The following is a 67,220-nucleotide window of genomic DNA, read 5'->3' as shown; positions in this document are numbered from 1 at the left end:
TGTATAAAAGTAAATATCTTGGCTATGCTCAACTTCTTCACTTTTCATTCTATGGACTAAAGGTCTTCTACCACTCTCTTCGTCTTATCATAAGGTCATTGCTATGTTTGTTAGTCTAAGCCTTGCATGAATATTATAGGATTGCATTGCTAACTATTGACTAGTTGAAGCATATTTATTCCCTTATGCATATTCTATTTTCTCTTCATGGTTTATGTATGTCAATCAAGTCCTTAGGTTACGTGACATTCTTAGTCAAGTTTAACTCATTGAGAGCGAGTTGAAGTTCGACTCGAGTAATTAACATCGTTTTTTCAAAACAAAATATCCTTCCATTAGTTTAAAAAAAAGGTACATTAGCTACAACACTATGCTTCCCGTAGAGATTGTGCAACTATTGAAGCCAATCTATGCCGCAATTCTTCCATCCATCACAAAATCTAATTTCATTTTAGTATGTAAAACCAAATCTCCCTTGTTGCCACATGCTTTCAACATAGCAGAAGATGTTATCATATTAGGTAAGAGGAAACCTTGCACAAGCATTGAGGATAAAATTGTATAGCATCCTCATTCTTATCATGCTCAATATAGCCCAATAACATGGCATTCCCTTGTACCACATCTCCAATAAGCAATAATTCATTAAAAAGCTCGTGAGCCTCAATTATTGTTCAGCAAATGCCAACATTAACAACATTGTACCACATCCGGCAACATTTGACGCTCAAGTTACGTTTGCTTTAAAGAATCTAGTGCTTTTTCAGCATGACCCTTTGCAGCATATCCCGATATCAAAGCATTCCAAGAGACCACAGCTCGAACTGAAATATCATTGACTATTTTTTGTGTTTTTTCAAGCTTGCCACATATAGCATACATGTCCGCCAAAGCATTCCCAAGCTCAATATTGTCTTCTAACAACCTCTTACTCATGATTTCATTGCGACTTTCTATCATTGTTGTAAAATACTTGGCATAAAATACGTATTCTAAGTATTCTAACTTCTTTTTTTAAAGACTTAGAATACGTATTTTATAGATAAAGTACGTTAAATACTTAGAATACGTTTAGAAGACTTAGAATATGTGTAGAATACTTGTAAAATACGTTAAATACTTCTTAAAATTTAAAGTTTTTTTTTTTCAAAAAAAAGAAATATATTTTTTGAAATGATAAATACTTGTTAAATACGTAGAATACGTCAAATTTTTAGAATATGTAGAATATGTCAATTTTTTAGAATACGTGTAGAATACTTCAGAGTATTCTAAAACGTACTCTAAACATAAAATACGCGTTTTTTAACAACTATGCTTTCTATGCCTATCAACCACTCATACACTGCCACATGCCTTTAGCAAACTTACAAAGGTGATTACATCCAGAGAAAGACCATCATTTTCCATTTGTTCAAAAAGATTTAATGTTGTTGTCATGGACACACCAACTACAGACTATGGATGACAATGCTACGATCGATAAGGCTATGAACATGGAACTAGAATTGATGAGGCTAGGAACTCCAAAAGTTGTGTGTGATGAGACTATGAACTTAGGAAGCTATCGAGAGCATGAAGGCGAAGACGAAGAAGGAGACAAGATCGAATGAAACGAGAATATTAGATTGATGTGTCAATGACTGGTGTTGAATCCCCTGAAAGGGACCAAGGAGGTTACACGTATTTATACATGTTCTGAGATTGAATATCTCTAGAATATGTTGTACAATATTTCTAGAATATACTAACGACTAGAATATTCTGATTCTGAAATGTACTATATGCTAGACTAGAATATTAAACCATTATATGCAAGTTGGTGTGTCTGTGACAGTTTGAATCCCTTCCAATTGGAAGCATCACCCCTCTTCGTTATCGCCTTTGCTTCTAGAGTTACCATCATCACCGTCCTTGCTTCTAGAGTTACTATCATCACCGTCCTTGCTTCTAGAGTTACTATCATCAACATCCTAGTCTTCGACATCATCTTTTTCAGCACTTCTTCGCCCAACCTTCATCGTAATCAACACTACTTGTTATCATTTATAGGTATCATTTTGCATCATGATTTTGGTGAGAATTGCTTTCGATCGCTCACCTTCCCGGTTCATATGAGGGTCACACCCACCCACTTTCCTGGTGGGGATCAAATTATTGGTCGCTTGCACTCCACTTTCCTTTGGCGAGGATCGCTTTTGGTTGCTCACCTTCTCAGTTCCAGTGGGGGTTACAACTGCTCACTTTCCTGGTGGGGATCGAATCATTACTCACTTGCACTCCATTTTTCATATTGGTCTACATTTTGCTCCACTTTCTTTTGATGAGGATCAATTTCAATCATTCACCATCTACTTTCAGTGAGGGTCACAACCACTCACTTTCCTAGTGGGGATCATGTTGATTTCTCGCTAGTTGTATTGTTTGTGCCGTATTTTGGGTCAACCTCGACTATTTACCCTCTCATGATAAAAGAAGTCGAGTCGACCCCTTCACCTGCACTCCTTCTCTTGTTGTTCTTCCAGTTTTCGGTGAGGACCGCATGGTCGCTCACCCCCGTTCGTGTTCTAGTGGGCAACATGGTCGCTCATGCCCTTTCATGTTCCCGAAGAGGACCGCACGTGGTCACTCACATTTGTTTGTGATCTAGTCTTCAGTGAGGGCCATACATGGTCGCTCACACTCGTCGGGGTTCCAATCTTCAGTGAGGACCGTATATGGTCGCTCACGGCCATCCGTGTTCCAATCTCCGATGAGAACCACACATGGGCACTCACATTCGTTGGTGTTCAAGTCTCCAGTGAGGATAACATATGGTTCCTCACGCCCGTCAATGCTCCAATTCCCGTCCACCCCTACACCACTCTTTCGAAAAGGCGGGTGTAAAGGGAGGATAATGTCACGACACAGTGACGTCAAATATGTAGTTAGTGATGATTGAACTTGCAACCTCACATCTACAAGACGTCATGCTCAACCATTCGGATATGAGCATGTAATTGTATATTCTATTACATATACATTCCAGAATATTCTAGAGCCTTTAATGTATTCTCAAAATATTCTATGGTGTATTTTAGACAAGTATATTCTAGAGATACTCAATCTCAAAACTTGTATAAATACTTGTAACCTCCTTGGTTCCTTTCAAGGGATTCAACGTTAGTCATTGACACATCAATCTAGTAATCTCATTTCGCCCCATCTTGTCTCCTTGATCTACATTTATGCCTTCATTTTCTTATGTTGTTCCTAGCTTCCTAAGTTCCTCGTAGCCTTATCATCTGTGTTCTGTCTGAGTCCATGACCGATGTGTCTGTGACAGCTGCATGGCCAAATCTATACTGGTAATATCCTGAAATTAGTGCTTTCTTAGAAGCCACAACCCGATCCGGAAGCCCCTTGAGCGCTTTCTGTGTTTTTCCTCTATGTAAAGCCTCTATGCTTGAACAAGCCTTGAATATGCAAATGGAGGTGGTTGTATTTGGCAAGAAGTGATTACACTGCATCCTCTTGAAATAAATTTTAGCTTTGCTTCCTTCCCCTCGCAAATAAACCACATTTAGAATATATATAAAGTAATGCATTGCCAAGATTTGTCTCTTCCCTTGTTTATAGATCAAATCAAGTTACAAAATTTCAGCATACAAGAAAATGTGTTGGCGTTGCATATTTTCAAAATAGCTTAGAACTTTCTTGGTTCACCATATATATTGAACCTCTTCAACATAACAATACTCAACATATTCAATAATCAATGCAATCCAAGAGACTACTTTTCTAGTTGGTAGTCCTACTCAACATACCTCTTTGCTCATAGTTTCAAAACACACAAGATGAGGGCCATATGGCATCCTTCTAGCCACTTCCATTACTTTGTCCAATTCACCTACACATCCATGATAGAACCATCAGTGTATGAGTTGCGGATGCATATGCGTTGTCGTGAAGATTTCCGGCCACAACGAGAAAACCCAAAGGATCGGGTTAATTTGGCGAAGTGCATCGTGTGCACTTTGTACATTCAAAAATATATATAGAAACAAAAGTGCCATAAAGCACACTTGCATACATAGTGGAGTGTGAAAGTGAAAGGATTAAATGCACTTCCCAATCATCGCTCCAGAAATCATGGCAAGATATCTCCTTTGAAAAAGCGGAATATTTGTCCCACATTGTAACGTACCTCTCTCCTTGGGCTATAAAAGGAGGGAGGGGTCCCTTGTAAAGGGGTTCCCCTTTTTTGGTTTCTGTGTTTTGTTTCTCTGATGTTCAGAGTTTGGGGTTTTGTTTTGATATTTAGGGTTTTAGGGTTTTCTTTGAGTTTGTCTCGAGCTTGTATGCTTTGAAGGTTCTGATCTCTACCTCAGATACTATGCAAGGCCTCCACTCGCGACGACGAGCCCGTGAGCTCCCCGACTGGTGGCTTGCTAGTATTCGTTGTACCCGGTTTGTCGTAGTCCAGCTCGGAGCCAGTTTTGTAACTTGTTGCTATTATATATTGTGTATACATTTATATGACATTGTGCATATACCATGTCTGTTGGTGTCGTGTGTGTTTCTCCCTCTTTTGGTCTCTATACATAGGAAGCGTGTGTCGAATAAGATCGTTGCGCATGTGCTCTCTCTCTCTCTCTCTCTCTCTCTCTCTCTCTCTCTCTCTCTCTCTCTCTCTCTTGGTGAAAACACACAATTATATTAATAAATGTGTGTAAAAAACACTACTTACAATAGGTGTGACAATGGAGTATGGTCACCCACTAACTACACTACATGGGTAGTGGAACATGTTGAATTGCCAATAGGCAAGACGAACACTCCACCGAGGAAAGAATTTCCACTTGCTCCAATAAAGAAAATCTTCACATTAACCCTCCCTTCAGCTTTTGTAGATATGCTTTCACTCCATGTCTACCTTCGAATACAAACGCATTGCACATATTCCAATTATGATGCAATCCCCAATATCTCAGAAATAGAAAAATGATCTCCATCTCTAAGTTTGGGTCAACTTGTGTAAATTGTGCAAACACCCATTGTCTAGGTGTCAAATAACACCGTGATAAAACTTGCCAAATTTGAGAAATGTAACTCCAAATCAGACAAGCAATCAAACATTGTATAAATCGATGAGTACTATCTCCCATTTGAACAGTGCAAAAGAAACAATTACCCGTTGCTAATCCATGACGCTTTAGAGTTAGTCCCAAAGGCAATCCTCCAATCAAAACTCTCTCTCTCTCTCTCTCTCTCTCTCTCTCTCTCTCTCTCTCTGCTGCTTCCAATGTGTATCCGGAAACACCCCTGTCAATGCCTCAGCTGGCGTAACTGGTACTGGTGAAACTCGATCGTTCCTCCTCTGTCTCTCTCTGGTTCAAGACCCTGGTGGTCCCGCCCCCTGCCCCGTTTCGACATATACCTGCGGAATACCGCGACAACGTATGACTTCGTTTGGTTTGAATCCATCCAAAACCATCTTTTGAAACAAACTGAATCACTCATGAACGATGACCATGTCTTTTAAAGCCTTAAATTATCTTAGGTCATGAAAACCACATCTTCAGTGCAAGATTTGAAGAACAATGACCAATCCTCCTCTAGTTTCCACATTCAATGTACACAAAGTAGTTGCATCTTGAGACACAATCCTTCATCAACCTGCTCATAGTCAGCAACACATAAGACCTGCTACCAAATGTATACATCCTAATACAACACCTTTTGACAGTTTGTCTCCACTCATCCTCCCTAGAAGAATGAGAAAACCACTCCCCAAATTTGAAAAGTAAATGAAACTAATCTCGCCTCTCAGTCACTCCCTAGAACTGCTTCAACATACTTTAACACCATCCATCTCTGCCACAAATGGAAACTAAAAAGATTTTCCCATAAGGATGACTTCCCTAAGCAAAGCCAAACCACTCCTCTATTTTCCCATTCAACGTACACAAAGTAGCCGCATCTTGAGACACAATCCTCCTTCAACCTTCTCATAGTCAGCAACACCTAAGACCTGCTACCAAACGTATACATCCTAATACAACACCTTTTGACAGTTTGTCTCCACTCATCCTCCCCAGAAGAATGAGAAAACCACTCCCCAAATTTGAAAAGCAAATGAAACATAATCTAGCCTCCTTGTCACTCCCCAAATTATTACATGTTCTTCAAGTCTACCGATGACTTCCCCAAGCAAAGTCAATCCTTTAACCCCCTCAATATCCAATGTAATAGTTGTAGTAAATGCTTCATCCACCACCCTCCATCAAGTACACAAGAAAAATTGTCAACCAATACGAAGTAAGTTATAATAAAAAATATATAAAATAAACCTCCATGTCACTCCATAGAAATGCTTCCTCCTCCCAAAGCAACATCCACTCATTGTCCAGTCTAATAGTAATAGTAATTACTTCATCCACCATCAACATCTGTCCATGGTAACTACCCAACGATATTGCGTCATAGTCCATTAGGTACGTAATAAAACCTGCCAAAAAGTATCAAACACTACAAATTACGTTATAATAGAAATATATAAATAACCTCCCCATCACTCCACAACAAATGCTTCCTCTTCCCAAAGCAACATCCACTCACCGTCTAGTCTAATAGTATTAGTAATTGCTTCATCCACCATCAACATTTGTCCATGGTAATTGCCCAACGACACTGCGTCATAGTCCATTGGTATGTAATAAAACCTGCCAAAAAGTATCAAACACTACAAATTACGTTATAATAGAAATATATAAATAACCTCCCCATCACTCCACAACAATGCTTCGTCCTGCCATAGCAACATCCTTCTCCAACAAAGAATATAATTATTTGTTTTTCAAATATATGGATGACTTCCCAACCAAAGACGATCCATAAACACCCTCATTATTTCTAAGTCTCTAGTACTAAGAAATGCTTCATCCACCATCAACATTTGTCTAAGATAACTGCCCAGAAATGATACATTGTAGTCAATCAACTACACATTGAAACATGTCAAAAAGTTATGTTCTTATGTGAAGGAAGTATATTCCATCCCAACTTAAGAATGAAATAAGAAAGGACTAGGCGAAGGAAACAACCATCGTGGTGGCATATAATTCATGTGTCCCATTCAACCATAGAGGTATTGGTCACCATATTTGACGAATTTTCCTTCTTTTCTTATGCACCTTTTCTGCTATTCCTTTAATATCATCATACTCTCCCTTAACTATGTGTACCAAGTTGTCCCAAAACATCTTGATCATATCCACCACATTATACTCGATACCTTCATATTTCTTGTTGCACTGACACTTCCACCACACCCATAAAGCATTAATCGAAACAATATTCCAAACACAGACTTTTTAAAATATTTACCACCTGGAATGTTCAAGATAACAAATTCAACATTATCGTTGCCATAACTGAAGTAATTAACATTATCGTTAGTTGCCATAAGCATGATAAACAAGCTCTCCTACTAGAAGGTAGTTGATGGTCTAGTTTAATATTATGACCTTGGCAAGGAGATAGAATTATCGGTGGGACAGAATGTAGAATCATTTAAATGCATCTAGAGCATATACAACATCTAGATTATGAAATATGGCAATAGATATGTGGGGTTAGGCATTATTGTAGTCACGAGTCACCTAATGGTGATGTAGATCATTATTGTTTGTTCTTGACTCTAATTTGGTTCACAGTATACATCTTCATGTGTAGCTACACATAAATTTCATGGGCAACTCCAATTGATTGACCCATTTTTGAATTTCTTCTACTCATTTAGATGGGAGTGTTAAAGTAATGTGCTTTAGTCATAACAATCCTAAATGGCTTAGTATTTCCAATGTAGAATATTGATAATAGGCCAAATGTAGATAAGAAACATAGTAATTGCATAATTTGTGGTGAACTACGCTTTATTACGCAGTAATAACAAATGGGCGATGGTCTTGTAACGTGAAAGGGAGCCTTTATTTTTTTCGAACTTATAAAATTCAATGAAGGAAAAAATTCATATTCTGTAATTGCTCAACACATGATAATTTACTTGTGTTGTTTCGACGTCATGAACAAAATCAAATTGACCCAATTGAAGGGTGTTCATGGATAAGAGAACATCGTTTCAATGTCTTAATCACAAGTTTGCATTTGATTTTCTTAATATTCACAAATGATGGCAAGAGTGGAGAACAAAAAATGCTTTCCTCATAATTGATGGGGAACATGATGTTGGTTCAAATCAAATGATTGAAAGGTTTGTTTCCATGGTAGTTTATGTTACCACGCTCGTATGATCATTTCTCATAAGAGTTGATGATTGCTTGTTTGGTGGTGATTCATCATATATGCACATTAGGTTATTGGAACATTTCTATTCGATCAACATCAGTAGAAATGGTCACTTTACCTTATTATTTGTTCATGTTGTTTAATAAATACAAGAAGGAGAGAGACTAGCAAAGACTGAAGGGACTTATTCAACCCTACATTTGCGATGATGTTTAAACATCAATGTATTCGGGTTAACAATAGGTACATTACAAAAGAATGAGAGAGCATGAAATTTATAAGCTTAGACAGACAATGATATATGTGGGACCTTGTTGAAAAGAAATGAATGAAAAAGTCAAGAGGGATAAAAAGGCTAAGAGAAAGCAAGTATGACGCTATAATGCATTTAACATACGAAGGTACATGGAACACGCGCACAACCTACAAATAGATCCATGTATAGACGGACTAACAAAAAGCTTGTATGCACAAGAAATACACCTACGCACACATATAATAAAGGTTAAACACACTTAAAAATATATACCATTGAGTTATGGGTACACTACAACTGCAACACATACATGTACTTATACGCATATACATCCACTTTGCACCTACATACATGTACTTATACACATATACGTCCACTTTGCACCTACGGAGAGTAGTGCAAACGCATACACACACATTCACTTTCTAGGAATACCTCATATTACACGCATGGAAAACTTTGCTTAACCTAGCCACAAACAATCGGATGAAACTAAAAGTAGTAAAAGAAGGAACGTACATACATACATGCATTGCATACATTACGTACATACAAACATACAAACATACAAACATACATACATACATACATACATACATACATACATACATACATACGTATGTACGTACGTACATGCATTGCATACGTATGGGAAACACCCTTTTCAACATGCACACACACACACATACAAGCATATCTATATGCATACATGCATGCACATCCCTCCCGGACATACATACATACATACACACATGGACACATATATGGTTTTGGTTGCTTAGGAGGGGGGGGGGGGGGGGGGGGGAAGGCTATGGAGTGTTAATGTTATTTGGGCTGCTGGATCCCGTTCTCCCTCCAAACCAACAAACAAATATATACATACATACATAAAAAAACTGGGTTCCTATGGATTTGCTTTCCTGCACTCATATTTTTGCGTTATATCTTCTCTTCTATTCCCTTCCCTTTTCTAATTTGTTTGTTTTTTTTTCTTCTTCTCTTTTTTCCTTCTACTTTTCATTTCCCCTCTTCTTCTTCTTCTTCTTCTTCTTCTTCTTCTTGTGCTTCCCTCATGGCGTGATCGCCACTCCCACTCCCACTCCCACTGCCGCTGCCGCTGCTACTTCTTCTTCCTCTTCTGATGATTTTCCCTTCGATCGCTTCGATTTTTCTTCTTCGCTCTTCTTCTTCTTCTTCTTTCCTTTCATCATTCTCATCCTCATCGTCATAGTCATCATCATTGTCGACATCGCCATCGCCATCGCCATCACCATCTTCTCTTTCTCCTTTCTTCTTCTGTTGTTGCATGGCTTTTGCACCGACGAGGACGGAGAAGAAGCAACTATTCAGGTTAACCTTTTCGAGACAATCTTTCCATATCTGGTCAAGTTCGACCATCTCTTCTTTAGAACATCACCATACAGGAACAAATTCGCCGTAATAAGTAAATGGATCAACTTGTTTCTCTCTGCCAGGTATGTAAATATATGGATTTTCTTAATATCTTGCTAGGCTTCTTGACTGCTAAACCTAAGCGATGAATTATAAACTCAAAATCTGAACTTCATATATGTTTCTTGACATCTTGATGCTTAAACCCTAAATGAACTCGGAATTCATGATAGGTAAGGACGAATACCTGATATGTGGTTTTCCTTCAACATTTTGTTGGGAATGGATACCTGATACGTGCTAAAATTTAGAAATTTAACTCCAATTATCGATTGTTAATCCCTAAATGGACCCTGAATTCAAACTGGCGAAGATTATTTTCTATAGATATGTATTTCATCATCATCTTTTATTGTCTTCTTGACATTAAACCAAAAGTGAACTCTGAATTCAGAGAATAATTACCTCATGTGCCATATTGCTCAACATTTTGCTTGAAGACTTGGTTGGTAAACCATAATCAAACTCCAAATTCAGAGAATCAATGTCTGATATGTTGTCTTGGGCAACATTTTGCTTAACATTTTCTCTGAACCCTAAATGAACGCTGAAATGCAAAATCACGAGCGGTATGTTTAGATATATATTTTATCGAGATTTGTCCCTAATCCCTGATTGGCTAACCCTAAACGAATTACTTATCAAAATAATGCGAGGTGCATGAAATACATGTTTTTGTCAACATTTTTCTTGACTTGGTGACTGCTGAATCCTAAGATTATTCTGACTTGAAATCCAAAACCTGATATTTGGTATCCTAAATAAACTGGGAACTCAAAATCTCTTAGGATTGATATGTGATATTTGTCTTTTCTTCCAAAATTTTACTTTTATTCTTCTCTTTGATACTCTATACGAACCCTGGATTCATAGTGTGTAGGGAGAGATATGTAAAGACATATACAAATTTCTTGATTGTTTTACTCGTGAACCCCAAATGAGTCCTCATATCTGAAATCAGCTGATTTATGATATTTTTTATTGACTCCTTGACCATTAAAACTGAACGAACTCTGTTTTTATCACCATTTTGCTGGACTTATTGACTGTGAAACCATGATATATGTTTCTTCTGTCAGCATTTTGTTGCTTGATTTCTTGGCTGCTAAACACTAAATGAAGTCTGAATTCAAAATATTCAAGGATTGATATTTGGAAGGTCCTGACAATGCATGTACTTGTGCACATTCTTCTGAACTCCCATACTCCAAATAGACTACTAATCAAAATCTATGTGATCAATACTTGAGGTGTGGTAATTTAATTATGGTTTTGGTTGACTTCTTGAGTGTTAAACCCTAAACAAACACTGCGTCAAATATTTAGGAATCGTTTGTTGGTCCACTCATGCTGAAACTTATGAAAATTCATGGTCATAGATGCAGAATGAGAACACACGTGGATATTTCTTTCCAAATACGGGAACGATTAACCTTTTTCTCCTGAGTGATTCAGCCAAGAGTATGCTCTTCTACTCCTGATTAGCCTGTGTTATCTGAATGCTCAAACCGTATTATTTTTGCTGCAATTCTTTGCAATTCAAGTCACTCTTCTGATTTGGAATAATGTCCTCTCAGAAAAAACAAAAAAGAAGGAAGATGGAAAAGGCATTCCTGTTCAGTAATATGATTACAATGAAAATCATGACATTATTACCACCGTTATCAACTTTTCTTGAAGTTCTGAACCAATTCAATGCTATTTTGATGTTTATAATCGACACTTATAGTGTCTTTTTTGAGTATAATGTGTTTAGAATGATTGTGCATTCACATGAAAATTTTGATATTATCTTTAGAGTTATTTTTGAGGCAATGGTGGAAGTTTTGTGATTTTATCCCGAAACATGAATCCAGGATAACAACTTTACCTAAGTGAGAAGAATATATTTTGAGTTTGTGCAGAATAAGCTTGAATCGTTTCGTGTCAAAGAGCTGAAAGATGTTCTGACACGCATTGGTGCTGCGAAACAGGGAAAGAGACAGGTGGCATTTGGGTATTCTGTTGACTGCGCTATTTCCATGAATAGCGCTCATTTTAGATTTAAAAGTTGGTATTGATTCTTGATCAGGTACTTATAGACAAAATAATGGCAGTTATTCAGTCCCATGGAAAGCAGCAATATGGTTCAAGAGGTCTGCAATTTCTCTTAAGCTCGGCTGTGTTGCTATAATCTATTACCTTGCTGCATAATTTCTCTTTACTGCATTCTAGATTGTTAACCAAAATAGACTTACTATGCACATAACTGCATTAAGAATTGATATGCGGTGGTCAGGTTTGAGGCCAGAAAGCTCTGCACGACATTCTATTAGTCCAGAAGAGGTGGCGAAAGTGATTGATGATGTTTACAGGTGAGGTAATTATACACCATTATGGTGTGCATTGTTTAAATTAATCGGGATCTTATGAGGTAGAAGACCATCTTTAAATTGTGATTATGATATGCAAATCAAGTGCTAATATGTAGTTCATCTTTATAAAATATAGCTAAAAACATCATTAAGTTCACAAGAATACAATCAAATAACAGAACTTAGCATACTCATGTAATATATAAGCACAGACATATAGATGCCATATTTTGTTTTGGAATCAATTCATAGAAGTCGTTTGATATGGATATGTATGAGTATATATGCGCTAATGTATGTATGTGCATATTATATTTTGTTTTGGAATTGATTCATAGAATTCATTTGTTATGTATACTTATACATGCATATGTATGATAATTATACGTGCCAATGTATGTATATGTATGTTTGAGGGACAACTGAGATTAATAGTTTTACAAATGTTCTCAGTTTACTGTAAGTGAATCCATATACTTTAGGTTTTTTGAAGAGTTTCCAAGCATTTGTTTAATGTGTGCATTGCGATGCTGTAAAATGCAATACACAAAGTTCAGATCTATGGACTTTTGCAGAGGCTTACATGGCTGAAAGCCAGTTTGTTGTAATGTTTTCGGCCCTTTTGATACACGTTACTTTAGGGATAGGGACATTTTTTTATCATAAGGCAACAATTGACATCAATTGTTTGGTATATATGTTGGTTTGGACCATGAATGAGTAACTTAGTATGGCATAGCTATCTCCTGAATTCTTGCTCGATGATTATATCTGAAACATTATATTTGTCATGCCTCCTGAATTTGTTTTGGACAATTTCTCTTAGGCAATATGTTACATTTACAGGAAAATGCGGGGATCTAGTGCCCTTGATTTAGCAACAAGTGGCGATGGTTTATCTCATTCTAGGACATCAGGTCAACTCTCTGACTTAGAGGCACCATTGAGACGGGAAAGAACTGAAAAGATTTGCTGCCCATGTGGCAGTAAAGCCAAAAGAGATACGATGTTACAGGTTTAACTTTTTTTTCTCATTTTTTTGCATTTGAACTACAGTTTTGTCTAGGCTTCCACTCTGATGGACGATTAAATAATAAGGTTTTGTATTTGGTGGCAGTGTGATAGTGCTAAATGCATGGTATGGCAGCACATGAATTGTGTTATTATCCCTGAAAAAGAGGGATTGATTGTGGAGCCTCCAACCTTGTTTTACTGTGAGCTATGCCGTCTACAACTTGGTGATCCGTAAGCTTTTGCACCATTTTTCTCTAATCTTGACAGCAATGAAAGTACGTCTTGCATGAAATATATGATCTAGTTCCACCATTTAGCCGTAAGTATAAGTCAAAATTTGAGGAGAGGGGCCGCAGACAGATCGGTTGCAAGTTTACTTAAGCATATGACATGCTGCTTTGACCTGTTCAATTTCTTGTTCAGTATCTTCTATGTATTCATTATAATGGTCTAACTCACACTTTAATAATTTTTGTTCAGGTACCATGTTTCTGTTTCACACCCGTTACTGGCAACTAAGTTAGTGACTTCTATTCCTAGCTCTGAAGGGTAAGTCATACCATGAAAATTTCAAACAAAAGCCTTTGATGATTCTTTTGTGAGTTTGTGATGAAGAGGTGTGGTTCAGCTGCAGTTTAAGCATGAAATTCTTTTTGTTAATGCAGGTCAAATCCAGTGCAGAAATTGGAAAAATCATTTATCCTAAGCCAGAATGATCGAGATTTGATAAGAAAACCTCATTATGACCTTCAGGTTGATTGTCATTTTGGAATACTTGTGTTTATAATCCAAACCGCTTCTGAATCCTCATGTATTCTTCTTGGATTTATTCATAGATATGGAGTATGCTACTCAATGATAAAGCAGTTTATCGGATGCATTGGCCACTTCATACAGAGTTGATTATAAATGGTATATCATAGATATCCATAACTATTTTTACTACTCAACAAATACTAATTTGGGATTCATTACCAGGATGTCCTGTACGAGTAACAAATAGACCAGGTCATCAAGCACTAGGAATTAATGGCCGTGATGATGGGGTTGTGGTGAGTGCATGTTTCTATATCGTAATTATGTTTATATAAATTATGTTGGGGTGAGGATTGGATATGTTCATTGCAGATTACAGATTATGTAAGGGATGGAAGCATCAGTATTTCCTTAGGTGCATCAGATGGACGTCCTTTCTGCATAGGAATCCGGGTGATACAACGGCTGACTGTGGATCAGGTTGACTTTTCTTATTATTTGCCTGTAATTTTAGGGGGCAAATGAGCCATGCATTGAGTTAATGATACGGTGCCAATTAATTTTTACAGTGATAGATTTTCAAAATTGATTGAAGCAAGGCATGGCTTATGATAAATGTATGGAGTCAATGACATGAGTAGTGTGGTTGTAACATCTTGTCAATGCTTGTCTATGCATTCTTTCGAGCAATATGTTTGTATCTAGCATGCATGGTATCCATTGGAAGCTAGACTGTCTCTATAATTCAACTAACTGAGATTTTTAGCTCCAATTCTTAATGTTTTGGACAGGTTTTGAGTCGTATACCAAGTGAAGCTGAGGGTGAAACTTTTGATACGGCACTTGCAAGGGTGCGTCGCTGTCTTGGTGGTGGTGGTGGTGAAGTAGATAACGGTAATGACAGTGACAGTGATCTTGAAGTAATTTCAGAGAATGTATTTGTGAACCTTCGATGCCCGGTGAGACTAGATGTAAATGTTTTTGTAACCAATCTCAAATACCATCCCTCCTTATCATAACATTGCAAAAATGTCACCTTCATATGTTCATCTTTTGTAGATGAGCGGATCTCGAATAAGGATAGCTGGAAGGTTTAAACCATGTGCCCATATGGGTTGTTTTGATCTTCACACGCTTGTAGAGATTAATCAAAGAACACGGAAGGTATTGACTCTATGTTATGGAGTTGCGTTGAAAGTCTTTTTATGGGATTTCAGATTAATTAATATCCTTTGTCATGTATGCCCACCACATGTTGTTGACCAAAGATTTTTTGACATCATGTTTTGTATTTAAGTGACCTTAATGAAACATCCCATTGCTTTCTATTAGTGGCAGTGTCCGATCTGTTTAACTAACCACTCACTGGAGGATTTGATTATTGATCCGTTCCTAACTCGAATTGTCAAAGCTGTGAGTATTATGGCTAGGTTAGCATTTGATATGTGTCTTGCTTAGATCTGTGATTTGTTTTCTAACTTGCTATATAAAATCAGATGAAAAATTATGGGGAAGATGTAACTGAAGTTGAAATGAAGCCTGATGGTTCTTGGAGACCTAAATCTGAAGGTGATTCTAAGCTTCAGGAGCCGTGGCGCACACCAGATGGTCTGCCTGATATCCCCAAAGGTGAAAATCAACATAATTGGAAACTAGTAACTGTGAAGGCAGAAGCAGAAGAAAGTCTTCCAGTTGAAAAGGTACCTCTTAAAATAGGGATAAAGAGGACAAGGGATGGTACATGGCAAGTGAAACCAACATCAGGGTATTCACATGTATTGAATAATGGCTCTTTTGAGCCAAACTCATTGCTTGGAAGTACAGATTATTCTCGGAGCAGTAGCATGACTGGAAATACCACTGAGATACCTGGTTTAAGAAGAGGACAAGAAGCACTTCAGTTGCTGAAAATGGCTGAGACAGAAGTTAATTCGATTCCTACAGAAGTATCACCATTTAGAGGAAGTGGCACGGTGGTTCCTGAACTAGAATCCACGAAGGATGCTGAAGTTATAATTTTGAGTGACAGTGAAGAAGAAAATGGTGATGAATGTAATTTGAGAGAGGTCAATGATAGTAGACCATCTGTTCAGCAGGACAATAATAGACTTTATGAAACAACAGATGTTCCTTTGCTGGAAATGGACTCTTTCCATGAAAGTCATGTGGATTTTTTTCAATCAAATAGAGAGGAATCAACACCAAGCGCAGGCTTATGGCCACTTCAGACAAGAGATTCTTCCTATGAGAGTTTAATTCCTCCTGCAAATATTGTTAGGAAAGCAAGATCTACAACCTCTACACAAACAGGACAGCATTTGAATCATGGATACCAAAGCCACCAACAAAAGCGAAATGCATTATCAGAAGCAAGGATGTATAATGGTTATGCGAGGGCAAGTGACTACCAGACTGAATTATTGGAGAGTGGAAGGGAATTATTGCCTTCTTCAGATCCATCATTACATATGTTTTTACCACACCAGCCAGCCAGAGCTTCACATGGTTATACTAACTATGAATCATCTGTAACTCCAAGAGAAGATATTCAGGATGGATGGTTTTCTTTAGGTGTAGGTAGTGACCAAAGAGAATCATCAGCTCATCATCAAAGGGGGTCATCATCAGCACATCACTCTTCTAGGATCGGAAATTCTGCCTACAATGATGAACGAGATTCTGAGAGATTCGATCCGGTTGCTAACTCTGGTATAATTCTCATCTGATTCAATCAGTGGTGCATGGATAAAACAGGGAGAGGTTCCAGCCTGTTGCTAACTCTGATAAGATTTTTATCTGATTGTAATCAATGGTGCATGAATAAAATGTTAGTACATTCATCATCGTCATCATCATTATTAAAAGATTGATTATGAACTGTGAATTGCAATTTTAATCAATGATGCAAATTTTTATCTCATTGCAATCAATGGTGCATGAAAAAAGTGATGATCATTGATCATAATTTAAGAAACATTGAATGTTAATCGTAGACTGTACGTTCAATGGTGCATCAATATGAAGTGATCATCATGAAACATTGCTTGTGAATCGTAAAATGTAAACTATAAACTATGTAATCAATGGTGCATGAATCAAAGTGGTTGTCAGTAGTCATCATTATAGAAACATGATTGCCAAGTGTAAATTGTAAATTAAATGGTGCACGAATAAGAAGTGACCATCACCATCAAAAGCATTGATTGTGGATTGTGAATTGCGAAGAGTAAACTGTACATATATATTTAATCGTGTCTGAATACAGAAGGTTGCTCATCATCATAAAAAAGCATTGATTATGCATTATGGATTGTAAATTGAATATCAAATTGTGCATGAATCTAATGTAGTCATTGATGATGATCATGATAAGTCATCATTTAAAGATAGAACACTGATGAAGTGTAAATATGCATTTCAGCCTCGGTTCTTCTTAACTTGAGTAGTCAAATTAATGCTCCAACCAGTACCCAGAGAAGAAGTCATAGTGTGGCTGCACATCGATCTTCAGGTCATCGACACAGACGTTATTTTCCAGTGGAATCTGAGTCCGATGACTAGAAACAAGATACATATGTAACCAGTTTAACTCAGTGAGTGTTTTAAGACTCTTCCTCTGATCAGTTGATTATAGCTTTCTACATATGTGATAACAGAACTCTTGATTATATTTTTACATCAGCCTTTGTTGTATATAATGGACAGATCCATTCTCTGCATTCCCTAATTTTTTTCCTTTTTCTCCATGGGGATAACCAAAGGTTAAATCAGATACATATCATCTAATGGGGCTTCTGCTCAGGTACGTAAATTTTAACACTGGAAGACAGAAAAGGCATGCATAGACATTACTATATGAAAGAAATGTGTTGCAATTGAATGGGGAGCTTAATCAGTAGTAAGAATTGATTGCATAACAGAGGTCCCATGTTATATTATATTATGGCTTCTGAAGACATCATTGGGACCTTTCTTTCTTGTCAATCATTTCTTGGGGGATGGGTCTATAAAGAAAACACAAATTGGACTAATCCAAAGGTTTTCTAAGTCAATATAAAATGTAAAGAAGATTTGGGTGACCTCTTTTTTTTCCTTTTCTGTTAACCATTTTCTTGTTAAGAGAAGGTTAACCCCATTTTTTAACAGAGTCTGTTTTGAGCTGGGTTTTTACCCATTGTACCAAATATCACCAAACAAGAAGGCATTCTTATATTTTTCTCGTATTTACATAAGTATGAAATCTTCAAAGCTCTGTGAGAGCTTTTGCTAGATCAATGTAAATGTTGAATTGAAGACACTGTAAGAAAGCATTCAGGAATTGGATATCTGTTTTTTGATGTCTTTGATGCAACACGACGTCCTCTTTATGACATGGTACTGCCATGGTCACATTGAAATTTGAGCACAAAATGGGAAATTTCTGGCGTTTTTTTCTTTATTAACTAATGCTGCAACCTTAGGCTTGTTTATTAACTACTATTTATGACATGGTTCTACCATGTTCACATCAACATTTGATTACAAAATGGAAAATTTCTGCCATTTTTTTCTTTATTAACTAATGTTACAACCTTGGATTGTTTCTGGAGGTAAAATGTAATCTACATTGTCATGTACATGCATCTTATGGGAATACCTAAATTGGCATAGGGGTATAGACATGGTTAGTTATATATCAGTAACATTAAAAACTGGTGAAATGAATATTTTGAGAAGATATGATTGTCATGTCATGGGCAGAGCTTTGCAAATTGTGATCTAGATTTTCAATTATAACTACTATATCATTGCCCTCTTCAAGTTCTTGTCGTCTTCATTCCAACCTGATCTTTATGTTGGGACTGAGCATTATCATTCCTGGACCTTTGGAACAGTGTTCTCAAGTAAAGAACTTAATATACTCAACTTGTAGATGACACATACCCAACTAGAACAAAAGTGTGATGCTCATCCCAAGCACAATTTAAATCATAATGCCAAATAAGAGATTACCATCTGAGCTAACGTCTCTGGCTTGTGAATATAGAGAAGAGAGCTATGAGAATTCAAGAAATTAAAGATGTGAAACAATAAAGCATCAACCCATCTTTAACAAATGTAGATTCTCATTATACATGGAATACCTAAGAAACACACAAAGGTAGCTTTGGCTTTATTTAACTTTGAGATTTTAGACATACTTTCAATACATCATACTTTATGACTGATTATAAATTAGTAGAATGATTGCCCACTTATGAAGCACCAAGTTCGATGGCCTATCATCGAGTTTGTATGATCCATTATACCAAGTGCATGTGAGTTGCACATGGAAATATTGAGGTTTCCCATTGAAGAAAGGAGGTCTAAATCAGATAATCCTACAAATTGAAGTACGAATTATTCGTTAGGAAATATCAAGCAAGGTACAAGTAATATCCCACACTTTGGCAACAATGTAACTTGCTCTATGTGAATGCCAAGCATAAAAATGAGAGGTCAAGGTTGTAGGAGGGTTAGCCATTGTATACAAGAAGGGACATACTAACTATTTGCAAAAGAGATGCATAAAAGTTACACGTGGAAAAGTTCATGTTGTGAATGCTCTAAATTTATGGTTGCTATACGCTAGAAAGTTAATAAACACAACATCACGCTTTTGGGTTAGATACACTAACCCCTTCGAAGAAATGTTGGGTGATTGTAATGCATCTCATCTCCCAAACCATTTTTTCGTATATTGTATCCATCGAAGCCTCAAAAGTTTGGTTTTGTGTTTTTCTTTAATGACTTCCAATGAGATTCTAGCAAGTAAATGCGAGGGCCCTTTTTTATCCTTAAGCATGCTCAACAACCCTTTCCACACTCATGATCTCACTAGGAAGTGATCCACTCTCGAAAGTAAGAGCACATATGAAACTAGCTTGACATTATTTGGATATAACAAAAGCATAAGTAGTTTATAGAAAGGAAAAACAATGGAAACAAGAAAAAGGCCATAATATACTTTTGAGAAATCAAATGCTGCATTTCACAGGATTATTTACTTGACACACCCATAAATGCTAGATATTGTCATCATCTTGTTTGTCATATGCCTCCAATCAAGGGACGCACCAACAATGCATTGTTACACCTTCAACCACTTTGGAGTTTGCTTTCCCCACATATAGTTCTCTCTTAGTTACAATGTGCACTCATAATTCAAATATTCATTAGTAAGTTTTCTAAATATTGATAGGCACTCTCTGACTCCACACACTTGAAAATCTTACACTTTAGCCTCATAAGTCAAAACTTGACTTTTGAGAATTTTAATGAAATCCCTCATGTCTTTGCCCTCATTTCAATTCCCCCCTCCTCCCCAAGTAGTATATGTATTAAAGCAACATGACAATACAAAAAACCAACGTTGCCCTTACAACAATAAGGAAATTATGGCAAGGTAAATGCTATGAGATATTGAAGTGTAGTTGACATAAAGGCATTCCTTTGAGAACAAGATATTGAAGAGCTTAGTTGTTAGAACATCTTTCAACCTATGTAACTATTATGGTACTCCATCAAGACAATATAAACAAGAACTCAATTCTCGTACACCAATTCCATTATAGTCTTTTATACACATAAGGTAGTCAAACACTACCTTTTATAATGAGGTAAAGCTCTAGCTCCACAATTTTGCTTTTTCTCTCACTTTAATAAACAAGGCTTTACACTAACTATATAAAAGATTCATGAGAATTGCCAATTGGCTTAATTATGAGGATATTATTAACGATGTAATGGAATCTACTCTCTTTCTCTTTTTTTGGGTGAAAACACACAATTATATTAATAAATGTGTGTAAAAAACACTACTTACGATAGGTGTGACAATGGAGTATGGTCACCCACTAACTACATTGCATGGGTAGTGGAACATGTTGAATTGCCAATAGGCAAGACGAACACTCCACCGAAGAAAGAATTTCCACTTGCTCCAATAAAGAAAATTGCCACATTAGTATTCCTTCAACTTTCGTAGATATGCTTTCACTCTATGTCTACCGTTGAATACAAAAGCGTTGCGCATATTCCAATTATGATGCAATCCCCAATATCTCAGAAATAGAAAAATGATCTCCCTCTCTGATTTTGGGTCAACATGTGTAAATTGTGCAAACACCCATTGTCTAGGTGTCAAATAACACCGTGATAAAAATTGCCAAATTTGAGAAATTTAACTCCAAATCGGACATTGTATAAATCGATGAGTACTATCTTCCATTTGAACAGTGCAAAAGAAACAATTACCAGTTGATAATCCATGACACTTTAGAGCTAATCCCAAAGGCAATCCTCCAACCAAAACTCTCCAAATGAAGACCTTTGCTACAAGTGGCAATTTAGAATGCCAACTACGTTGTAAGATCTGCCACCACCCATGATCAGATTTGTGTAATCTCCATTCTTCTTCGACCTTAGATGATAACCATCCAAGAGAGTCAATAGAGCAATGATACAAAAGATTAGCAGTCACTTGTAACAATGATGTTTGACCTTTTAAACACCAATCAAGCCATGGTTGTTCTCCTGTTAGCAGAGGTAAGTGACCTTGCATCAATGCAATATTTTGTAGTTGCCAAATAAACCCATAATTAGGTGGAATGCATAATAATTGTCGCGCTTCAACAAACTCCAAAATTCTTTGAGATGGAGCCTCAATTATATCTCCCACCTTTTTGACCCCCAAACGAAACAAACGATTAAATTGAGAGCGCAATCTCTCCTTTCCTAGCCAACATAATAACCGAGAAGACACAAGCAACTCTTTTTGCAAAGAATTACAATGCTCTCTACTAGATGATGGTTTCCATACACATATACATACTCTCTCTCTCTCTCTCTCTCTCTCTCTCTCTCTCTTAGATGATAATAAAATCTCTCTCTCTTTTTGTATGGGTTTGGCCCTATCCCATATATCACTATTGTCCCTGTTCTCTCAAGCTCTATTTGAGCATATGCTTTCCTTTTGTAAGATTATTTGAAGTTAATTCTTGCTTTTAAGCTTGTTTAGGTTGCCTCAACACACAAGTTTCCATATTTTTCACTAGTGATGTTAAATTCTAAACATAGTTTTAAGCTCCTTTTACTACTTTTTCCATGTGAAGAAAGCATAAGAGATTTTATTAAAATCGCATAGGCTTTGTGGTAATGGCCACATGTATAATATGAAAATTTGTAAGGGAATATAAGGAATATATTAAAAGACAAGATGTTTGTAGCATGACAAAATGATTCTCTATTTGAAATGTAGAATTCATATATGCAAAGGAGCCCTTCTTTTGTATGGAGAATTAATGTCCTCGTATCATGATAAAATTATTGGAGGCCGAGAACTAAATATCACAATCAACGTGCTATGGCTATCCTTTACTTTATGGAAACCGACAATGTGTGTTATTATACAATGTATTATATTTATCATGTGCTTGAGAAGACAAGAAGTTGGTAAGGCTTGAAACATTCCGTGCTACGATATTGATGCACTGATATGCTCTTGGCTCTTGCAGATAATCATGGTCCCCACTTTTGGAACAAAGGTTGTGTTGCACATAGATAGGTATAAGAGAAAACTAACATATATAACACCATGATTAACCTTTGTCCTATAAATGTATGTGCAAATGAAAGATTAGCATAAAGCAAACACCATGAGTCTATAAAAGAAACTTGCACAACAATATATTACACTAAATACATGTACCCAGTAGAAAACTCACAATTGTGAACTTATAAGATTTGTATTAATATTCCTACTAGCATGGGGTCATTCAACGTAGCACACATCAATATTTGTACATCATGTATACATCATTACATTTTGAAGGGCCAAGGATTAGGATCAAAGATGTTCTGGTCTAAAAAAATTTATGATTCATGAATGAGAGTAGAGATGGACTCTCTATCACACACCTATTGGGCTTCTTTAGTATTTGAAGCACAAGCTTGATATAGGGGTTCATATCTTCATGCAGTTCACACATTAGTTGCAAAGCTATACAACAATGTAAAATATTCATCACCGAAATTAACTATATTCATGAACCACATAAGATGAGTATAACTAGAAGTTGAAGCTCAACTTTGATATAGGGGTTCATATCTTCATGAACGTCAAGCATTAGTTGCAAATCTACACAACAATGTAAGCTTAAAATATGCATCACAAGAAAATAATTCTATTCATGAACCTCACACGTTGAGTATAAATGGGGGTTGACCAAGGGTATTTGAAATAATGGAAACTTAGGGAAATCTTGACGAATAAAGAAAATCCAAGGGTACCCTCTAGCCTTTCCCAATCCAAACTTAAATCTCATCCCAATTGTATTGACAATATATGAAAGCACAACTTTTTTCTATGACAATTATAATCTATGCCCACCATAAATTAGTCTTATATGTTGTGGAAATAGTGTACCATTGTAATTTATGGTCCCAGACAAATTATATGCCTCTTTAACACAAACCATGTAAGGACATCAACTAACATTCTAGACTTATGCAAAGTCCATATAACAAACCGAAAAAATTCTAGACACCAAAAGTACTTTAGCATAATTCTAAAATCTGTTTCATATATAGTTCCCCCATATATGAACACAACCAAGGGTTCATGACATGGAAAATTAGTGAGTAGAGGTATATCTAGAAGGTGTAGAAGCTACCAAGAGTATGCATTGTATTATAATTTCAATGGTTTGACTTGTGCATTATTTTTCAACGTGTGCATTTCATCTAGTAACATCTTCTAATTCACGACTCATTCCTTTGTTGTGCATCAATACCAATTTTTTTCAATGTGTCTACTTGGGATTTGAGTTTATATAATATCGATGTTAGAGTTCCTCTATTAAAAGAGATGTAATCCACTAGTTTGAACCAATACACGGTGACATAAATCACTACCATGATGAAATCCTCGTCAATGTGTCAATGGATATCAATTCATGTTAGGCAAATACTTATGACTCCACCACCGCCTCCATTGTAATGGGATACTATTCACTAGTTTCAATATCCATTCTTCTTATTACTATTTTCTTTGGCTTTTTTATATGACATTTGTACCATGTGAACATGTATGTGTTCAACTTTAGGCTACTAATTTCTCTAACCTCAATGTTTTGCATCATGTGAATGCTTGTAGCTTTGATTATGAATTGCTTTGGCCATTTCATATGATGTTTACATTGTGTTAGGTGGTAGTTCTGCCATTGCTCTTGTAAACGCTACCATGATGTGTGCCTAGTAAGTATATAAAGGTTTGAATTTGAATCTCTCAAGTGATGGCATTTTGAATGATAATAAAATCTATCTATCTATATCTTTGCTACATAGTTTCCTAAAGGGAGAACGAAAGTTCTACCTAAAGTTAGAATATAGTCATCAATAACTATTGAAAGGTGGGCATCTTGCTTTTGGGGGGTGTGAGGGGACATTCTATGGCTAGGTGTGCTCCTATACACTTGGTTGACATGACGCATACAAATACAGCTTATACTAGAATGCCGTAAAAAGAGAGAATGTTAGGAATGATAATGGGATTGGACTATAGTCTATAAGAAAGAAGGTTTGGAATAATTTGAATGGGACTAGTAGGAATGATAAATGAATGGACTAGGATGACTTGTGTGTGTGTGCGTGCGCATAGGCTTCCAAGAGAATGGTAAGGAATGGTATTTAAGTTTGAATATTTGAGGATGATAGTCATTATTATGATATAATGTGGAATCAAATCAAGAGGACAACTTCCTAGACATGTTGGAAAGGGATGGGAGATCATGTGTGTGTGAGTGTGTGTGCGTGTTAATAATGCAACGTAATATGCTTTACTTTCTCTTTAAAACGTTTATAATGAACAAGAGAAGGAGAGAGGGAGCGTCCTAGATCAAATTAAAGAGTGAAAATTGGTCTCTTGTAACAAAGCAAAGTAAGAGAGAGAGAGAAAGAGGGGTAGAGAAGGAGACAGTTGAGTGAGTGTGATTAATAAGGAAGAGATAGAGAGGAAGCATAGACACAATGGCAGGTGTATGGTACTTCAAAGACGGTGTGGCTCGATTAGATGGTGTGCGCGTGCAACGAAAGGTTCTTGTGTATCGTCCTTCGAATCACATCATCACTTCTCTTGCAGAGCTTGAGACTCGGCTTGCTACCCTCGGTTGGACCCGCCTCCACATGCCTGCGCTACCCGGAACCCTCCAATTCCATAGGGGCCACTCATCTGCCCACCTCATCACCGTGCCCGCGGACTTTCGCATGTTCAAACCTATGCACCTCTATGACATTGTCCTCAAGAATCGTGACTTCTTCGAAGTTCGTGATCTCTAGTGCCCAATAACCTTTGGGGCCCAAGTGTCAAAGAAATGGGTGCCCTCCTAAACCTTAGTCTTCGTAAAATGGTGGCCTACTTTATCGTGTGTGTTGGCTCCATGAAAATTTGGTGCATTCATTCGTCCAACATTTGATTGGGATTCTGAACTTATATAAGTCCAAATTTATAATAGAGGGAACAAATTCCCATTCACATACTACATGGAGTTCGTTCTAATGTTCTATTTATAATTATAATATGGTCACTATCATGTCCTATAAGAAAGTGCCTTATGTCTCATAAAACTTAAAAATTAGACATAACTATTTCATGATTTCACCTTTAACCCCTCCCCAACCACCCCATCCAAATAACCGCACCACTTGTTCCTTGGATATCCACACTTTCTCATCTCTGTTTTGACACAATTGAAAAGAGATTTTATGTATTCCACCTTTTGTAAGCTTCACACCTTTATTCTCCCATCATGTGATACATATATCATTGATATGTAATGTGGATTTTTAACGTCAATGTCCCCCTTCTTTCATTTATGGCTTGCAACTTGATTATTTTGGAGTTGCCCAATTTTTGTTACAAGGGCCTCCCCCATAAGCATTCACAAGGTATTTTTATGGAAATTGTTCACCAATGATCTCATAATGACTAAACATAACTTCTGAAATGCAATGTACTAGAGCCCATTATCTTAGATAACAACATTTTGTATAATTCACACTAGAAGATTTTGGTTGTTTGGTTTTTTAACAAACACTAAGGGTTCAATTCTCAGTCTTGCCTCACGTTGGGAAAGTTGAACATTTGTAGGGTTTTGTAGAGGGGAAACATATGAATAATCACATTGCATGACTATCTACTCTTAGAACTCCAACATTGAGACATCACACCAATAGAATATTAGTACAATCATTACCTTGGTGGGCAAGGTAGATACATATTATTTCATCTCTAAGAGACCAAAACAATGTATGAGACCCAATAAAAACAACATTTTGTAGTGTTTGCTTGTCTTCTGGATGAAGAAAAGAGAAGAACAAAACAACATATCCAACTACTATTTAACTATGGGTATAAGCTTCCACTGCTTTCATGAGATGGGACTTATTAACTTCTAAAAAAAATTCAAAGAGAGACATGTCTCAAAGTTATAAGGGTGCATGCAATAAACCTTTTTATCATGATATAAGATAAGTAAGAAAATTAAAAAGTTTAAACTTAGTAAGATATTGTGTTGTAAACTAATTGGAGATTAAAGTTTTTTATTGTGTTGTTAACTTTTGTGAAAGGTTAAGACTCTTGGTAGGATCATGTGGATCCCCCATGCCTCATACCAACATACCACAATGATTAACATGGCTACCCAGCACATTGTCATAAACTAAATGGCAAACATAACGGGTCAACTGTCTTGGTCCCTCTTAAAGTTAATGGGGGCAAAGCCTAGACATACATAGAAGAATCTAAATGTTGACTAGATTGTATACACCTACCAAACATGTGTTAAACCTCTTTCAAGAGAGACACTTAATATGCATACCACATGCCCAAGTTCCCCGTTTGTAATATATAATGTGCCATATTGCCATCTTTGGATTATGTTGCAATTAAAAACACCCCATATGACTAGAACAAAATTCATTTTATTGATTCATCTTCTACCATCACTCATCTTCCCAAAAAAAAAACCATCACTCATCTTTGGCAAAGCTAAAACAAGTATGTCCACTTTTATTCTATCATAATGATTCCTTTTGTCCAAGGCACTTGGCCGATTAATTCTTTAGCAAACAATCTAATACATTTCTATACCACGCAATTATAAGAATATTTGTTTTGTACCTTGAAATTCATCAATTCCAAAAGAATAATTTTAACATTTTCTCATGATCATTAAAAATGAGATATCAAATTAGAACATGAAGATTACACTCTAAACATCAAATTTGAAAGTCATGCTAGGTGTTTGCCCTTGCATGTCACAAAGATCTTGCTTGGTTTAAAATTATTCCGACAAAGTTGATAAAGTAGACCAAGGCCTATAAATATCTAACAGCATTGGAATATGAACTGTATTAATGAGGGGTAATAATATCCCTAGCATATAGGCTAATATCAACTCCACCCTAAGTACACTTTTAAATATATCAAAATTGTCCTTGGTTGAAAAAAGAAGGTACACCTGTTAACTGGTATATTTCTCCCTTAATCATACTATATCATTTATATTCTGCTTCAAAAGAAACAGAATCTACCTCAAAAAAGGTAGTCTTAATATTCTCATCGTCAGTTTTAAAGAAAATATCAAATTTATAGTCGACAAGTGTGAAAAATATAATAGAGAAGATGAGCACATCGTATGTCGGCTCTTCACCACCTGTAGCAAGACATCCCAAGGGTTGGGATGTTCACACATTAACACAATACATGAGCTGGGTTCAGAACATCGTGAGACAGTTTGGTTAGACACGATTACAATGATGACATTCAATCCTAAATTTTGTCCTTATATTCAGTAACATTTTCCTCTCTAAAACGATGACTAATTTCAAGTAAGTTTCCTCATATCAAAACAATGGTTTAGTTTTAGTCATGGAAATTCTCTTTTTCAGTATGAATCAGATCAATTACAATTCTTATAATGCATGAAAAACAATTGGGCTGACTAACTAGGTACTTGCCCCTTAGATAAAACAATAAAAAACTGAACCTTCAAACAATTAATTAAGAAAAGTTGCAAATTGAAAAACAAAAGCTTTATACATATTTACAATTGTTAAGCCACTGGCTGCTATGGTTATAACACAATTGTGTTAATCAAATAATTCCTAACCTTTCCAATATAAAAAATGAATCACTTCAAGAGAATCCTTCCTCTTGAACTTAGCCACGATGGGTAAAAACAAAAAGCATTCGTGCTAAAAGGGTAATGCTCCTCATATCTTGTATACAAATTCTATTGTTGATACAACAAACACAGAAAAATGGGAATTTTATTTCTACCTAGTTGAAGACTATTTATCTTGCGAGGATAGAAAATGGGCTCTAGCAAGAAGATACTCTTTCCCTCTTACCCAAACACTTGCTTGCGACCATTGTATCTCTTCCCAAGCAAGACCATTCTCAATAACCTAATATCAACAATCAAACACAATATAAAAGCATTAAAAAATATATCCAATCATAGTCTGGAATCAAAAAGCATTTTTTAAGTTTCTTTCCAAGTCAGGGGATGAAAAGTACATACCTCTATATATTCAAGTGGTAGAGGAATTCCTTTAGCAAGCATCATTTTTAGAGGAAGAGGATCCTTACAAATAGCCCATTTATAGTGATCAAATCCATCTACATTTAGACTTTGTGTTTTCCATCTATCATTATAACCATTAGTTAGTCCTCTTCCTAGTGTTTTCTCACCATTGCGATTGTATAAAGTTTTATCATTGTCTCTATCTCTGATTTTATCTCCACCAGTAAAAACAGGAGCAGATGTTGCAGTGGTGGTTACGTGACCTCTGTTGCAACCCACCTTTTCGTTATCATATGAGAGTTCATATCTGTTACAATATACAACAGAATACGTAAACCCAAGATCACTATAAAAACCGTTTTCTCACTAGTTCATATCTGTTGCAATGTAGGACAAATTATGCTTGGGAAAACCAGCAATTATGTTTTACTTGAGCAATTATATAGTCTCTTTTAAATTACATGTACTATTTAAGTGATCATAATGTCAGAATTCCCCCCCTTCTTTCTTTCGAGGGTAAACCAAATATCGTTTCTTCAATTTATACTTTGATTGAATTATGACTGTAAAAATAACACATATTCAAGTACACAGTTTTTAACCTTTTCGTATGTGTTTCGAGATACAAAACTTCGCCTTTCCTTAATCTTGCAGAAGTATACTGTGATTTTTTAACACCTCTGTCAGCAACAATACTCATGCTGTATTTCATCCTGTCAGCAGAAAGCATCATTAAAGAAAATCTGTCACTTTATTTTGGGAGAAAATGTGACCCTCATGTTTACTAAAAATGATTCTAATTTACAAGTCTGTGTCTAAAAACATGCATCGTTCTCATTACTTCATCGAATATCTGCAATATATATAAGACATTGTACACTAATAGCATAACTTACCAGGGTTCATTACATAAATTGTATTGGATTGTAACTTCCTGCACAAACCGTTGTCTGTGTGTATTCTGATGGCAAACAATAGATCATGTAATGTTTTTTCTACATGGATAGTTACTGAAATCACACTAAATCCCTGATGTAAATACCATACCGATGAGGCAGCTCTTGTAGTCATTGTGCGCTCCATTACAACAGGAGCAAGTGTAGGAGCTATGGCAGATGTCCTTGTTAAGCAGGGTTGCAAATCAAAGTGGCCACCAGAAACCTATATATCAATATACACATAAAAGTGAAACTTTGGGTTCAGCTCCATCGCTATCAATAATTTCATTTTTTTGTCACAGAATAGGGGTCAATACAAACCAAATAAGTCTCATGTCAGATCTGTAAAAGAGAATTACTCATCAGATCCAAGGACGATATGTAAGCAATTTCAAATTTTGGAACTGGTCTAAGTGTCTCCAGTGATAATTATGGTTTAGAAATGTATTTTAAACCATGGTTATCATGTTGTGGGAATCTTTGAACATATCCCACTATTAGGTGCTCAAATTTTCTTAACAAATCCATTGAAGATGATTGAAGCAAAGCCATTCATTACAAAATACTTTGCCAGATGTTAGTGATCCTCAATCCTGATGAATCTATAGAGGGAATTTGAATCATCCTTGTTCTCCATATATTAGATTCTAGTAGGTTGTGTGAATATTAATTTAAAGTCCACATCATTTCCTAACTTTAATCTCTTAATGCTAGAAGAACCTACTGAGAAAGATGAAAATTAGGGAAAAAATCTGAAATACTCCTGAATATTTCTGTGTTCCCTTAAATGCCTCTAAACTTTCACTACTTCCCAAATACCCTTTATCAACCCTGAAAGAGCAATTATATGGTCAACTGATCCCTTTTCCTTTTTATAGGCTAGCCAGGAGATTCAGGGATATAGACAGAACTTAAGGGAACTTCAGAGAATTGAGGAAAAGATCTGGGGTGTTTAGGAGTATTTCCATCAAAATAATTGTCAAATTATTGTAGCATCGTACAGTCTAGAATCTAGACAACTGGCAGCAAGTTGAAACTTGAAATCACTCTAGGGACTCACTGCAAGACTCTCCCAGATATGGCTTTTAATCATATGCAAAGTATGCAACATATAGCAATGTAATACGGAAGCATTTTAGGATTTACCTTCACAATCTGGCACCGAATAACACTATAGCTACACCCACTTGCAGATCCCCATGCACGTGACCTGACGTTGTTTCTTAGAGCTGATCCATAGCCTGACAGTTTTCCATCAGATGGTAAAAACGAGGGCACATGCGTAAATCACAATCATTGAAAGATATCTAGGAAAGGTTCAGTTACTTCCTTTATGGTGAAATTGAACCAACAAATATTACAATTGTGTTAGGGCCATTATGTTAGACTTAAAGCATTGGGACTACTGATTTACTTGTATCATGAAATTCTTGATTGTCATAAAGATTTCAGCAGCAGCCAGTACCATGATCATAGCAATAAAATTTTAATTGTCACAATGTCAAAGATTAGATTACTTCAAGTATTTTAGTAGTACTCTGCACATGCAGAAGTTTAAGAAAGGTTTCTTCAGGTGTATAAGAACTTAAAAATATCTTAACGTTGGATGCTTTGCATTGTTGACAACCTGATTCAGTAAGGAAATTTACTTACTATCTCGCGCTGGAAGCACTTGAATAGTTGCACAAAGCTCTTGTACTGAAGGGGGAGGGTAAGAAGCTGTTGGTCGGTAATATCCAGTGTGCATCAATACTAGCAAATAAATGTATTGCACATTGTTAGACTTTAAGAAAGATTCAGAAATATAATGAGCGAATCTCTGTCAATCAATAACTATACTTCATACCTGCTACCAAATCAGAATCATCAGTGTACACATCAGTTCCCCATAGCTGGCTACCTTTTACCTATTCCAAAAATATTAGAGACTTCAGAATAGATCTCAAATAAAAGCATCAGCTTATTTTGCAAAAATATGAATTAAATTACACCATTCAACCGATCTCGCCATGATAAATTAATGAGAAAGAAAGATATATTAACATATCTAAAGAGGCCCAAAATGGCTCATCTAAGGAGATTAACAAATCAAAATAGATATAAAGAAGATAGTAGAGAATCAACTAGCAAGAATGAAGGTTTTTTCCTTGGAAAAATGCCATTACCTGATGATTGGATGTTGTAACTAGTTTTGCTGGTATTCTGACCTCAAGTGTAGGACCTTGACTTGAGCTTGTGACTTCCCCAGTCTTTGATGATTCAAATTCTTTCCAAAGCTTTGATAATATGGTCATACACTCTCCAGGCTTGTAGATAATGGATGTGATCTCTGAGCTACCTTTATTGCCTGGTACAGATTAAATCCAAATCAACCATTATTTGTTTACCAAAAACTTTAGGGCAAAACCTACAAAAAACTCCTGATTCTTTCCTTCTCACAAAATGCTCCATATTTTTCCACATGCATTTCACCAACCCCCGAAAGAGAGAAAAAGCAGATCGATTGACATAATCGCACAGATAGCACATATCATTATGACGAAGGGGATAAATCGGCAATATAATTGTTCCTTAAGGGATGCACCAAGGGAATTTGGGAGAAATAAAGAAAACATCAGGGCTATTTCAGAGGCTTTCCCGAATTTTAAGGAAAATACAAGCTCTCGGAAATTATGAGCCCCCTAAACACGTGAAGTCCAACAAGTTTAGCATACAGTGCTTCAGCATTTAAATTTGCAGCTACACTACAAACAACTAAAATAATAGCATAATGATATACAGCACGATATCCAAAAGGGCATGTGTGATACTTACCACGAGGTTTTCTTATTTCACAAGAAAACCTCGTGGAGGTTACTTTCCAATAATCAAAGCAATAGGAAGTGCAGTAGCATACCTTGATCCCTGCAAAAAAAAGGAATTTGATCAATGAGGGAATGAAACTAATTTTTTTAAGGGAAAAAAACTCTGAAATGACACAGAGCTTTTCTTTTAATTCCCTAAATGCCCAAGTTCCATTATTTCCTCTGACACCGAAGGAGAGAAAAAAGGGATACAGCTCAAATAGCATATGTAATTGCTCTTTCGATGATTGAATAAGGGAATTTCAAGAAACAATGGAAATTTAGGGAGCTTTGACACAACAAAAGAAACTTGGGGATATTTCTCAAATAATACATAATTAATTGCTCTTTTGGGGGTTAACCAAGGGTATTTTGGGGAAATTAGAGAAACATTGGTGTATATAGGGAAAAAAAACCCATAATCTCATTTCACACAAAAAAAAGTTTAAACTAAAGGTTACCCATCAGAGTCCTTCGTAGGCAAGTGAGGCTGACCATCAATTCCAACAGCTACATGTCCCTTTGGACGGAATATTCTCTTTCTCTGCTGACCATTGTGATTCGTGAATAAATCTTTATCCTTTTCATTTTCCTCTAGACCTAACAGACCTGGTACTACTGTCTTCTCATTATCTCTTTCACCCTGATCTTTTTCATCCATTTCAACTGCCATAGAAACCTCTACATATTTAGATGATTTTTTGTCTTGCTTTATGTTATTTTTAAGATTCCTTACTTCAGAAGCCACCTTATTTGATACTTCTGCTTCTTCTGTTTCTCGCTTCACATACGTGACACCTTCTTTTTCTCTACAATCCCAAGCTTCCTTCTCATCGTTCTCTTTCTCTTTCTCAATGATATTCATCGCATCATGTTCCCACAATGAACAACTTTTAACCTTTTCTTTCTCCTCTCTCTCTTCGCTGTTGTGATCCTTTGTCTTCCTCTCTTGTTCCTTGCCTCTGTCTTCTTTCGTAGCTTCTCCTTGCATTTGTAGTTCTATTTTTTCACTATCTCTTAATTCACCCTCCTCTTCAACAGAACTTTTTTCTCCTTTTTGCAAGGAATCTCGATTACCTTGGCTCTCTCTATGACCCTTCCAAGATTCTCTCATCTCATCTTTGTCATCAAACCTTTGATCTCTTCTCCATGGATTGATTCGAGTTGTTCTTTCAATAACTATATTCTTACTATCCTGCATAAGTTCCAAGCTCCCATCTTTTTCAAACTCTTTATTATCCCCTTTCTTTCCATGGTTATTATCATCTCTACCTTCCTTCCAGAGTTCTCTTGAGTTCTCTCTATTCTCCATTTTCCAAGTAGCAGCATTGCTAGGAGGAATTCGGCTCGTTTTCTCAATAGATCCAATTCTGCTAGTTTGATGTAAAGAAGGATCAATACTCGTGCTAATAGAAGGAATTTGGTTTGTTTTCTCAACATATCCAATCTTAGCCTCATATAAAGAATGATCAATACTAATACTAGAAGAAGGAACTCGTCTTATTTTATCAATAGATACAATTCTGCTAGTATGATGTAAAGGATCGATCAGCGCAACAGATTCTCCTTTATCTTCAAAACTATCCATTTTCTTCTCAACAAGAGATACTTTCTCCTCTATACTAGCCTTAACCTGACCCTGACCATCTCCTTTCACACCCAGCGCAAAAGATTTATTATTAACTACAGGATCATCAATTTCAATTTGTTTCTGAGAAGTGTTAGAGTGCTCAACATGAAGGAGTTTCGGTGGTCGAGAATCAATCTGACCTTCAAGATTTGTTATAATCTCAGAAGGTATTACGTTTGCATTTCCATTAATTGGGTCCTCTTTCTCTTTTGATGAAGGCATAAGAAGATTACTATTGAGATCTTCATATGATCTTTTACTTCCTCCACTCATACTCATATATTTTTCAAGATTGTTCTCTCAGAGAATTATTTGGCTTAGCATTCTTAATCTTGATTTCACCTATTAACACAGCAAAACAGAAAGTGTATTAAGCAATTCATCCAACATGTGTCATACTCATGGATTTCTCCAAGCTTCTGAAAATAATAGAATAAACTTGCAAGCATTCTCATCTTCATTTTCACCCTTCAATACAAACAGAAACGAAGCTCCCTCTCTCAGAGTTACCTTTTTGGTAAGATTGATTTTCAGTACCTATAAACAAAAAAGACAGAAATCATGGATTGAATTAAGCATTATTTACTTCAAATTTCTCATAGAGAATTGTTTACATGTAGATTCTCTCAAAAAATTATAGTTTCTTGATTCAAGATATCAAGCAAAATTGTTGGCAAATAATTCTTAAACATTTCGTTTCACAAATCAAGATAAAACGCTTATTGTATTAATATGAATACCTCTAAGATTCTTACGACAAATATTTCATACAACTTCTCTCAATATTCACATATTTTCCTTCATCTTCTTCAACCTTTTGTCTTAGTGAATTACTTCCATCCAACTACTCTCAATACTCCAATCTTCTACTCGCAGAGAATCACTTTCATCCTAAATCTCTCAATACTCAGGTCTTCTGCTTCTTCAAGTTTCTCTCTCACACAATTATTTTTCATACAATCTTCTTCTTCAAGGTTGTCACTCACATTGTTACTTTCATGAACTCAAATCTTCTCTTCTTCGAGCTTCTCAAAGTGCACTTCGTTCGTTCTTTCTTTCTTGTCTCTTCTACCTAAGCTTCTCTTACAGAATTCTTTCAGGTTATAGTCTTACTTACTCATATATTCTGCTTCAACATTCTCTTTCTTTCTTTCCTTCTTGTTCTTTCTTTCTGATCTCTCCTGCTTTAAACTTATCTTAGATAAAAAAAAAAAAATCTTTCATTTATTCTCTCCCTCTCTCTAATGCACACACTAGTATCTCTTGTTCGGTATTATAAGCCATTTTTGCTTCGTAAAAGACAAAGCTTCTTCTTCAAGCTTCTCAAAGGGAATTGTTTGCCCAGCAATTTTATCTTGCCTTTATCTGAAGATGTATGAATGTCTACTTAATTTCACATTTGAAGAAAATAAACAAAATTAGATGTACTACTTCTAGACTCAAAGCTTCTCTCTGATAATTAACGTCATCAAACCAACGGAATAATTTCATCATGATAATAGAATTACTCCATCCAAAACAAAAAACATTATTTTCTTCAAAAGGAGAGTCTGCAAGCATTCGTACCCTAGCTGCAGTGCAATGACAAGCAAACTTGATGCCATGTGTTAAAAAACTATAAATTTCTAAGCATTCTCATAACTTGGTGAGAATAACATGAACATAAATATTGAGAAGAAGAAGAAGGTTATGATGGTGAAATGAGCATGAAAAAGAGGAATAAGGATGAACCTTAGATTTTCGTTGTAATCCGAAGAAAGACCATAAAAACAATTGTTGCACCTAGAATAGCACTAGCTTTTTTGGGAAGTCTGAAGAGGAAGATGATCCCACTAACGAAGGAGAACGACAGAGAAGATACAGGAAGGAGTATCTCAGTGTTCATGGAAGAATTAGGGTTTTCTGGAGATGGCGATGAAGAAGAAGAAGAAAACAGGCCAAAACAAAAAAAACAAAAAAACGAGATGGAACAGTACCAAAAAAAAAAAAAAATTAAAAAAACAAAGAAATTAACAGAAAACACAGTTCTTCTTGTGGACCGTCGGATCTATAGATTGATCTGACGGTGTACACAGTTTGCGGATAATGTGTGGTGGACGGCCATGTACATTCTCCAAAGAAGCCTCTCCTCTGTCTTTAATTTTCTTTATTTAATTAGCTTACCTTAGTGGTAAGTTATTACACTACAACCCATAGTATGAACCATACGTACCATACGTGCATTCGCATTCGAGAATGTCTCAATCAATCATCCAGTATGGTAAACACCCTCGAAGTTTATTTATTATAATTTATAAGTTTTTTGTTTTTAAGTAAGAAAGTTAAGGTTTAAAATGTAATTAAAATAAAACATAAGAATGTTTTGATAACATACTCATTTGTATGGAAAAGAATGTTTGCCAACGCATTCGAGTATATTACGTACTATGCTACAAACATTATGTCCTAGGTTTTTCTCACCTTGCTATTACTTAATGCATATATATGTCTTGACCCTCGACATTCACTAGATGCCACTCTCGAATGTAGGGGTTGAACCCATGACCTCTTGGTCTCCATTGTGAAACCTCACCAATTGAGCTAGTCTGTGTTGTGTGGTTGTTGCTGGCTCAAAGGGAAATTGGTCAAGTCGACCATCATGCAGAAAATCCACATCCACAAGAGGATTGGGAGTGTTAAATGCCCAAGACTGGGATACCTACTTTGTGTCTCACGTAATCAGCAGAGCGTTCAGATCAAAGTCAACTCGTGTGTAATGTGCGTATGAAATTTGAACACTCGAGGAACACCATTCTTCATGTCGGGACACCAATGGTGTGGGCAGTGCTTCAATGGAGGGAAAGAGGGTAAATAGAGAGATGATAATGATTTCTTCTTATTTCAAAGATTGGGTTTTAAAAAACAAACACGGAGCATCTCTACTTAATTCCATGCATGAATTAGGTTAAAAGAAGAAAGGAGACTGGAAAATCGAAATATATAACACAAAAGAGAAACAAAGTTAGGGATAAAAAGAAGAAGAAGATTGAGAATACATGAACCCATCTCTGCCATTAGCGTCTTACTAGCGCCTGGTTGATGAAGGAGAAGCTCCAAAAGTGTGCCCATTGTCTTTGTCATGTGCGGATTTTTACATCCTAACCATGCAACTCATATGAAGTCTCAATCCATGTATTCTCCTCCACATATGTCAAGCATTGGTCTTTGTCATGCCTATTAGGTTTCCAAAGAGTTCATCTCATACAAAAGCAAGGAATACATAAACTTGTGATTAAAGTGTTTGCCGTGTGTGGGGACCTTAATTGGAATCTCAACTTGGATCTCTTAGTTTGATGCATTTGCGATCAGAAAATGCTTAATAACATCCATTTTTAATTGTCACATGATTGTTAACAATTCATTGCCATATCTAAATGAGGTTGTCCACACCCTCCATTGAATGGGTAAGGTGTTGAGGTGCATTATTTTATATCTTTATGAATATTTTCTCATTATCAAAGGAGAAAAACATACATAAGTTCATTACCCAACAAAACATAGAAGAGAATGATGTTGATTACAAAAATATGAGCTCGCATTTCGAAATTAAGGGCAAACATTCTAGAATGCAATAATGTTAGAATAATGTTTAATGGATGATTTGTTAAGTTGCTAAAGAAGAATAAGGTCGTTTCTTACCCCCCAATTTAATTTATCTTAAAAGAGAAAAAATTGTTTACATGCTTCACAAGAATACCCAAATTGATGTGAAACCCCATCATAAATGTTCGTGACATGTTAGATTAGAAACATTCGCTTACACAACTTTGCTTGTAACACATTATATTAGTGGTGGGAAACCTTATCATGAAGGTAAATCTCACCACAACTGAACAAATGACCAATAATAGGTCATCTATTTATCCTATTGATACATTGTTTTACAATCCCCGAGAAATAGTGCCAATAACATATTATAAAGGTGGATTGAAGGTCCTCCGCAATGAAAACTATGAATTTTATTCACATACATTTAAATGTATTTTACAACATCAAGAGCTCTAAATTGTAGATTTACAAATTGTCGATTCCGATCGACATAGATTTAGCTTTGAAAGTTTGACTACGTAGAAACATACTTTGTCATTACAATTCAAACCAAGTACGAAACTCAAATTGATCAAAATAAAAAAGAAACAAATCATTCCCTTGACACAGCCAATGAGTCTAGAGTTTTTTTGCCCTTAGGACCTTTGTAGTACCAAGCAGAAACATGGTCCCCAAACTTGACACTATTGTATTTGGGTGCATCATCTTTGTCAAGTAGCTCAGATGCCGGAGAAATAATAGCTTCTCTTGAAGGATCGTAAAAAGTCGCCACAGAGATCCTTGCCTTATTTTTATTCACGACCGCTCGATGCTCGACACTTTTATACTTTCCATTGCTTAGAATCTTGCCATGTCAATACAATCAAAAACATAGTTAAGGAGCCTCTAGACTTCAGAAAACATATAATTTATACTTTATGTAACCCTAAAAGTTTAGATATTTTGGCTACATCTTACGTCTCAAAAGCTTATCATAACATTTAGGTTATCTTGAGTGAACACTTCTAGTAAAGTCTTTATTTCTTGTCAAATTTGGAAATTCTTGACCATAAAATATAGTTGGATAATTTGAAAACCTTAAAATTTAGTTGTTTAGAAAGTATTAGCTGCCACTATTTTTCTTTGTGATGAGATTCATCCACGAGTTTGAAAAAGCAACAACCTAATAAAAATACCTTGAAGCTTAATCAAGACATAAGATTTCACGTGGTTAGCTTATTTCTGGATAAATACTACAACTAAATTCCTAAAAACATCACAAAACAGATTTCAAACACCTCGACTTGAGGAATATTAACCATATATTGGTTTCCTTGTAACCTAGAAAATCAATTAGAAACCAGCAACATAATATAGAAGGCCTTTACACCTACCCAAAGGAAACTTTTCAATACATTGACTTTAATGTATGCTGAATATTAATGTACTCGACTTTCAGATATTTTTGGTAAACCTTGATCATAAAATATACTCAAAAGTTTTCAAAAACCATTGAATCTGGCAAATATTAGCTTGCTATAAATGGTGGAAACCATGAATATAGGTTAACAAAAAAGAAAAGAAAATATGATCTTATTTCCATTTGATCCAAAGTTAATAAAAAAACAACGTACCACTAAGGGGGTATTTACCCTCATGGCTTGAAAAATACAAAAACCTAAAGTAACAAATACAGGAAAGTGAAATGATCTTACATCCATTTGATCCTCGGTCTAGAAGTTAATAAAAGTATTGGCACACAACAAGGGTAAAGACTCGATGCTAAAAAAGATTATGAAAACGATTCAAAGAAAGAAGTGGGCAAAATACTCTTACTTTCATTTGATCCAAGAAAGAAAGCCTCCCAATATAAAAATAACTTGTATACCTCTATTTTGATCCAAGATCTATGGGGTATTTAAAATGTGGTTACCACTTCATTTAACCTCCATTTGAAAAAATATGGAAAAACAAATATGCTCTTACTTTTATTAGAGGTGCATGGGTTAATAAAAATATGGCATTTCGAAGAGATAAAATATGAAAAAGAAAATGTGCTTAATTCTATTTATTAAAGGGCTTAGTAAATTAACTTGCCCTCATTACAAGATATATATGTATATACATATATACGAAAAATGGGGGGAAAAGAGTTTACTTCCATTGGTACCACTAGGGCATGAAATACTAGAAAAATATATTACAGATAAAGAGCTCTTGCCTCCACTCAATCCAAAGTTCTCAAATACCAGACAAAAAATATTAAATATCAGAAATTGTACAAAAAAGGGTTTTACCTCTATTTGATCAGCTATGTTCACGACCAAAGCACATGGAATCGGTTGGATGGCTACCCAATCTCCGTCTACACGAACTTGCAGTCCCCCCACTTCATCTTGTAACAACAATGTGATCGCACCAAGATCCGAATGTGATTGAAGTCCCAATGTAAGCTCTGGCTCTGGACAAGGGGGATAGAAGTTCAATGACACATTTTGGTAAGGTTCTCCTATCGCCTCTCGTATATAAGAAGACTTAAGACCCAGGCTTTCTGAAATAAGTGACAACAACCTCTCAGCTAAATGTTTCATTTGCTCACTGTATTCTTCAATTGTTCGCCTGGAAATGCATTTACCATGTTATAAGAAAATATTACGTTAAATGCTAAATCACAGCAACCATTGCTTTTATAAGCCATTAAGAAATAAATACTCATAATATTGAATGCATAAACATGATGGTGTAGCCGTAAAGCTTATCAGGCTCTAAAGCCTCTTAAGAGCATTGGCTTTTAAAATTCACTTTTCACACCCAAGGGGTGCAAAAGGAACCCAATAATGTCTTTTTGCATTGTTTTTTTTTAGAACCAAGGAAACCGAGGTTAAGAGAGGGGGGGGAAACTTGATTATAGCTATAGGTGCCATATTCATCCTTTAAGTGAGGCACACAAGTTTGAAGAGTTCATATCACTCATTCCCAAGTGTAGGTGCACAAAAAAACGAGAGCAATCTACATGTGTTTATGGACAGGGTTTGGCTTGAGAAAGAAAAGAAAAGCATAGAGGATCAAAAGGCAAGACAGTGCCGAAAATCCCATGTTTAATATAAACATTGTGTTTAACTATAAATAAAGTAGAGATATAAGATCAATAAAGATTAATCAACAGTCAAGGCATTCAGATAGATGCCCATCATGTCCAGCCTAAGAGATTGGACATTCATCACTAGTTGGAATCCCATATGTTAACTCTCGTTTTGATTATTGAGTAATTACCACTCTAGGACTGTGTTTGGGGGACAAACATCCCAAGAGATCACCTATCCCAGTATTGTCTATGTGCGAAGGTCCTGCGAATTGGTCCAACTATCCGTATCCCAAAGAAGCTTAAAGTGTCACCTCACAACTTGGCACCACCTTATAACAGCCTTCAGGATGTCAAGCAAGGGAAAGAGCTGAATGCATGGTGAGTTGCTACATACACAAACATCCTAGAAATCACGAGGGTTCTAAGTCTCATGTTAAGGAATCAATAATAGCCCATTTGTGTGAAGCAGTGGCTAGTATACAATTGATTTCATGCTTCAGGGCAAGTCAGTATTTGTACTATGGCTGGAAGATGAGTCAAATATCTTTCCTTATGGATGGTTAATCTAAATTTACCTTGAGTTATTTGATCTGTTAAAGTTGGAATCCTGACGAGATGCAATAGATTTCCATGTTATCCCAAAATCTCATAAGACTAATGTAACTCCCTAGCTATCTGAATTTGGGTCAATCAAGATTCTGTACCTCCCAATAACAAGTTTCACCCTTATACACAATAACAAGGAGGGCACCAGACCTCCATGTAACATCGTTATGTTATTTGAAAATCTGATATTCATAACAAGTCTAAAACCCCTAGACAAAGTAAGACAGAGGTCTTCACCTTCACATCCATAAATTCTATTTTACAATTTCAGTAGTCTAATGAGGGTATTAACCAGTTTATCTTATCTCTCTATCTCACTACTCTAATTCAGATTCATCAAGGCAAGCTGGAGTTTTGGCAGGTTTCCTGATGCAAGTAAGAACTTTTGCCAACAATACCCATGTTTGCAAAACATCCTTCTCGCTCTCTCATGAAAAGAATGTCACTATTAAAGTTAAAGGAACCGCTAGAAAGTGCCTAAACCATTGGGAATATGTATGTAACATTAAGAAAAACTAAACACCAAGAAGACAAACCAACATATATAGCTGGAAGTGCAACTCTAGTACTCTTATCTTTCTTTTTATGGGACTTGCAACCAAACCCACAGAATCTTTTCTAGCCTTCTGTCCAATAGGCCCAATTTGGTCTCCAAGGACACTTCTAGGTCTATCTATCTATCTATCTATCTATCTATCTATATATATATATATGTATGTATGTATGTATGTATGTATGTATGTATGTATGTATGTATGTGTGTGTGTATGTATGTATATATGTATATATGCACGCATCTCCACACCCTTATTTATTTTATATCGCCCACATCATGAAGATCGACTTCCCTCTCAAACTCTCTCAACAAAATAAAAATTTAAAATAATGAAAATCGATACAACCCAACAAAGTTATTGCCATACCTATATGCAGGGGGATTATTTGGCCAATTCTCCGTGTTTCTTCTAGATAGTGGCAGAGTATGATGATCAAAGTAATCTCTCCAATCAAGAATTTGGTTCTCCTGAACAAGCATCTTATGGCCGTATCCTTCACATGCCACAACACTTTCTCTACATGCAAAAACAACCTTCTCATGAGACGGCAGAGCAAAAAACACAGAACCCAATTCTATAACTTTCTCAAAAATCTCTTTAGGTATGCCATGGTTGATTATTTGGAAGAATCCATAGAGTTCGCAAGCTTGGCCAATCTCTTCAATTAGATTCTTCCTGTTGGCTTGACAGAGATCGATGATGGGTATATTGTGTATGTTGTGATTGGAGAATGCATTGTGGGCGATTCTGGGTCTCTCCTCGAGAGGTCTTATGTACGGGGTTGGGATGCGTGTTATGCCCTGTTCTGATAACGACCAGGCTAGATCTTGCATCTCTCTGTGTTAAAGAAAGACAGAAAGAGAGACTGGAGTGTCTGCAAATTAGTTCCTTTAGTGAGATTCGAACGCCTGTGCATGGGTTACACAAAAAATAGAGCAACACATCAAAACATGTTATAATTGATATATTTACCTAAGTTAATGTTGTTTAGGTGCATACTTTACCAAAGTGGTCGTTGTAGTATAGTGGTGAGTATTCCCGCCTGTCACGCGGGTGACCCGGGTTCGATCCCCGGCAACGGCGATTAGAGCATTTTTTATCCTTGGATTACTCTCATTATCCACTTGATTTAAATTTTTCATGCACATCACAATGTTCCGTATATCAAAACTTGTGGATAGACAAACGTTAACATTAGGAGTGTACATATACAAAAGTAGCATGGGAATTGTGTGTCGAGATAGTTGGCAATACAAATTATCAAAACTTGTGGATAGACAAAGGTTAACATTAGGAGTGTACAGATACAAAAGTAGCATGGGAATTGTGTGCCGGGATAAGGACCCAATATTAAGCCTTTTCTTCTTTAAATAAAGTTTTTTATATATATTAAGTCGTGTTTGTTTGAACAAACAGCCGTCTTAGCTCAGCTGGTAGAGCGCGTGGCTTTTAACCACGTGGTCGTGGGTTCGATTCCCACAGACGGCGATATGCATTATGCTTGAATAATTGTCTTTTGTGATGTATTCGCTTATATTTAGAAGTTAGACCCTTGCCGAAGTTAGTTTTTGCATAGTAAGTTATGACACCCAACTGCATTTCGTTATCTTGGTGTGTGCTATAACTTTTAAATGGAGAATACTCCATGATTCCTCTAACTTTGACTTTGCTACAAATTTTATAATAGTATTCTTAAGGTTGGATGTCCTCTAAAAATATTTGAGCTTTTCTATTGCGTACCACTCGACTTTTTGTTACATATGATTGACCATTTTATTGTGTTTGGTTTTCTTGTATATCATCCACTTACAAACAAGAGGTAGTGTGCATCACATTGTATTAGGTACACCACCTCTACTTTGATGCAGTGTCACACTAAACAAATGTCATACTTTTGATGTTATTTAAATTCATGGAGTTAGTTACCTTAAAAATGACATGGAGTGAGAGTTTGGAGTCATTATATTCTTGTAATGTTTATGCTCATAGTTCTATGAGCTTGTTTAGTATTGATGCATCATAACTTACTAAGGTAATAATATACATGAGTACGCATGGGAGACAATTACAAAAACCTTGGAACTTATATATGGTTTCATGGAGGCGAGCTAGATAATGTCTTATGCTTATGTCACCTATGATTTTCTTCACAAGTTTGAAAAAGATTTAATAAGTATGCTACATCTAGGTTTCCACTAACATCTTTAGATATAGACATTGCCACCTACAATTGATACATTATGTATGTCTACATTATACAAACCTATATTTCGTGATGTATGAATAACACGTCATCTATATATTATATGTATAGTTTTTATTTATTTATTTTTAGAAATCCATTACATGTTTTTTGAAACAATCAATTTCATGTACTCGTGATGTAAGCTCCTCCCTATCATTAAAAACAAAAGATACAATGTAAGACCTCTCCTCAATTATATCGGATAGAGAAGTCACAAATAACATTAGTTACACACAAAGAGGTGTACAAAGTTAACAATTAGCAAAAAAGAAAGGATTTTCAAAACTTTCAAGAGAATCTCCGCATGATCACGTCAAACTTGATCATTAGCATCAGGAACATCCGAAGGAGTCGTCGATATGTAGCCACGTTTCTTCTCCATAATAAGCCTTTCGAGGGTCTATCGAAGAGAAGGCATGATAAAATCATCAAGAGAATTTCCAAAGAAGACGAACAAAATAAATCAATGGTTTTCCACAAAAAACATTGTTTACCTTAACACGATCTTTGATCTCCTCCACCTTTTGTAGTACATGCTCCCCCAACATTGGTAAATGAGAGGTCGTCTGCAAAAAGAAAGGTAAACCCTGACTTATTTTTTGTTGGAATTTAGAAACAACTCAATAGTTTAAGAGGTTCGAGTATTCGTGTTTGTATGTGAAATGGAGCACAAGGAGCTTGAATGGCTAACCTAGCAAAATGTAGCTATTAGCCATGCAAACTAGAGAGAGATACACTGAGATCTTTTTAATGTCCACGGGAGATCGATTACGATCTATGAGAGAGAAAAAGAGAGATTTAACTTAATTTCTACAAGAGGCTAATTTTGGCCTCTGAGACAAATCATGAGTTTGTATATGGGTGAATTCATGTCATCCATATAAAAAACAAAAATAAAAGTTCTAGGAGCTCCATGATCATTATCTTAATGCAATGGAGCACAAGGAGGTTGAACGCCTAACCTAGCATAATGGAGCCATTAGTGATGCAGACTAGAGAGAGAGAGAGAGAGAGAAAGATTAACTTCTACTAGAAGCCAAACTTGGCCTCTAGGACAAATGATGATTACAAATATGGGGGAACTCATGCCATCGATACTAAAACAAAAACAAAAGCAAAAGCTCTAGGTTTCCTAAATCTCCACAATCATTATCTTGAAGGAAGCGATGGAATGCTTTTTGAGATGGTTTATAGCATAGCTAATATGTCCCACTACCCATGCGGCAGAGACCCTAATTACATGTACCAATGCAACATTTTTCACATGCAATTAACATAATTGTGTGTTTGCGGTCTATATATAACCCAAATGGCCATTGCTCAGTTGTAAGATCGTCCAGAGGGGATAAGAAGATCATGCATGCATCCCATATATTCAGCAGGGGCATCTAGTAAAGTGGTACATTTAGTAAGATTTGAACACGGGTCCACGGGTTTGAAAAACTCAGACAATGTAGAGATTTAGGTGAGTTGAAACTCCACAAATTTCAACGACGGCAACTTAGATAACCCCTGGATTTTAGACACAAACTTTGGCAAGTGCTGAACTTGGATGACTCCTAACATGTAGATGAGCCTTGATTTAGATGACTTATGATGCAGAAATAGTAGAGCATTAACCCATTTTAAATGTTAGCTGTCTTTGTAAATTCCATTGTAATTTAGCAAAAAATCATAAAACTTTGAATATCCATTAATCATGATTCAGGCTAAAGATTTCTTCATGTTTCAAAACAAATGTGATCGCTGAAAAAGAAAACCAGAGAAAACAAAATGTGGAAATTCACTTTACTTGCCTGCATCGGTGTCTCCATTGTATTTTGGCGCGACATAGAAGTTTGATGACGATGTGAATTAGTTTGGCTCAAACTCGAACCTACTGCACTATCTTGATAAGCAGCCCCTAATAACGAAATATTGTGTCGGCCAGCAGACACGGCTCTAAGAACTGCCTGAAAATTATATTTATCGATTAAAAAATTTCATTGCCTGAACAAGTCATTTTTCTCATGAAGTAACCATTGGCATCATCAACCTGTCTAAATTGTCTTGGATTGGTCATGCCACATATATGAATGTTGTGGCCTGTTAATTGTGTTCCTTGGCCAAGTGTCTCAATCCTTATCGACTGGAGACCATGAAGGGATTGCAAGCATCCTGAGTATGGACAACTGAGGTTATGAATGTGGTAAATCTTGCAAAGAAATTTTAAGATATTTTTCTGGTGGGGAAAAAAACCTACTTCTTATGTTTCCCTACAGTGTTCTGACATTATGAAAATTTCCCCATGTGGTAAATAGGCCACTTCCCTTCATCTTTCTCTACAATCCTCTGCACTATGAGATTCTGTAGACATAGAAGGTGGGGTTCCACAAACCTAGCTAGATATATTCAATCTCGCCTACATAAGTTCATAATGTTAGGTCCTAATTACATGAGATGTGAATCATAGTGAGAAATGTCTAAAACTTCTTGTAAGTTTAATACAGTATCCTATCGTTGTACCTTGTTCAAGAACTATATCTGTGATGAGAGGCAACAAGATATATTTCTCGATTTTTGACATTCCCAGCAATGGTAAAAGATTTGGCTTCATCACCTGCCATGTGAAACAAAAAACAATCCTATGAGTTCCTCTACCATGAAGTCGTGCAGGGATCAAAACTAAACCCAAAACCTTTGTAAACTAGTGCATCTCAGGTGGGAAAATAAATATATAACACCCTATAGCTTGGTAAAGTATTGCACAAAATCATTGGAAAACTCTCAGATATTATAACACGAGGAAGAACACAAAATGTACTAGATAACAACATCCTTACCTTATAAACTATCACATCTAAAGTAACATTGAGCTCTCCAGACAAAACAAAAAGCCCAAACTAGGAATATATCCATGCAAAATGCTTTTGCATCTAAACCTTATAGTACATAATTGATTGCTAAAAAAAATTGTATCAATCTCCAGCCCATTCTATTTTTTCATATATCATTGTCATCGCGCACAGAGAGACAAGTCAGTTATTATCCCAAAAACTCAATCGCTGATATGAGTAATGGTCTGATCAACAACGAAAAATCCATCAATACCTCTTTTTGGTAAGCGAGTTGTTGAAACTGTCTGGATTGAAACGTCTTGAGAAATAGAGATGGGTAAACGCCCCAAAACTGTTTGGTATCATTTTTTTAACCCGACGGTTGAGCCATAAAATAGGTATTTTTTTATGGGTAAATTTTTTGTATTTGGGTGTGGGGGAATGTATGCGTCCTAAAAATCAGCCCTAATCTTTGGCAAACTATTAACAACCCTCGCTGTAAACTATATCGTCCAGGGCTCTCAAGATAAACAGAAAAATAATAGAAACACGTAAAACATGGTTTGTAAATGATTGCATCTAAGGCTTCGATGGGCATATATATATATATATATATACACGCCCCTGAAACCATTGAGAAACCCTAATAGAAGACCAAGACAAAGTCTAGGATACAAAACCTTGGAAAAACCCTAACAAGAACACAATGTAATACGCAAAATAGAAAAAATATATGGACATACATACCTTGTAAACGATCGCATCTGAGGTAACATAGAGTTGTCTAGATTGGAAGTCTTTGCGCATCACATATCTTCTTATGGGTGTATACAAAAGCAGTATAACACCAACTCCCCAAGCCAGTATAAGAAGCAAAGATATAAGGACCCATTGTAGAGTTTCATAGTTGAGAAAATTTCTCTCGAGCTCTTTAAAGGATGCCCGATGTATTATTTTTTCACCTTCAACTACACATTCTCCTCCTCCTCCCATTTCTTTTCCTCCTTTTTCTTCTTCAAGAAGTTCAGCTTTCAGAATATCTATTGTTCCCATGGTAACTCTGAGAGAGAGAGAGAGGTAAGGTAAGAACCGTGTGGTTTTATGCAGAAATATGAAGGAAAACAGAATTATCCTTTTTTTTCTATGTATTCTCGTCTGTTTAAGCAACATATACATGGTTTTATGCATAAATATGAAGGAAAAAAGAATTATGCCATTTTTTCCTATGTATTCTCATCTGTTTAAGCAACATAAACGATGAGATGGTGAAGGAGATATATATATATATATATATATATATAAGATGGATTTATTTTATCTATTGTGATCTGTTTGAGCAACTTACATGATGAGATTGTAAAGACCCATACAGATTTTATGCGTAAACATGAAGAAATAGAATGATGCAGTTAGATTTTTATGTGTTGCGATCTGATTGAGCAACATACATGATGATACTGTAAAGACCCATATAGAATTTATATGTAAACATAAAGAAATAGAATGAACCCATTAATTTTATATGTATTGCGATATGTTTGAGTCACATATATGATTAGATGGCAGAGGCCAAATAGATTTTATGTGTAAAAATCTAAGAAAAATGGAATGCAACAATTTCATTTTGATGCATTGTGATTTGTCTTGGCAACAGACACGATGAGACTGTAAAGACCCATATAGATTTTATGTGTTAAAAAAAAGAAGTAATGGAATGAACCCGTTAATCTTCTACACATATTAATCAGCTTGAGCAACATACATGAGATGGTACAGAACTACATAGATGTTATGTGTAAAAAAATCAAAGGAAAATAGAATGAACCCATTAAGTTCTTAAATGTGGTGATCTGCTTGAGCAACATACCTGAGTGGATTGTGTGTTTGACCTCTGTTGGGCAATCAGAAGGAGATGAGCCGAGACTCGGATAACTCAGCTATTTGAAACTGGAAATGAGATTTGACCATAATGAACAGGGGACAGACAAATATCTTTACGAATTTGTTAAGAGCGACAGAGATCAACAGAAACGAAATGCGAGAGAGAGAGAGAGAGAGAGAGAGAGAAATAGATATGCAAAATGGCCAATATAAGGCTATAGGACCAAACGGCAGATTACATCTTAAAATGTTGTGTTGTCTTTGAGAACAACAAACCAAATAAATGTAACTAAATAATAATCATAAGTGGCCAAAGAATCTTCTTATCTTCGTACACAAGTGGGATTCTCAATTCAGATAGATTTTGATTTCTGTCTTCGGAAAATCTCTGGCGTAGGTGACTCGAGAATGGAGAAATCTCTAAAGCGAGAGACACAATTGCCATTGGCGAGATCATGCCTCCCCCCTCCTTACATGCACTACAATTTGCTATTGTCCGATCTATTGTAACTTCTTTACAATGTCTTGATTAGGAGCATGCTCATGTAGCCCATTGACCTTAAACATGAGCATGAGTTATGGAGCTAAAGAAAGTTGTGATTTCTGTTGTTTTGATGAGTGTGGTTCTACGGTTGTCCTTCATCTCTTTAGTCCTAACAAGAACAATGGAAAGCACCATTTCCATTACCTGTTGTAATGATCCAAAGATTTTGTTAAAGAGGCAGTGGGATCTCCGACTTATTTCATAAAAACTAGTACATTGACAAACATAACACCCTTTGGATGCCACTTTATGATAAAATAATAGGAAATTTCTTTCTTATAGAGATCAATGTGCATATTGCCTACCTCAATATCTAAATGATGTGCAGAGGTCCACGAGTGTCCAATCTCCCCTCATAACACAACCATCGATTTATATGTATATAAGTGGGTCGGATGATATATCCATCGTCTTATGTGTGTAACGAGTATGCCTTATAGTGGAAAAACTTCTATTCATCGGTGTTCTTTCATCCAATTTGATACTACTTGTTTGATCACTTTGGTCATGTTGAAACATTGGGGAGAATCCTAGTTATATTTGAGTGGGGGTAAATTGTAGTACATTTATGCTTATGTTATGTGACTCAAACCATTGTTGCATTTCAACGTGTCGACAATAATTATCTCCATGTCCAACAAGTGGTTTGATGACACGAATACCTTCATTTTGGGATATCCCAAAGCCATACTAGTCATTGATTGGAATTATGCCTCAATGATTATTGTGTCAACTTCATTTCAACTTGAATCATGACAACACATTGGTGCTATGTTGTTTATATATGACCAAGCATTGAGACTAAAGGTCTCTCTAAATCCCTATAAATATTTTCCTCATGAATACCTTGTCCCTGGAATTCTACTATGTAAAGAGCAATCAATGTGGCAAGTGTATGAAACCACCACAATTCAATTGTATGGATCTTAGAAATATACATGTGCTCATTGTCCTTCGAGAGCGGTGACAGTCACATAATTACAATAAAGTTGACCATATATAGCCTCTTATAAGGAGGGTTGAGTCCCTATGAATGTTTCTCCCAAAGTCTATGTAGGATTGGGTATATGCCCCTTTTTAATCAAGTTTCTCTTGAGGAACCAACACAACTCATACATTAGAGTAATGCATTTCTAAGGTTCATTATTGAGTCCAGAGAGAGAGATCAACATCTTATTATTTGGTATTGCTTCCTGTTTTATTTTTGTGATACATTGTGAAATGTTGACGCAAGTGATACTATTGGGTTTAATCTCCTACCAAGTCATTGTGTCAAGGCTGAGTATTATTTTGCAAGACATATGCATCGATTAAGATAATTGACCGTCCATTTGTTTACCTAAGTTTGTAATGATAGGTTTTGGAACAAACATATATAGCATGTATGTCACCATATATGAATGTCCCATGAGTATTTATGCGTCAATTGTACAAGTGTGTAAGTGGATATCCCCTCTAATATTGGTATCAAGTTAACAATACTTAAAATTTCATATTTTGGACAATTGTGACTTTGTTATCATAGGTATTGAAATCCCTTCATCAAGAATTTGTTATCTTGATCTTTCGAACAACACATCTTCATTTGGCATGACTTTGGCGGAATGCCAACCCGGTTGTACACCAAAGAGCAAGAGGGTTGTCCCTTTGAGTTTGGAAGCTCTTATGGTAGACTATATATTTAATATGTTACAATGTAGGTGTTTCAAACATTACCATTGGGAGAGTTTGTCAAGTACTTGCATGGAAACGACGAGCATTGCACGTGGTATGATAAACTCTAAAGTCTTGTAGTGCCACGTTGTTAATTGTGTAGTCCATTTAAGTGTTGGGACTTCGACACAACATGTTACATAACACATTTAGTGTTCTTGTGACAAAAATGGTTATAACTAACCTACAAATATTGGATATCTCATATATCTCATATCTTGGATAGATGGGACGGAGCAATGTCATTGGCTCCTTGACCAATAAATACGTATTCCCCATGTGTGGGCTAATAATATCTCCATCACAATTGGATGGAAGAAAAAACTCAGGTAATTAAACCCCTATATTTCATTTCATAGGGTCATTATCACAAATTAATCATGATAGTTAAATTTGAGTACAAGTTAATTCATTGCAGATAGGAGACATGCTATAACCTGCTACCATGAGAGATAGTTCATTTTTAAGATAGACAACCCTCGAGTGTTAATTTTTAAGAGAGAGAGAGAGAGAGAGAGAGAGAGAGAGAGAGAGAGTGTGTGTGTGTGTGAAAGTGTGAGAGAGAAAGAGAATAAACATAATGGAAAAATAAGTGAACAACAGTGTGATGTGCACTTTCTATCAGATTGGTCATCAAGTGGAATTTCATGTGTGTCTAGTTTCAAAAGGGAATCTTGCAAAGCAAGGATTGAAATTGCTAACCTCCAAAGTCTCGAACATGGCCAACCAATGCATGCATGTGCCCATGTGTTCCTGGCCTACGTTCTTGATGTCTCACTTAGAGTGGTTGTGCATGCATCCAATCAATATATGGTCATGACATTTTCCTTCCATAACTTTTTTTATTGCCAAGAAAATATATTGTTACATATTGAAATTTTGAATTCACTCTTTTGTTATTCTCCCTTTTTAAAGGGAGAACTTAAATCATATAATCGTGATTCCCATGTATCAATCATGTATTTTTCCCGTGAGCCCAATATTTACATTTCTCATATATTGTTCATGTATTATTGCCATGAACCAAATTGTCCAACTAACATAATGTTGCGCCATTTTCTCTTAGAATAGTGTATTTTTTCCTTCTCATGAGATTGGGTTGTTTGTCAATGTCCACCCAATTTTTTCTCAAACCTACCATCATGGAATGCATTGTGAACCTTGAAAACTTCAAATAAAGCCAATTGTTAAGGAACATTTGTGAGTTAATTGCAAAAGGGGGAAGTTTTGTGAGAAATACATTTTTAGAGTAAAATTGAATCCTTGTGGATACATAAGAACATCATGTTTCCTTTCAGGATGCTTAATATTGTTCGTCTTTTAGAAAAGTTGGCTCCAAGCTAATATCAATCACGTGTGAAAGGTTTTCTTATGCAACTCGAGCACTAATATTGTTCAACTTTTAGAAGCGTTGGATCCAAGTAATATTGAGCACATGTCAAAGGATTTCTTATGCAACTCGTATTTAGTAATCATAGGACAAGGTGAACACTAGTAGAGTCTTTGACTAAATCCAGGCACTAGGATGAATGGACTATAGAGTGATGCAATATGCTTGAAATTATCATAGCCAAACTAAAGAATTTGCAAACTTGTCACATTTGGTTTGCCCCTTGTTCGTGCATGCTTGAATATTATCGTTTGAAATCAACTAGCAAGTGTCCTTGAATGGATGATGATGACTCATGCCAAGCATGAGCGTTAAGCATTGAGACTTATGATTATGTCAATTTCTTTGAAAGGTTGATGCCCCAATCACTATTTTATGTGCAAGAAAAATGTCACATCTTAGTTAACTTATAACAATGAACATGCCAAACACTACACACATTGAATTTTAATGTCTTTGTGTTTTAGACCAACCAACAATAAAGTATGTGATTATCCTATTTACTTTTGAATTTCAGAAGGGGCTATGAAGATATACACCTTTAATTTGCTCTACTTTCTTGCAAGAGTCAAAATAGGTAAATTTCAATAGGTGATAAATAGTATGATAGGACAAAATGGGCTTGCTTCACTATAGTATGAGATAATAAATCTAAAACACTAAAGCTCGAGGGTTTTTTTTCCCAACAATGGTTTATATTATGTTTAAAGCGATTTACACGATACATGGACACTTTCAAATATCTTAAAAATTTCAACACAAATTTTTACGTTTTTCCCAATTGCTCTTAGGCTGTCACATATGTACACACATATATCCCAAAAGCATTGCCAATAACAATTGTACATTGCCACATGCCTCATATTGGTGGAGGAAATATACAAAGAGAATTTGCTATCACTTTGACTTATTTGATGCGGTAAACAAGTAATAGGTCCAAACAAATGAAAGAATAAAAATCAACCAATGATAGTAGTGAAGAATTGGAGGAGCATAGTTTAATTTGCTAGATGATTTTGAATGAAACTTAGCGTAGTATATGTATGAATTGATTAGATGATAATTATCACATGAAAAAATCACCAAAGAGATTATCTAGAAGAATCAACGAATTAAAATTGGATAGGATGAAAGGCAATAATGAAGATTTAGGTGAATGCAAACCATCTAAGGCATGGGTCACAAGACGCAGCCACCAAAACTTGAAAATGTTAACAACCAATCAACTCACAAAGGCAACGGGTCGGTGGTGAGCGAAACGTTCCCAACATCATTTTGTGGCAACAAAACCGAGCGAACGAAATCACAAGCAAAGTCTCCACCGACACAACAATACGTGGAGGTTGTAGAAATGCGGCGCACAACTGGGAGTTTCAACACACGTAGAAGTTAGTGAGCAGGTGGTGCATTTTTATCATAGATATCTCGAACAATTGAATTGAACCATCAGGGCGAAGCAGTAGCATGGAATCGATAGAAAGCTCTGTCTTCAAAAGAGTGCATGTCTTGGTTGGATTGGTGTGGATGGTTTTACGTTGGCTGTGTGCACATGAAGGCCGTGTGTGAGAATGCCTTGGCCCCTGGCCGTCCCTCGGCGAACCACCAAGGAAAGACATGCCTTTAATTAGAGAAAGAGATTCTTGGAAGTATGTAAAAATCAAAGTTGTAATCCTCTAGATAGCCTAGCTAGGCCCTACTAGGCCTATAATCCAAACATAACAAAAGAAGCAAGCAAGCAAAAAAGAGAAGCAAAAAGGAGGAGGAGGAATATATGTATATGTATAATGTATTGAACAAAGAATAAAGTTAAAACAAAAAATAAAAGAGAAAGAGAAGAAGAAGAAAGAAGAAAGAAGAAGGAAGGAAGGAAGGAAGGAAGAAAGGAAGAAAGAAAGGAGGAGAAGAACAAATAAAACATGCAAAATTCGATGGATTGATGTCAAATCCCAAAGTGGGCGGTGTTTTTTTTCCGAGGATTCTTTGAAATTCTGTTGTGGGTTATTTCGATCTCATGGAATTCTGACCTCAGAAGGCAGTCTCTTGTGTGCGTGTGTGTTAATTTCTCCGATCCATGAAACGGGTCTCTGTACAGAGACAGAAAAGGAGTTTAATGACAAGAAGAGCTGTGGGAAATCTTGGAAGATCGAGATGATGTGTAGCTTAGCTATGAAACCCTAAAAATTTCGAGTTTTGTCTTGTGTTCTGCTTCTAAAAGAAGAAGAAATCCACACATGCTTTTGTTTCAAAAAAATGGCCGACGCTACGCCCATTCTACCTTCCTCTGTCATGCGGAACCTCTCCGACAAGCTCTACGAGAAGCGGAAGAATGCGGCCCTTGAGGTATGCACATGGTTATGTGTGTATATGTATGATGCATATGACGTGTATGTGTATGAGAAGTGAAATGTCATATTACTATCTTCAAAATGCTAAAGTTACATATGAGACCAACAGTTACATTGCATGAATCTTAAACTGCGGAACCTCCCGAACCTCCCAATGTCTGGTGAAATAAGGCAAAATTAAGTTGTACCAACACTTGATACAAGTACTTGGGAGGATGCAATATATTAAATAGCTATATGTATGGGGAAAGTAGAATGTGAGTAGATCAGCCCATGAACTTCCTTCTAAATTATGCTCTGACTCTGAAGATGATGCTATGTATCCCTGCTCGGTCAAGCAACCAAGCAGGTTTTGGTTTTGCCTGCTGTAAGGTTTCTTGGTACGAACTTTTGAAGAAGTCTGAAATATGTCTTTGTACAAAACTCTGCTAGGAGTCTACTCCTTGCGAATGACTCTCAAAATGCACAGATCTCTAGCAAAGGCAGATCCAAACATCTCTGACCATAGAAGTTTATGATAGTAGAATGTCCAAATTCTTCCATTAGTGGAAGTGTCTTTGAGAGAGACAAAATGATGATAATTTTCTCACAAGGCCAGAAATATGGCTAACGAGACCCAAAGGAGCATTGCAAGAGAGTTTCCTCCGCAGGTGCAAAGGATGTAGCCAGATGTGGCTGATGTGTTTTTCTTAAGCTCACTCCTACGGTCCGATAGAGACCATACCATGTGCTTCAATGACGGCTTTTGATATGTATGACTTGGAGAAGTTGTGGGAGGTTGACGAACACGGTAGTTTATGTTCGGAAAGCATTTTCAGATGATCTTAATTGCTCACACCTTGGTATGTAATGCCCCTCTTGCAAATGAGAACAATGAGTAAAAAGATGAAAACTTGACGGTAAACGGGGAAGAGAGCAAGAAACATTTGAGTGCTTTTGCACAAGAACTAGATAGATGGTTTAAGCATGGGAGCATAGAATCTCAATACAAAAGAGCAGGGAAAGATCATGATGTTGCTTGGGCAAATGGACGTAGATTTGTAGGTGGGTTTATTTGATTCAATTACTTAGTCCCATTTATGTCAATGTTCAGCTACATTTATGTTATCTAGGACTGTCCAATATTCTCATTCTATGGATTTGTTAGCTTCTCTTTGATGTGGAGATAAATCTCATTCTTAATAGCAAATAACAATACATCATTTTTCTTGGCCTTACCGATTGAAAACATAGTGATACAGCACGAGTTATGTTGGTCAAAAAATGAATTTGCTGATGGAATTTTTTATAGTTTTGTCATATGGTTCTAGGCATGTAAGATGGTTGAATAATTCAGCACTAGCCATAAAGGTGGTTGCTTATAGGAGGAAATAATAAGACATAATGTTGATATTTTATATTTTTTCCTGTGTTCTTTATTATATAATCTGTCTTGGTTTAAGGTGGAAACTATTATAAGGCAACTCACAGCCTCTGGTGACCATGAGCGAATATCTAACATCATCGACACACTGGAAAAGGATTTTGTTTCGTCACCTTTGGCAAATCATCGGAAGGTAGAAGTAATTCCACCGTTTGTCAACTATATCAACGTATTACAACATTAACTATCTGTTTTTGTTTATTCTCATTGCTTTTGTGGGAGCAGCCACACATAATTGCTTTGTCTCTGTTGCTGAATAAGTGCCCATATTAATGCTTTATGCCACAGGGAGGATTAATTAGCCTGGCTGCAGCAACAGTTGGTTTGGGTAGTGAAGCCATACAACATCTTCCGGTAAGCCTTTTCTTTCTTTATCCGCTTTCCAATTGCGCAGGTTATGAAGTATAATTTGAGTCACACAACATGCCAGTGGATGGTTTCATATTTCATATTTAACTTAATAGTTGAGTTTGACATTCTTCTATCAATTTATGTTCTATATGAGTTGGTATATGGTCAAGTCTGTCATCCTGATGAGCTTGCAAGACTCAGATGCAATGGCTTGTTCTAGTGGTCGAAACAAGGATTCCATCTTTCATTCTCTTTGGATTGTACATCGATAAGATATCTGGTTACATAATTCAGACTACAGACCAGGATCACGTCTTGCAAGGATGACTGTATATATTTGCGTACACTCTAGGTGATATTTACTAATCATACATTTTATATGTGGAAATATTTGTCAATGGATTTATGTGGAGATATAAATACATCTCTGTATGCTGGGTCTCATAGGCCATATTGGTTTATTAGACGTTCATACATCTCTGTCCAGCTTGGTGGGTCCAATATAACATTTTTAGAATCATTGGGGAAATATACTTCTTGCCTTCGGTAAAATAATTTGTTAATTGTTCTTTTCCATTGAATTAATCGACAAGTGTGATTTCTTGTATGGCAGAAAATTGTGCAACCTGTTCTTATATCATTGCAAGATCCAGAGAGTCGGGTTCGGTACTATGCATGTGAGGCACTGTACAATATAGCAAAAGTAAGTTTACTCACATTTGCTATGCGATTTATAAAACCATTGTTTATTGCATGTTATGATATCTCTTCTGGCAGGTAGCCAGAGGAGATTTTATTTCCTTCTTCAATCAAATCTTCGATGCGCTTTGTAAGCTTTCAGCAGATAGTGATGGTAGTGTGCAAAGTGCAGCGCACCTTCTTGACAGGCTTGTGAAGGTTTGCTAGCTGATATATTCTTCTTTCTGTTAGAGTATTGTGAAAATCCTTTTGTCTATGCAGATGCAGTGTATGCCTTTTCCCATAGATTCATAGTAACCCATTGTTTTATGCAGGATATTGTCACTGAAAGTGATCAGTTCAGGTATGATGCTCACAAATTGCAGTGTTTTAATGATTAACTGTTGTAGTCATGGTATTTATTGTCTGACTAAAATTTTGAATGCATCTTGCTTTCTAGCATCGAAGCATTTATACCACGCTTGAAGGATCACATGAATGTGTTGAATCCTTATGTGCGACAGTTCTTGGTTGGATGGATCACTGTTTTAGATAGTGTTCCAGATATTGATATGTTAGGATTCCTTCCAGACTTTCTTGATGGTAAGTGCAGTTTTACATTTGGAAGTTGTATGTTTTTTATATGTTTGAGATGTTTGGAAGTGTATCCTCAGGTTTATTTAATATGTTGAGTGACACAAGTCATGAGATTCGGCAACAAGCAGATTCAGCTCTTTCTGAGTTTTTGCAAGAGATTAAGAACTCTCCGGTATTTCTGACAAGATCAGTTTTAAAAAGTTTGTAAACTTGTCTTTTCCACATTTCAACTAACATAAGTGATTCTTTTTCCTTAGTCTGTTAATTATGGGAAAATGGCCGAAATCTTATTACAAAGAGCAGGATCACCAGATGAGTTCACAAGGCAAACTGCAATCACTTGGGTAGGGTTTACATACATGCAATTCCTCTTAGTATTTCCTTTCATGAAGCTATAGAGCTCCTGTATGTTATGTAAATATGGAATTTATGCTAGTGATTTAAAAAAAATGTATTGTCAACAGATCAATGAGTTTGTAAAACTTGGGCGTGAGCAGCTTGTTCCATACTTTGATAATATTCTTGGTTCAATATTGCCATGTATATCAGATAAGGAGGAGAAAATTAAAGCGGTAAGATTGTGCACTTCTCTGCATCTCATGTTGTCATAGGTGTTGGCCTGCTGTTATATGATCATCATATAACACAAAAAAAACTTACAAACCAGGTCGCTAAAGAAACAAATGAGGAACTTCGGGCAATCAAAGTCGAGACTCATAGTTTTAACATTGAGGCAGTGCTCAAAGTAGCTCAAAGGTTGGTAACAAATATCTATGTTGATTAAATTTTGATATGAAATGTACGCTGCATGTTCTTTGGATAGTTAAATATTGGTTTTCGCAAAAGGGCATCAGGTGTCAAAGATTAAAGATGCGAGGATATCTTTTGCTTATTTAATTGAAAACACTACCATGATAAAACATAGTATTCCTCTGATATCACATCTTGATGGATCAATTAGTAAATCTGTTTTTCCATAGAGTTTTGGAATCTCACCTTACATCCTAAGTGATAGCATGGTATCATGGTATGCTGCATACTGTCATAGAAGTTTGATTCAATACATTGATGGTAATCGAATCACATTATCTATGATCAACACCTATAATTGAGAAGCTTTGAACACCAGACACCAGATTGAGAACATATGAATAGTCTCTGTGACATAATATTAAATAATTTTTTTTCTAAAAGACATTCTTTCTCAATTTTGTTGACGCATCTCTAAAACTTATTATTTTGTCTACATTTAAGACCCCTTTCTAAGCCACCGCGATTTCAAGTTAATAATTATTCGACACGTGCGTTTCCTTATTGGATAACCATGATCCTGAGCCTGGGTAAACCTCTTCAGGTAATTGGAATGATCTACTTGGACTTCACTAATAAACAGGTTGCGTTTCTTGAATCCGAGATTACTGCTAGTGTTTGCTGTGATTGGTATAATCATAGATTTATTTTAGAGTTCTTGCAATTGAGTTAATGATTACCATGCCTCGGATCAGGGATGGAGATAAGATCATATGTACTCTTAGTTGGCTCTCCAGGTATCCTAGACTTCCTTCAGTTTTCCTTCATGAAAGTAGAATTGCTTTATGCGATTTGGAGGATAGAGCCCGGTTCTGATCCAGGGGATGAAGAACTTATGGACAGTTCTTGGAGTACTTTGATTTCATCTGTCTACTCTACTATGCAGCATTTAATGATATTTGGTCCATCCATTTTACCTCCTATTTGCTCTAGTCTCATTTGCCTGATTCCCAAGGGTTTGCTGGAGCGGGATCTTTCCAGCCTGGACCAGTAATGACCCATTTCCTTGGTATCGATCATTTATGATGAGCTTTGTATCCACAATCATTGCCTGACTGAAATCGCAACCTCCCAGTTGTTATCCGCAACTTGTTTTGCCCAAGGTGGTTTTGGTGTTGTAGATTCTTCGCAGGTAACACATCTTGGGAAAACTGACCTGCTGCTGTTCCTGCTGTCTCTTTTGTTGGCAAGAATCTTGGATGAGGTATTTAGGTTTCTTTCCACTAATGGGCTTCTCAATATCTTATCTTAAGAGGGATAACCACAGCAAGGTTTATTTTGTGGTTTCAGTTTGCATGTCACACTTGTATTTATCGCCACCTGCTATGGTTTCTTTCTTTGTTGTTCTGTGTGAATTGGGAGATACATATTGATTGGACTATGGATGCCATTATGCCACAGTTATTGCCTTCATGCCTCATTCAGTCATGCATTTTTAACTTGTAAATAAGGCCTGTAGCTATAAGCCACTGTGTTGTCTGCTTCACTGTGCATGATCTTAGTGCCGATAGTGGGCATTCATGCTGTTCTTTTTATTTGGGCCTCAGTGTCATTATACTGCGGTACAGACTCCTGAGGTTTGGTATGCACGTTCCTTCTCAGCAATCTGACGTGTGTTGGCTGTATGCAAATTTAACTATATCTAGTATGTTTTTTGGCAACATTTGATTGTTATAGTTATGGATTTCAGGGAGTTGAAAAGTGATCATGTTGAAACGAGGCTTGAAGCATTACAATGGATTTTTGTGCTTTTGCAGAGACACCGAACAGAGGTTTTCTTTCTTTCTTTCTCCCAGCATCTTTCACTTATTGTCATATATTGCATTTTCTTCCTCTGGAATGTGCTCCACTGCAGAAATGATTAAGTTGATTGTTGATGAAAAAAATCCATAGGCTTGTCAAATATTCTAGTGTTAATTTTGGCTGGCCATTCCAATGGTAACTTCTATAATTCGTGGAACCATTGCTGGGAAGCAACCTAGCAAGCATGAGATGTAGCGCAGTCTGGTAGCACATCTGTTTTGGGTACAGCTGGCATGGTCCTAAGCTATATGTGTATATTATCCAGTCCAGTGTCTATTCTCAGTAACTTCTATAATTCGTGGAACCATTGCTGGGAAGCAACCTAGCAAGCATGAGATGTAGCGCAGTCTGGTAGCACATCTGTTTTGGGTACAGCTGGCATGGTCCTAAGCTATATGTGTATATTATCCAGTCCAGTGTCTATTCTCAGTAACTTCTATAATTCGTGGAACCATTGCTAGGAAGCAACCTAGCAAGCATGAGATGTAGCGCAGTCTGGTAGCACATCTGTTTTGGGTACAGCTGGCATGGTCCTAAGCTATATGTGTATATTATCCAGTCCAGTGTCTATTCTCAGTTGAGGAGAATAATACCCCTGCCCTGTTGCTGTGTATGTCCACGTTCACACCAGAACTCAAGTGAAATAAATAAGCATACTCATGCACACATGATCTTGTGGCACGTCATCATTAACAATACGATGGATAAAATGATAAATAACGCTCTGTGAAGCAGTAGATGAAAATCTACCTTCAATAGCGAACTCAAGATCTTGACAATTGTGTATGGCTTCCTCACTTCATGCTATGAATGCTATCTCAAAACTCTTTGTTTGTCATGGATTTTCTTTCACTTCTTGGGCTTGTGAATTGCTTCCTCGTCAATGCACAACATGGTATTAATCTTATCCACCATTGGGGCATATTGTTATGCTGACTCGAGAGGAAGTGCCTGAAAGGTCTATAGTAATGTTACCGTGGAAGTAGCTCCTGTTTTCATCTGGAATATACCCCATTCGGCACATCAGTCCTCCAATGTTATGCACCTTGGTTCAGTGTTTTTTATGCATTGCTGGTTGTTTTTTGACTTCATATCTTAGTGTTGTTCACAAAAACTAAAAAGGGAGAAAGGGAGACTGCTAGAGAGAATAGCAAATCGTTGTTGAGAGAGATAAGGTTTTGCTTTCAACAGGTTCTATCTTATTTTCAGTCGTTATTCACACCTTTACTTGATTCCCTAGCAGACACGTCAGATGAGGTACTGTCTTGATTAAATGGAGGACATGATAAATGAATATTTCGTTTTGTAGTAACTGACTGGGTTTCTATTAAGTTCTTTGATCTCATTGATTTAGGTGGTACTGCTGCTGCTTGATATCTTTGCTTGCATCGCGAAGGATGAACAACATTTCCACCCATTGATGTCTTCACTTGTAGGTCGTTTTCGTGGTGATCAGACATTGCTTGAAAAGTAAGAAATGTTAATATCAAATATGCTAGTTTTATTAAATGATTGATTTAGATAACTAGATTGTATTAATGCAACCGAATTAGTGATCCGGTAATAAACACTCTGTCATCATAGATATAAGATGTAGGTTGAGAGACTACCTCAAAGATAGCATGGCCAGAAACATGATTATCTCATGATCTTCAATCCTATAGTGAATTATAAAACTTTCTTGTGCTGAACATACTTTGGGAGGATGCCACTTGAAGCTCTATATCAACTAATACTGTATGTTTGACACTCATACAAAACGTCCATATGCATTCCTCATTTGCTAATTTTAGAGAAGTTGCTCTTGTTGACATTTATTTGCAAACAATGTGTCTAGGATAGGTAAGCACTTCTCAATGTGTGGTCATGGGAGTTTAAACTGAGGTTATTTTAATGTGTAAGATGTTTAGATGACACTCATTCATATTAGCTGCATACATAATGAGGCAATGGGAAATCCGGAAAAGGACAATCCAACAGTGTTTGGGTTTAATTGCAAGAATGTTATTGAATAGTGTAACCCCAATTCATGCTAAAAACCTAAGACAAGGGACACGAGCCTCGACTCACCAGCTTTTCATGCAACAAGCTGGGGAAGCCAGAATCACCAAGTCAAATCAGGGGCAGATCATGATGCATAACCAAGGAAATTGAACCTCTCTTCCTTGACTAGCTTGTTGCATCCCTGAGAGAATTGCTATTCAGACGGGATGCGGCAACAGAATATTCTACAAGCCATATAATGTACTCATTGATCTACTTCCCTTTTCAGTCAATCAGCAGGCAGTGATGAAATTCTGTTTTTGAAATTTTAGTTCTTCTAGGTTCATAATATTTCAAAAGCTATGGGTGAGTGGTTGATGACTTGCTCTCTTTCAGGCAAGGGACTCTTATCATCCGTCAGTTGTGTGTGCTTCTTGATGCTGTAAATATCTATAAAGTACTTGCAGCTATTTTGGAGAGGGAGACAGATCTAGAATTTGTAACCAAAATGGTGCAGGTAGTTATCGCCCTTTATATATTGTATTCAGTTTTCGGATTGTGCTCAGTGCTTGTCAAGCTCTAATTCCATGCAATAACTAATTTTTGTGCATGTGTAGGTGCTAAACCTAATTCTTCTTACCGCATCAGAACTAGCAGACTTGAGAGCTCGCTTAAAACAATCTCTCTTCAACCCAGATGGTGAACGATTCTTTTGTGAACTATATGAAACATGGTGTCACTCACCTATGGCTACAATAAGTCTTTGTTTGCTTGCACAGGTTTTTCCTTTTTGAATTGGCTAAGCTGGAGATTCATTATCATTATTCTTATTATTATTAACAAGTAGATGAATAATTTGTTGAAGCATTTCAGGCATACCAACATGCTATTAGGGTCATTCAATCCCTAGGAGAAGATGACGTAAATGTGAAGTTCCTTGTTCAAATAGATAAGCTCGTGAGATTGTTAGAGACTCCTATATTTACTTACTTGAGACTGCAGGTTTGTTTTTCTCAGCATGTGTCCAAGGTTGATTGAATGCATTCATTTTTAGCCATTGTGTGTGAAAAGGATCTATTGGATTTCTATAATTTCTGTGCAGCTGTTGGATCCTGGTCGATACCCTGCTCTCATCAAAGCCCTTAATGGACTTCTGATGTTATTACCCCAGGTAAAATCTATTCGGCATTTCACATGAGAATTTGATATTCTTTTTTCTTTTATATCGAGGTAACATGAAGGTGCTTGTTTCATTAAACTTTCTTCAGCAAAGCATGGCATTTAAGATTCTAAGGACAAGGTTGAAAACAGTTCCAGTGTATGCATTAATGCATGTTTCATCAAATTCTACATCCGAATTTCCTGGGCTTGTTGTTCGAAGGTCACCATCGAGCAGCTCATATGCTCAGATACAGCAAATAACTGAAGATGGAGAAGCAAGTTCAGACTTGAGCAATGGTGATTTTCAAGCTAAGCTTCAACATTTCAGGGCTGTACAAAACCAACATCAGGAGCATAGATTGTCTCACCAGAATCTCAGATTGAGAAAGACGTTGCCAGAGTCAGCACAGGTAGAGATATAAGTAAAATACCATAAATCCACATGTTGATAGTGAACCCTTTTAGGTGCCAATTTAAAAAACAAAACAAACCCCTCTCAAGAGATGTACTTCGCTAGCCTGGAAAATGGGTAATTTGCTAGATCTATACAAATTGCTCTCAAGGTTGACAATTCATTGCAAAGAATTTGGTGAAGTGGCTGTGAAGAAGTTATGCCATTTTTTACTAAAAAATTACAAATCCTGGTCATGCTTTGTATTTGACCACATTGGGGCATCCTGTTGCACATCCCATCACATATTTTTTCTAGTGAGTAGAGAGTAAAGTGCTCTTTTGTTTGGTTTTGTAATTGCCCCTAATGCATGCAAATATAAAATGACACAAAGCCAATCCCCATTAAATATAACAGTTAGACCTCGAGCAGGTGAATGCCTCCTTAACTGGAGGCAGGTTAAGGAATTTATATATATAGGATGCTGAACTCACAGTTTGATGAATGGAATATCATATGTCATTCAAGAGATTAAGAGAGCATGTTAGAACTCATAATTTATATATATAGGATGCTGAACTCACAGTTTGATGAATGGACTATCATATGTCATTCAAGAGATTAAGAGATTAAGAGAGCATGTTCTTTTTTGTTCAGAGTGGGGATCAAGAACAGATCGACTTTCCTACCTCGGATGGTGGGAGCTCGAAATCATTGATTCCAAGAGTTGGTTGGCGTAGTTAAGCAACTCTTCGTGGTTATCCTCCTGTCCTCTCTCTCGTCTTGTTGATACAAAAAGTGGCATGAATGAAGCAGCACAATGTCATCCTTTTCAGTCGACATGTTGTATGGATTGTTAATGCCAATCTTCTTGTTACGAAAATGGGAAAGTCCTTTGCTTCGATTCTGTGTGGCTTATTGGGCAGTAATTCTTTTGGATATAGAAGCAAAACACTTTTGTAGTATAGAGAAAAGGATCCAATGTTGTACATGATATGATTTATGCGCTTAGGGTGTTATCATATCCCTACACATTCAATAATCTGTTGGGAGATCCCCCCACCAGGAATGTTTATATTTTAAACCTTATGCCATCTTCATGGATGTGAATTCGAAGAGAGCTGTAAACAAAAATCAATCACTTTAGAATGATGATGATTTTTACCTGTTTGTGGATGATTGACTGCCTAGAATGGTTGGTTTTATGACCAAAAAGGCAAGAAAGGAACAGTTTTATTCAATGCTCATGCAACCCAACACGTTTGTTTACATGTACCAATCAAAACACTTATAATTTAATGCTTATATTCTTTTGATTTTGTATGATAATGCATCTGGTCAGGTACTTCAAAATTTCCACTTGTAATTATTTATTTTATTGATCAGTGAGAGGACCTAAAAGGTTAATGCGTGTACTGAGTTTTAAAGTTGGCATTGGAAATTGTGTGAATGTATTATTTAAGTTCTAGTTTGAAGTTTTAAAGTTGGCATTGGAAATTGTGTGAATGTATTATTTAAGTTCTAGTTTGAATTGGACTCGATTGCATGGTATTGTGTATATGGAATGCTCTCTCTTGCTTTGGTCTTTTCAACTGATTGCATGATCTTAGCTTTGAAAAACGGCTTCTTAGCTTACAAGGTTAGCCAATACCTTCTTGCTATGCATTCTCATGATGGTAGAAAGACGCTATTGCTTACAAGTATGAAATTGTCTTGCTATGCATTCTCATGATGGTAGAAAGACGCTATTGTAAGGGGGTTAGATGGAATCTACCTGCAAGATGGAATTCTCTCTATAATCAAAGATGAAAAAAACCTGTTGTCTCCTACCAATGTAGATAATAGACAACTAGTTTCATGTAAAGCAATGGTTAGCAATGGTTGCGGAATTATTTCTTATTGAGACCAAGTATGATTCTTGCTTTTATAAATTTCACACATTCAAAGCTGTTGTATTTTGTTTTCTTGTGGTGTTCACAAAATGGGAATGCACTTTGCTTCTATCTTACTTAGTGTGGCATATAACATGCTCTAAATCCCAACCACATGTTAGTTCCATAACATCAGATTTTCAAGGACGTAACAATCAATACACCACTCTACATTAGTTCTAGTAATGGAATAGGATACATTTGGAAGATATTACAATCAATTCACCCAACTTTTATGAGATGTCATCACCATTGCTGATGATTTCCACCATTGTCTATTCTGAGACTTTTCTAGCGAAATCCCGTATTCTTCAAAATTAAAGGCTTTCATTAAGCTATGAACCATTTAGTGTAGAATTAATTAGACATATGGCTATAAATTATAATTTACAAACCAATTTCAAAAGTCAGCAAAACATTTTTATTGTGATTCAAGGAGACACCTATTGTGATCTTGCTTTTCCTCCTTTGGGTGTGGCACTAAGATGTTCTTGTTTTGTGTTTCTCTCAGTTATGGAGCTAGTTTTATTGGCCCCCACAGTTCTCGAGGTTGGATCTTTTTTGTGTATAGCTTTTTGTTTGGTTTGTTGCTTTGTTCAATCATGTGGCTCTTGAACTAAGTCACGGTTGATTCTTTCATACGTTTGGAAAATATCATGTCATGTGGTATCCAATCACTATGCTTCCTAGCCTTCTACAAAATTCGGTAATAGGAACTATTGGCTTTTGAGTCTACTTTGTTCAATATTGAAATAATTGAGATTACATTCATGGTCTATGTTAAGCACCTTGAACGTTTCCCAATTGAATTATATATCATATTTTGCCAATAGTTCACGGCCACTTAAATATATTTGTAGTCATGATATCATCTTGATAAACTCTGAAGTGCTTTTTACAATGTTTTTTCATACAGATATAAAAATGGGAAGCATATAAATGAAATCAATTACACATGATGTGATCAAAACGTATCCATCCCATTGTGGGTAATAGAAATGGCCTTAATGATCATATATTGGAGCATAAGGTCCTTAGTTTTGAAATTCTACATTTGGATTGGGTTATGAATAATATCATCACCTAATGTTCATGTATAACCTATTTGATTATTGGTTCTAGCAAGCACATGGCATGACATGACATTTGCTTTCTCAAATTTTTCTTTTTTGCGTATGAGGTTTATTTTCATGTAGGTGGTTGAG

The 67,220-nt window shown here is 36.3% G+C and overlaps 6 protein-coding genes and 2 non-coding genes across 14 annotated transcripts; 5 read left to right on the top strand and 3 right to left on the bottom strand.

Annotated features, from left to right (window-relative positions):
- The first annotated feature begins 9,846 nt into the window (after window positions 1–9,846).
- Window positions 9,847–18,462, top strand: LOC147868664 (E3 SUMO-protein ligase SIZ2-like). Of its 7 annotated transcripts, none has more exons than XR_015530005.1 (18): window positions 9,847–10,020; window positions 11,902–11,982; window positions 12,069–12,132; window positions 12,276–12,351; window positions 13,198–13,366; window positions 13,469–13,596; window positions 13,846–13,914; window positions 14,031–14,118; window positions 14,202–14,277; window positions 14,344–14,417; window positions 14,494–14,601; window positions 14,913–15,092; window positions 15,181–15,285; window positions 15,454–15,534; window positions 15,618–16,830; window positions 17,543–17,714; window positions 17,883–17,923; window positions 18,042–18,462. XR_015530005.1 is itself a non-coding variant. In XM_087322074.1 (17 exons), exons 1-16 carry the CDS (start codon window positions 9,994–9,996, stop codon window positions 17,680–17,682), a joined length of 2,679 nt encoding a protein of 892 aa, XP_087178200.1. In that variant the 5' UTR covers window positions 9,847–9,993; the 3' UTR covers window positions 17,683–17,714; window positions 17,883–18,462. The 7 variants fall into 7 exon arrangements, 4 of the variants coding, with proteins under 4 accessions (XP_087178200.1, XP_087178194.1, XP_087178218.1 ...); XR_015530004.1 differs by having other exon boundaries at window positions 17,827–17,923; XR_015530003.1 differs by having other exon boundaries at window positions 17,543–17,923.
- Window positions 18,463–25,167: 6,705 nt separating this feature from the next.
- On the top strand, window positions 25,168–25,476 carry LOC147868663 (flowering-promoting factor 1-like protein 1). The gene has a single exon (XM_087339558.1). The coding sequence runs from the start codon at window positions 25,168–25,170 to the stop codon at window positions 25,474–25,476; it is 309 nt and encodes a 102-aa protein (XP_087195684.1).
- Window positions 25,477–28,201: 2,725 nt separating this feature from the next.
- LOC147868662 (zinc finger CCCH domain protein) lies at window positions 28,202–35,585 on the bottom strand. Its single transcript, XM_087322048.1, has 12 exons — window positions 35,256–35,585; window positions 32,970–34,480; window positions 32,562–32,569; window positions 31,831–32,003; window positions 31,512–31,572; window positions 31,319–31,417; window positions 30,812–30,906; window positions 29,775–29,888; window positions 29,624–29,688; window positions 29,330–29,440; window positions 28,725–29,034; window positions 28,202–28,608 (listed from the first exon to the last, which is right to left on the bottom strand). The coding sequence occupies exons 2-12, from the start codon at window positions 34,415–34,417 to the stop codon at window positions 28,492–28,494; spliced, it is 2,601 nt and encodes an 866-aa protein (XP_087178174.1). The 5' UTR covers window positions 34,418–34,480; window positions 35,256–35,585; the 3' UTR covers window positions 28,202–28,491.
- A 2,532-nt stretch (window positions 35,586–38,117) lies between these two features.
- LOC147868661 (2-oxoglutarate (2OG) and Fe(II)-dependent oxygenase superfamily protein) lies at window positions 38,118–42,864 on the bottom strand. Its single transcript, XM_087322035.1, has 3 exons — window positions 42,320–42,864; window positions 40,003–40,324; window positions 38,118–38,570 (listed from the first exon to the last, which is right to left on the bottom strand). Exons 1-3 carry the CDS (start codon window positions 42,784–42,786, stop codon window positions 38,319–38,321), a joined length of 1,041 nt encoding a protein of 346 aa, XP_087178161.1. The 5' UTR covers window positions 42,787–42,864; the 3' UTR covers window positions 38,118–38,318.
- Window positions 42,865–42,964: 100 nt separating this feature from the next.
- Window positions 42,965–43,036, top strand: TRNAD-GUC (transfer RNA aspartic acid (anticodon GUC)). The gene has a single exon. It is a non-coding gene; the product is annotated as a tRNA-Asp (tRNA).
- Window positions 43,037–43,368: 332 nt separating this feature from the next.
- TRNAK-UUU (transfer RNA lysine (anticodon UUU)) lies at window positions 43,369–43,441 on the top strand. Its single transcript has one exon. It is a non-coding gene; the product is annotated as a tRNA-Lys (tRNA).
- An 885-nt stretch (window positions 43,442–44,326) lies between these two features.
- LOC147868658 (uncharacterized) lies at window positions 44,327–49,074 on the bottom strand. Its single transcript, XM_087339557.1, has 8 exons — window positions 48,882–49,074; window positions 47,762–48,074; window positions 46,704–46,797; window positions 46,234–46,355; window positions 45,934–46,150; window positions 44,921–44,973; window positions 44,693–44,764; window positions 44,327–44,598 (listed from the first exon to the last, which is right to left on the bottom strand). The coding sequence occupies exons 2-8, from the start codon at window positions 48,065–48,067 to the stop codon at window positions 44,512–44,514; spliced, it is 951 nt and encodes a 316-aa protein (XP_087195683.1). The 5' UTR covers window positions 48,068–48,074; window positions 48,882–49,074; the 3' UTR covers window positions 44,327–44,511.
- Window positions 49,075–54,379: 5,305 nt separating this feature from the next.
- LOC147868657 (ARM repeat superfamily protein) lies at window positions 54,380–65,400 on the top strand. Its single transcript, XM_087322024.1, has 20 exons — window positions 54,380–54,882; window positions 56,330–56,443; window positions 56,599–56,664; window positions 57,275–57,364; window positions 57,439–57,558; window positions 57,675–57,703; window positions 57,800–57,942; window positions 58,014–58,108; window positions 58,194–58,280; window positions 58,401–58,508; window positions 58,604–58,692; window positions 60,437–60,518; window positions 61,741–61,806; window positions 61,904–62,019; window positions 62,929–63,049; window positions 63,150–63,311; window positions 63,406–63,534; window positions 63,635–63,703; window positions 63,801–64,103; window positions 64,742–65,400. Exons 1-20 carry the CDS (start codon window positions 54,793–54,795, stop codon window positions 64,826–64,828), a joined length of 2,166 nt encoding a protein of 721 aa, XP_087178150.1. The 5' UTR covers window positions 54,380–54,792; the 3' UTR covers window positions 64,829–65,400.
- The last annotated feature ends 1,820 nt before the right edge of the window (window positions 65,401–67,220 follow it).

This window comes from Azolla caroliniana, unplaced genomic scaffold (assembly GCF_043228905.1).
Source record: "Azolla caroliniana isolate FFs.n. ecotype wild unplaced genomic scaffold, voAzoCaro1.0.p SCAF_1, whole genome shotgun sequence".
NCBI lineage: Eukaryota > Viridiplantae > Streptophyta > Polypodiopsida > Salviniales > Salviniaceae > Azolla > Azolla caroliniana.
Note: the sequence above shows the minus strand (reverse complement) of the source record. Positions and strands in the feature narration are given on the sequence as shown.

What these genes read in the sequence shown, in the direction of transcription:
- LOC147868662 (XM_087322048.1), bottom strand. Translation starts at nt 34,417, where the DNA reads ATGAGTATGAGTGGAGGAAGTAAAAGATCATATGAAGATCTCAATAGT. An exon ending in TGATTCTGATTTGGTAGCAG is followed by an intron (nt 31,418 to 31,511) that starts GTATGAAGTATA and finishes TTTATTTGCTAG; the next exon opens with TATTGATGCACACTGGATAT. An exon ending in CTCGAAACACATACGAAAAG is followed by an intron (nt 29,035 to 29,329) that starts GTTAAAAACTGT and finishes ATATTGTAACAG; the next exon opens with ATATGAACTCTCATATGATA.
- LOC147868657 (XM_087322024.1), top strand. Translation starts at nt 54,793, where the DNA reads ATGGCCGACGCTACGCCCATTCTACCTTCCTCTGTCATGCGGAACCTC. An exon ending in CACTGTACAATATAGCAAAA is followed by an intron (nt 57,365 to 57,438) that starts GTAAGTTTACTC and finishes CTCTTCTGGCAG; the next exon opens with GTAGCCAGAGGAGATTTTAT. An exon ending in TTCTTGACAGGCTTGTGAAG is followed by an intron (nt 57,559 to 57,674) that starts GTTTGCTAGCTG and finishes TGTTTTATGCAG; the next exon opens with GATATTGTCACTGAAAGTGA.
- LOC147868663 (XM_087339558.1), top strand. Translation starts at nt 25,168, where the DNA reads ATGGCAGGTGTATGGTACTTCAAAGACGGTGTGGCTCGATTAGATGGT.
- LOC147868664 (XM_087322074.1), top strand. Translation starts at nt 9,994, where the DNA reads ATGGATCAACTTGTTTCTCTCTGCCAG. An exon ending in GATGCCCGGTGAGACTAGAT is followed by an intron (nt 15,093 to 15,180) that starts GTAAATGTTTTT and finishes CATCTTTTGTAG; the next exon opens with ATGAGCGGATCTCGAATAAG. An exon ending in CGATCCGGTTGCTAACTCTG is followed by an intron (nt 16,831 to 17,542) that starts GTATAATTCTCA and finishes TATGCATTTCAG; the next exon opens with CCTCGGTTCTTCTTAACTTG.
- LOC147868658 (XM_087339557.1), bottom strand. Translation starts at nt 48,067, where the DNA reads ATGGGAACAATAGATATTCTGAAAGCTGAACTTCTTGAAGAAGAAAAA. An exon ending in ATCCAAGACAATTTAGACAG is followed by an intron (nt 46,151 to 46,233) that starts GTTGATGATGCC and finishes TATAATTTTCAG; the next exon opens with GCAGTTCTTAGAGCCGTGTC. An exon ending in TCTCAGTGTATCTCTCTCTA is followed by an intron (nt 44,765 to 44,920) that starts GTTTGCATGGCT and finishes TTCTTTTTGCAG; the next exon opens with ACGACCTCTCATTTACCAAT.
- LOC147868661 (XM_087322035.1), bottom strand. Translation starts at nt 42,786, where the DNA reads ATGCAAGATCTAGCCTGGTCGTTATCAGAACAGGGCATAACACGCATC. An exon ending in AATAATCCCCCTGCATATAG is followed by an intron (nt 40,325 to 42,319) that starts GTATGGCAATAA and finishes ATGCATTTCCAG; the next exon opens with GCGAACAATTGAAGAATACA. An exon ending in ACATAGCTGATCAAATAGAG is followed by an intron (nt 38,571 to 40,002) that starts GTAAAACCCTTT and finishes TGACATGGCAAG; the next exon opens with ATTCTAAGCAATGGAAAGTA.